This window comes from Erigeron canadensis, chromosome 1 (genome assembly GCF_010389155.1).
Source record: "Erigeron canadensis isolate Cc75 chromosome 1, C_canadensis_v1, whole genome shotgun sequence".
NCBI lineage: Eukaryota > Viridiplantae > Streptophyta > Magnoliopsida > Asterales > Asteraceae > Erigeron > Erigeron canadensis.
The window spans coordinates 23,292,003-23,364,091 of NC_057761.1; the positions used below are offsets into that span (position 1 = coordinate 23,292,003).

Consider the following 72,089-nt stretch of genomic DNA (forward strand, 5'->3'; position numbering starts at 1 on the left):
TGGTTCGGTTCGGGTCGGGTCGGGTTCGAGCGGGTCGCGGACGGGTCACGGGTTTCCTTCACCTTTTTTCGGTTTTTGGCTTGACCCGGCCCGCGCAACTTGTGACCCAAAAATGCAACAAAAGCTTGACCCGTGACCCGGCTTGTTAGCCCTTCGGGCGGGCCGGTTCCGGTTCAGGTCACGGGTTCGGTTTTTTTTCTCATCCCTACTCCAATCTGTATCCATATTCCAATTTACTGCAGATTTCAATAAAATGTTACATATTCTAGTTTACAACCCATTTTAATAAATTGTCACAATAATATATATATATACTTTTTCTTAAAGGATATACTTTTCAATTTAATTTGATAATCTATAGATATACCTGTGAGTTTATATAACCGCGGATAATGGACATGGATAAAATATTTAACCTGTTGATGGATAAGCATGGACAACCATCCAAGGATCACAAAATCCTTATGATCACAATGGTCAATCCATTCTTGGTCCTGTTCCTCAGATGCCTTCTCCTAGACTTAAACAAAGGAACAATTCAAAGTCTAAGCAAAATGGCAAGGCATCTTCCTCTAATCCTCATATCAATGAGCTTACTCAGCGAGTCAATGATCTATCATCTCAACTGAGAGACTTTCTCATTCTGAACCAAAAAGGCACTTCCTCTACTAAAAAATGGTATCTATGTAGCAGCAGAGGACATGTTGCCTCTGAATGTGAAAGTGTAAGCTCAAGGAGTGCTCCAGAGGTTTTTACACAACCAAATTCGTCTATGTCTGCTGGAGCATCCTCCTCGTCATCTAGGGTCAGTGAAAATCCCTCTCCTGAACCTAGATCTAGTGAATCCTCTTCGATTACTGAACCAAATGTTGCTGAGTATATCTCTTCCCAGCACATTGAAATTCCTCATTCCCAAAGGGTCATTTCCAATGCATGGGGACATCCAGCTATGCTGATTGAATACAGTGCTCCTGACATAGTCAACAACTATGTATATCTCCAAAGCAATGAGACTAACATCATGCCCTTTGAAGAAAATGATCCCACCTTTGGAAATGTCAATGTGGGTAACTTTCCCACTCTTGAGAATGCTCTCTCAACAGAGCCAACAGCTACCTCTAATGAACCTACCCTTAACCCTGCTGACAGGGCCATTGATGAGTTCCAAAGTTAACTTGCCCAAATCCTTCTTATATCCATGCAGGGCTCGCTGGGAAAAGGAGTGTGGTATTTGGACAACGACTGTTCAAAACACATGACTGGCTCTAAGTCCCTGCTGGATAACTATACAGAGGCACCTGGTTCTACTGTAGTGTTTGGTGATAACTCCACTGGACAAATTGAAGGGTATGGTCTTCTTTCTAATGGTCATATCAAATTTTTCCAAAGTTACTTATGTAAATGGATTAAAACATAATCTCATAAGCATTAGTTAACTTTGTGATGCTGACTATAAAGTGATTCTTGATAAGCATCAAGGCGCTGTTGTAAATATTAACAAGGAAGTCGTCTTGGTAGCACCAAGAAAAAGAGATGTATATCTTGTAGACTTCACTCCTATTAAAACTGATAGTGAGACTTGTTTCTTTGCAAAGTCAACGTTTGAAATAAATTGGTTATGGCACAAGCGTATGTCGCATGTGAATTTCAAAACCATTAACTCACTGGCCAAAAAGAACCTTGTTAGTTGCCTTCCTCCTCTCTCTTTTGAAAAAGATAGACTCTATGGTGCTTGTGAAAAAGATAAAAGCCATAGAGCTACTTTCAAAACAAAACATGCCAACTCTGTTAAGGGCTGTTTTCATCTTCTTCATATGGACCTTTTTGGTCCAGTAAATGTCCAAAGTCTAAAGGGTAGCAAATACACTTTAGTTATCGTGGATGAATATTCACGATATACTTGGACAATCTTTCTTCATTTCATTCCAAGAGTGATGCTGCATTGCTGCTGATGAAATAATAAAATTTATCAAAAAAATGAAAAATCTCAACAGCATAAGGGTTAAAGAACTCAGAAGTGATCATGACACTGAGTTTAGAAACCACACTCTTGAATCTTTTTGTGCTGATCAAGGGATCTCACAAAACTTTTCCTCCACTAGAACCCCTGAGCAAAATGGTGTTGCTGAAAGGAGAAACAGAACTCTCATTGAAGCAGCACGTACCATGCTCAGCGAATCTTCTCTGCCCAGCAGGTTTTGGGCAGAAGCTGTCAGCACTGCTTGCCATACTCAAAATCGTTGTCTTATTGTCAAAAGACATGACAAGACAGCATATGAAATTTTGAGAGGCGAGAAACCTCAAATCAAATACTTCCATGTATTTGGTTGTCCTGTCTTCATTCTTAATAATAAGGATCATCTTGGTAAATTTGATCCTAAAGCTGATTATGGTTATTTTGTTGGATATTCTGCCATCAGCAAAGATTTCAGAGTATTTAATACTCGTCTTCAAAAAGTGGATGAGTCCATTCATGTCACTTTTAATGAAAGCTCATCAGCTCTTAAAGATATCCAATCCTCCTCTACTGAAGTTATATTCAATAAGCTCACTGATCGTCCTATCGAGGATACTGACTCATTTGTTGATGCCTGTTGCTCACTACCTCCTGTCAATCAGCAACCTACAGAGGAAAGCTTAGCTGAAGCTGAACTTGAGCAAGTTGCCGCTCATATCTACACGATTGAGCCATTTGAGCCTATTTTGAGATCAATCCATGCTGCATCAGCCAAACCTAGATCTCTGGCTGATGAGGTGCAAATTGATGACTCTGCTGAAGAAAAATTTCATGATGCTTCAGCTAATGCTGAAGATTTGGAGTCTGCTGATGACCCCAACACAATAGATGACTCGAACCAGTCAAATGGCTCTACTAATCAAAGTCCTATTGAACCAACACTAATTATAGATCTCTCTTCCTATAATTCTCCTGTTGATCAAATCCCCAATCTTCCGCTGCCCCTCTACTTGGTTCATCAAGTGTTCCAGCACTTAAATGGACATCTAGTCATCCTGCTCATCAAGTAATTGGTGATCCTCAGCAGGGTATTATGACTCGATCAGCGACTAGAAATTAATGTCTCTATGTTAATTTCTTGTCAATGATCACTCCAAAAAATATTGGAGAGGCTATAGTTGACCCATCTTGGGTTGCTACCATGTAAGAGGAACTAACTCGATTCCAAAGACAGCATGTCAGGTTTTTGGTACCTCTACCTCCTGGCATAGAACCCATTGGAACTAAATGAGTTTATAGAAATAAAATGGACAAAGATGGTGTTGTTATTCGTAACAAGGCTAGGCTAGTTGCACAAGGTTATCTTCAGGAAGAAGGCGTTGATTATGATAAAACCTTTGATCTAGTGGCCAGACTTGAAGCTACAAGATTATTATTGGCACATGCTGCTTATCGAAACTTCATAGTATATCAAATGGATGTAAAGAGTGCTTTCCTAAATGGAAAACTCAAAGAAGAAGTTTACGTGGAGCAGCCACCTGGTTTTGAAGATCCAGCCAAGCCACACCATGTCTATCGTCTATATAAGGCCCTATATGGTCTTAAACAAGCTCCCAGAGCTTGGTACGACACTCTTTCAGGAATTCCTTCTTTCCAATGAGTTTCTGCGAGGATCCATTGACAGCACCCTCTTTATATATAGAAAGGGTGTCCATGTCGTATTTGTCTAGCTCTATGTAGATGACATTATCTTTGGATCCTCCAGCAAGAAACTCTGTAAGAAGTTTAGCTCAATGATGTCCTCTCACTTTGAGATGAGTATGATGGGTGAGCTAACATTCTTCCTTAGTTTAGAAATTCGTCAACTCTCTGATGGCATTTTTATAAAGCAAGAAAAATACATTCGGGACATGCTGGCTAAGTTTGATATGACAAATATCACTCCTAAGCCCACTCCTATGTCTCCTCCAAATAATCTCCATGCTGACCCAAATGGGAAGCATGTGAACCCCACTCACTATCGTGGGATGATTGGCTCGCTGATGTATCTCACAGCGAGTCATCCTAATATCATGTTTGCTACTTGCCTTTGTGCAAGATATCAAGCATCCCCAGGGAGTCTCACTTATTCGCTGTCAAGTGAATCTTCAAATATCTCAATGGGACTTCCTCCTTAGGTCTTTGGTATCTCAAAGATTCAAACTTTGACTTAGTTGCATACTCTAACTCTGACTATGCTGGTTGCATGTTAGATAGGAAAAGTACCAGTGGTGGATGTCAATTGTTGGGGGGAAGGCTGACTAGTTGGTCTAGTAAGAAACAACATACAGTTTCCATCTCCACTGCTGAAGCAGAGTATGTATCAGTAGCGAGTTGTTGCACTCAAGTCCTCTGGATGAAAAATCAACTCGTTGACTATGACTTGGATTTCTCTAAGATCCCCATCACGTGTGACAATAAAAGCGCTATTGCCATTACACATAATCCCGTTCAGCATTCCAAAACAAAACACATAGATATTAGGTATCACTTCATTCGTGACCATGTCCTGAAGGGGGATGTTGAAATTTACTTCATCCCCACTGATGATCAACTTGCTGACATTTTCACTAAACCCTTAGATGAAAAAAGATTCAAGGATCTAGTCAGCAGGTTGGGAATGTTGAATGGTGACTCTGCTACTTAGCTTACATATCTCTTGTAAGTTAACTCTTGACCCTGGTTAAGATCACTTCAGCGAGTTCAAGTATGTCTTACTCGCTGAACAGAAAAGCAATATAGAGCTAAATGTCTCTATCTAGTCCAACAGCAAACGGCTGCTGGTAAAGACTAACAAAATCCGTTGATCCCTGATGCTTTGGGAAAAAGCATAACAAAAGTAATTGGGTGTTGAAAGTCCCTATCTAGTCCAGCAGCAAACGGCTGCTGGTAAAGACTTCTAAAATCCGTCGATCCTTGATGCTTTGGGAAAAAGCATAATAAAAGTAATAGGGTGCTGAAAGTCCCTATCTAGTCCAGCAGCAAACGGCTGTTGGTAAAGACTTCTAAAATCCGTTGATGGCTGACAATTTGCCAAAAATTGTATAAAGTTAGTCAGTGACCACCTCTCTCTTTCTTTGAGTTGCTGACTAAAAACTTGGTAACCAATTTTATTTTTTTTTAAAAAAAATGACTCTTCAGTGGATACCTCTAGTTATCCTAGTATATTCCACTACGTATTTTTGTTAATATTTTATTATATATCTCAAACGGTTACCTCGATTTTCTCCCAATTGGGAAACTTGTACACTGTACGCGTCGTATGTACTCAAGTATAGTTGAAATCATGGTTCAAGTTGTCACATCATACAACTCACATACGTACATTTATACAGTTTGTTTTATATAAAATAACATTTTTTTGCCACATATGAAAGAGAGTACATGTGACGACTCACTTTTTGCAGTCATGGGGCACATATCCATGCCATATATATGCAAATCCCTTCCACTTCTCCATCTTTTACTTTCATTTTTTTCTCTCAAATCCTCCAAAATTCTCTCATATTTTCCAAATCTTTTCAATCTCTTCAATTTCTCATTTTCATTCATATCATCCTCTTCATCTTTACTCCCATCTTAATCATTCAAATGGCTTCCCCATCTGAAAATGTTCCTGAACAACAACAACAAATCCCTTAAAATCTCTCCTATCTCACATCTAAAGTGTATGATAATGAAGGCATTTGTCCTCTAATCAAGTGTTCTTTTAAGCATCCAAATTGGTCATCAAGGCCAATAACTATCTGGGATCGAAAGAAATCCCATCCAAAATCAAGGGATACTTCTCAATGCTCGACTTCATCATGGGGTGTCCTGTAAGAAAGGCCATTTTCAGTGATCCCAAGGAGATGTGTGTCCACCTCCTAAGGGAGTTTTGGTGGACGTGTGACTACAAAGTAGCCAACAGTACCATTACTGGCACTATGATGAAAGGAGAACACTCCATCTCCATCTCCATCTCCATCTCAGTTGATTTGCTAAGAGATGCTCTTCGTCTTCCCAAACAATCGGAAGAGCATCCATATGTTGATTTGGTCCCCACTGCAGTTTGGAAGAAATGGTTTTTAACCATTAGGTATGGTTCCAACATGGAACCAGCACAACCTGTGCACAACAATCCTCAGAAGAAGTATTTGCCAGGTGTATGTAGACTGCTGTTCACACACATCATCCAGTATCTTGGTGGCAACAGTGGCTCTTTTGATCAAGCCACTGCTGCTCAAATGCAAATGATATATGCGCTGGCAAATGGTGGCAACATTGACTTTGCCAGCGTAATTTTTGAAGACCTGAAGGGGAAGGTCACAATAAAGAATCGGTCGAGCTCAGTGCCTTTTGCATGTTTTCTCTCGTTGATCTTCAAACGCGAGTTAAAAGACAAGTATCTCCCTGAAGGTGCTCAATTCATTCTCTCCCCAAGGGTTGCAAGCTTTGTCTATAAAAAACCTGCTTGTGACCCTCAACAATTTGACTCCAAGTACGTTGTGCTCACTCCAGCAATGAAACAGGTACTATATTCGACGTACCCTGACATATATAAGCCGAACCCTGCTGGAGCTGGTATGCTGATAATCCCCCAGCAACCTCCAAATCTCTCAAAAAGACCAAGAAAACCACTTCTTCTTCCATTTCACCTCCTGTTGTTGTTCCAAAGCAGCAGCAGCGAGTACCAAAGGCACAAAATTCTAAGGTTAGGAAGTACTCACTGCCCAAGGACAATAGAAACCCAGCTAGCCCATCAGCAGTCTCCCAACAGACTGCTGACGAGAAAAAGGGTAACCGCAAGCAGCCACCTCAATCTTCTGTAGGCGAGGTTGGTGAAGATCAAGGGCCAACCCATCCCATTAGAGTTGAGTCAACCCCACAAATTCTTCTCTCTTTTTCTCAACCCTCTGAGTCGTTGTCAGCAGCCATATCACAGGTGATGCTAGAGACAACAAAGTCTATGGTCGATGATGCTTTGCTGACACAACACACTGAAGCTGAGGCACCCGGTTCCCTTACCCCTTTAAATTTTTCAATGGAGGAAAGGATGGGGATTGAATTTGAAGGTGCTGAGGAGATTGCACAAGTTGAGAATGTAAATGAAAGATTTGGTGGTGGTGCTGATGTTGGTGTTGATGATGAGGAGAGTGACCTGGAGTTAGGTGATTTCATGGTTGATGAATTCCAGCTGGATTCCTCCAACCAGACTGATAAACTTGAAGCAAGTGATATGGAGGTTGATGCTGGAGAGGCTGCTGCTGATGATATTGCAGCAGCCATCATTGAAAATTTTGAAGAAACTGCTACTAATAATAATGCAGCAGCAAATGTTGTAGAAACTGAGGTGCTAACCCTTTCTGCCAGACCTCAGACTCCACCCATGCAACCAGTGAAAACCATGCTTTCCCTTGGCATACCCTCTTCCTTCCAAAGTGTTCCTGGCTGCTCATCTACTGCCATGCCTATTGAATCTCAAACTGCCAAAGAGTTGGGTATCTCTTACTCTCCTCACTCTTCTGATAGGCTGGCCAGGGTGGAAAACCAGCTAAATGATCTCACCAAGGCTGCCACACTCGTTGTTCAACTCAAAAGTCATGAAGATGACAAATTGGTGAAGATCTTGGAAAGCTGGTACAAAAAGCAGAATGACAACACTGCCAACATCGAGACACTAAAAGAAAAATTTGTTTCAATGGTTGCTGATCAAGAGAAGCTGCGCACTTATACTAATGTCATCAAAAGAGATCAGCAGGCCATCAAAGGTTCAGGATGCTGTCATCCTGAACCTTGTTACTGAGGCAGTTAACAAGGCGGTGCATAATGTTTATGAAGCCTCGGCTGACAAGGTACTTGAAGAAAAAGAAGAAGATGACACTGCTGCAGCCACTGAAACACAAATAAATGAACTGGCAATAGTGGCTGTTAGCGAGGAGGATGTGAACGCTCCCCCTGCTGGTGTTGAAGGGGAGACAAAAATGGATGTTGAAGCTCCCCCTGCTCGTGCTGAGGGGAGACTGAAGAAGTAAATGCTAAAAGGGAGCAGATAGTTGTTGCCAAGTCTCCCCAGCCTGAAATTTTTGAAGAAGCTGAGCAAATGGAACCTGAAACCATCAAAGCTGTATGGGAAGCTGGGTTCGCTCAGGAAATGGCTGTAGACAAATCTCGTGAAATGTTGCCAATCTTTCACAGTCGATATCTGGCAAGCGCTTAAATCACTCCACTGACTGATAGTCAGAGGAGACAGCTCACGGGGTCTAGATTCTTCAAGAAACCTCTAGCTGCTTCCACCTCCCTCTCTGCTGAATCTCTGACCATCCAATCCTCAGCAGGTCATCAACATCAAATGATTGACATTCTAGCCTTGACTGATAAGGGTAAAACTCAATAAGGAGCCATCAAGGAGCTGGACAGAATCAAAGAGAACCAAGATAATGAAAAGAAAAACTTGGAATTCATTAGACAACTGCCACTCCTTGAAAAAGATCAATTGGATGCTGAGCAGAAAATGATTCTACAAACAGGTGGTGTTGGGGCTCTCTACAGACATAAACATGATGAAGTAGAGAAGCAGCTGAGTGAAAAGAGAGCCACATTTGATGAAGAAAAGGCTAAGTGGCTCAAATACATGAATGACAGGAGGAGGCCACAAAGAATAGTGGCTGCTGAAGCCTTTCGTGCTGACATGGGCCTAAAGACTAATTTGAAGATTTTAAGAGAAGGTGCTGACAAGCCTGTCAGATATGAAGGTGTCAAGGCAACCAATTTGAGTACCTCTGAATGGGCTGAAGTGTATATGCTTATAAAAGACAAAAAGGCTCCTAGTTACGATCAACTGAAGAATATGATGAGGGAGTACTTTGAGAAGGCAAGACGCTTTGAAACGAATTTCAAGTGTGATTTGCCTATGCTGAGGCTAGTGTTTGGAGCTCTAGGAGCTATCTCAATGTTTGCTGGCAAGAAAATACAAAGGAAAAGAAAAGAAGTGCATCAAATCTTGCTAGCAGCTCGTCCTCCTCTAGCTGGTGATGCCACTTTAAATCTTCGATTGCCTCCCAGAAGTGTATTTGAAAAAGGGAGAATATTGGAGTCCCCTGTTGGCATATTCTTCCAAAACTTTAAGAATGATCAACTTTTCTTCAGATTGGCAGAGATTAAAAAAGCATCTACTGGCTTTCTGATCAGCATCAGAAAAAGATTCGCTAAAATAACAAGTGCTAGATCAGTCATCAGCAAGATAGATGAAGAGCTGATAAAGCCAACGAGAAGAGAAGATCCAGTGTTGAGGATTGCCAAGCAGAAGAACGCTTGGGAGATTGAATCTGCTAATCTTTGTTGAGACCTGGATTCGCTGATAAGACTTACTCGCTCCTGTGTATAATTAGCAAGTCTTCAGTGAGTCCAGTTATACTCTTCAGCGGGATGCATGCTGACCAAAGTTCATCATGGCGGGAAACATTCAAATTGCATGAAGACAAAGAAGTCACATGGTGGTTAACCAACTGTAATATGCCCTGAAGGGCAAATGTACATGTTGGGACCAAAGCAAGGGTTCTCTCTCTCTTACCCGATTTGGTATAGAAGACAATGGGCACATGATTCAAGTACCATGAGCCAATAGGAAGTCGACAACCACCATCAAGTCACAATCAAATCAGGCTGTGTTGCCTTAAGTCTTCCCCTATATAAAGCAACACAGCCACATTGTATTCAGTGTGTTAGTCACCTGAAAAGTGTGTGTCACTTGTAATTGCTTAAGTTTTTAGTGTGTCTAGACTTAGCAATTATCTTTGTTCTTTTGTATTCTTGTAAGTCAAGTGTAAGATCAACCATGTATTCATCGTTTAATCAATGATACATATGATTATCCTTGCATTGATGTATTACAATTGAACTCTACATTGTTCTTGTTATTTATTTACCTGCTTACTTTCTTTCTTGTCTATTTAATTAAAACATAAGTTGTGCATTCTTGGACTATCAAGCGGTATCAGAGCCACCGTTCCTAAATCATTAGAACAAGATCTGTTTGCCTTCTTTTGTTTATATTTAAAATTTCTGTTCTTTAATTCTTCATAAATTTCTTTTTAACAAGAACCATGTCTTCTGTTCCCAGCGTTGTGAACACACGTGACTTTGGCTATATGTCGACACCTCCTAAGTTTGAGCCCAAAGATTTTGGGTCTTGGAAGGAGAGGATGCTTCTACACATCGCTGGTGTGGAACCCTATTTAATGACCATATTAACTGAGGGTCCATACGTACCGATGTACGTCCAAAGGACTCCAGGAGCTACACCTGAAGCTTCTGAGATAGTCACTGACCTGATCAAACCAGAAGTCCAATGGACAGATGAAGAAAGAAAGTTGGTAAATCTTGATGCTAGACTGAAAAACATGATTATAGTTACTCTTCCTACTGAAATCATGAAACTAGTCATCAAGTATCCCTCTTCAAAGGAAGTATGGGATAGACTTGTCAGGACTTATGAAGGTTCTGCTGACCTTATTAAAATCAAGAAAATTGATTTAAAAAGAGCTTATGAAAATTTCTTCTCCCTCCCCGATGAAAGTCTTGAGAGCACCTACACTCGCTTTAAAGGGTTGCTCAATGATATGACAAATGTTGGCATTACCCAAGATAACTTTGAGGTATGTCACAAATTCATTGATTCTCTTCCTCTTAAGTGGCAAAACTTAAGACAAACTCTTCGTACAATGAAGAAAATCCAAGACTTTGATCTTGAAGAACTCTTTGGCACACTTCAATTTGAAGAAAGAGCACTGGCTCAAAATATTCGAGCCTCTGCTGATGCCAAAAGACATGCTGGCACTTCTTCTTTTTCTGTCAGCATCTCTCCTCATCCTATTTGTGACCCAATTGCTCTTGTTTCTACTGAGCCCATCGATCTCTATGATGGTGCCAGTACCTCTAATCTTCCAGCATCAATTCAGACTCTCATTAATGAGCTGGATGATGAAGAAAAACAAGAAATGTTTAATCACTTCATGGGCTTTGACCTGGTTGCTGGAAGAAAATACTCCAGAAGGTGGAATAATCGCAAAACGGTTACTTCCCTCAAACCTCCTGTTGACAAATCACAGGAAGAGTGCTGGAGGTGTGGCAGGAAAGGCCACTATCAGAAGGAGTGTAGAGTCTCCTTACCCAATCCTGCTGCATCCAAAACTAATCCTTCCAAATCTGCTGATGAATATAGGAACAAATATTATCAGCTGAAGGCCAAGGTTGCTGAAACAGAGGATAAAGTTCCAGCAAAAGGACTAATTGCTGAAGAACATGATTGGCTAACTCAGATGATTTTGATGATGACGATTATGTTGATGCCATGTGCCTTATGGCACTTGCTGACAGTGATGCTCTGACCAAGGATCAAGTCTCCTCTAGTCAGTGGGTGAACGTCACTGTTAAAAAGGTACACTCTCTTCTCTCTTCTTCAAATCAAGACAAGACCAAAATCATTGAGTCTTTGTCTTGTGATCTTCAGTTCGTAGAAAGTCTACGTGCTGAACTTCAATCTAAACTTAACTCTGTTGGAGCAGAGTTGAGTGAAAAATCTGAAAAACTTATGAAATTGAAAAATGTTCATGTCGAACTTCAATCTCAAGAGTTGATGACTTAAAAACTTCAACTTGAGAATGAATCTCTCAAGGCTGAAGTCTCTAATCTAAAGAAGATTGTGACCTCCTGGTCAAAGGCCTCTAAGTTTCATCATCAATGCTTGAGTGAACAAGTCCCTGCTCAAGTTCAAGCAGTAATTGGTGGCAATTTTGATGTTGCTGCCTCCATTGCTGATTCCTTTAAAGATGATGTAAAGCCTGAAGTCTCCATTCCTTCACCCTGTTCATCTTCCATCTCACTGGATGAAATGAAAAAGTGGTATTTTGTCAAGAGACAAAATGACTATCATGCTGAGATGGACTCTAAAGCTTCAGCATCTACCAATGATCTCTCTTCTTTAAATGCCAAAAGTACTAGTACTTCTACCAGTACTTTTGACATGTTCTCCCATCTCCCTATTGTTGGCATGATGCCACATGAAGGGAGAATTCAAAATTCTCCACCTAGAACCTTTAAAGGAGATATCTCGAGTGATGGGTATGTACCCATTGCTCCTCACCCTCTATCTACAAAAGGTGCTGAGCCTTTTAAAAGAAGCACCATTGCTGCTCCCTATGACTATGGTATCCCTCAGTGGGACAATCATGTCGATCAGCAACTTTCTGGTGCTAAATCTTCTCAACTTGAACCTTCTCATACAAATTCCAGGTCAGAACTAGTAAACAGAAGGGTCAAGTTCACTGATGAAAGACACGAGCAAGTACCTCCCACAAAGGTTGTACATGCTAATGCTGTATCTCAATCTATGCCCTCCAACTCAAATCTAAGGCATGTTACTTCTAAAAAGGGAAGACAGCCTTCTCAAAATAGATCTGACACTCCTCAGCGAGGACACTTTCCTCATCAGCAGGAAAGGTCTATAACCCCTTAGCGAGGATATTTGCCTCATAGGCAAACGAGGTCTACTACTCCTCAAAGAAGACAAGTGCCCTCTCAGCACAGTCAATCCTCAATTTCCAACAGGGAGTATCTACCTCATAGGCAAATGAGGTCTGTCACTCCAAAACATCAGGTCAGATCCACAACTCCTATTCGTGAGAATCTGCCTCAGCAGGGTTCCTCCTTTTCCCATCCTGCTGGAAAGCAAGCATGGACCATGATTAGAGGACATCAGCCTCCTCAAAATCATCATGGTGAATCCATACTTGGTCCTGTTCCCCAAATGCCACCTCCTAAGCTTAGACAAAGGAATAAATCAAAATCTAAGCAAAAGAGTAAGGCTTCCTCTTCCTCAACTCCTCAAATAAATGAACTCACTCAGCGAGTAAATGATCTTTCCTCTCAGCTGAGGGATTTTCTCATTCAAAGTCAAGGCAATTCCTCTGACAATAAATGTTATCTCTGTAGCAGCAGAGGACATGTTGCATCTGAATGTGTTCTATTCTGTCCAAAAGATGCTCCAACAGTTATATGTGAACCTAAAATCGCTACAGCTGCTGAAACATCTTCCTCCTCTAACAGGATCAGTGAGAACCTCTCTACTGAACCAGTTATCAGTGACACCTCCTCTGTGACAAATGCAAGCATTGCTAACTATATTGCTGCTCAGCACATTAACATTCCCCATTCTCAAAGGGTTGTTTCAAATGCTTAGGGCAACCCTCAATGCTGGTTGAGTAAAGTGCTCATGATGTTGTGAGCAGTTTTGCTTACCTTCATAGTAATGAAACCAGCATCTTGCCCTCAAGTGAAGATAATCCTATCCCTATCTCTGTGGGAAATCACCTCTCTCTGGTGGAGGCTCTCTCTATAGAGCCAACTTCCTCCACTGAAGTACCTTCAGAGAATCCTGCTGACATAGGGATGGATGAACAAAGTGAACCTTAAATCCTCTTTTCATCCATGCAGGGCTCGCTAGGTAAAGGAGTATGGTATTTGGACAGCGGATGTTCAAAACACATGACAGGCTCTAAGTCACTGCTGGATGACTATACTGAAGCACCTGGTCCTACAGTGGTGTTTGGTGATAACTCTACTGGACAGACTGAAGGGTATGGTCTTCTTTCTAATGGCCTTATAAAATTCTCGAAAGTTGCTTATGTAAATGGATTAAAGCATAATCTCATCAGCATAAGTCAACTATGTGATGCTGACTCAAAGTAATCCTTGATAAACATCAAGGCACTGTAGTAAACATCAACAAGGAAGTCGTCTTGGTTACTCCAAGAAAAAGGGATGTATATCTTGTAGACTTCACTCCTATCAAGACTGATAGTGAGACTTGTTTCTTTCCAAAGTTAGCATCTGAGTTGAATTGGTTATGGCACAAGCGTATGTCGCATGTGAATTTCAAAACCATCAACTCACTGGCCAAACAGAACCTTGTTCGTGGTCTTCCTCCTCTCTCTTTTGAAAAAGATAGGCTTTGTGGTGCTTGTGAAAAAGGCAAATGCCATAGAGCTTCTTTTAAAACTAAACAAGCCAACTCTGTTAAGGGTTGCTTTCACCTTCTTCACGTGGACCTTTATGGTCCAGTGAATGTCCAAAGTCTAAAGGGTAGCAGATATACTTTAGTAATTGTGGATGAATATTCACGATATACTTGGACAATTTTTCTTAACTCTAAGAGTGATGCTGCTGATGAAATCATTAAATTCATTAAGAAAATGGAAAATCTCAACAGCATAAGGGTCAAAGAACTCAGAAGTGATCATGGCACTGAGTTTAGAAACCACACTCTTGAAACCTCTTGTGCTGATCAAGGGATCTCACACAACTTCTCTTCCACTAGAACTCCTAAGCAAAATGGTGTTGCTGAAAGGAGAAATAGAACTCTTATAGAGGCAGCACGCACTATGCTCAGTGAGTCCTCTCTTCCCAGTAGGTTTTGGGCTGAAGCAGTCAATACTGCTTGTCACACCCAAAATAGATGTCTCATTGTCAAAAGACATGACAAAACTGCTTATGAAGTTTTAAGGGGAAAGAAACCTCAAATCAAATACTTTCATGTATTTGGATGTCCTGTCTTTATTCTTAATAATAAGGAACATTTAGGGAAATTTGATCCTAAAGCTGATGATGGTTACTTTGTTGGATACTCCTCTATTAGCAAAGCTTTTAGAGTATTCAATACTCGTCTTCAAAAAGTGGATGAATCAATTCATGTCACTTTTGATGAAAGCTCTTCTGCTCTTAGAGATATCCAGCCATCTTCTACTGAAGAGATCTTCAACGAGTTTAGTAACCCTCCTATGGAGGATGCTGACTCATATGTTGATGCTTCTTGCTCGCCTCCTCTTGATCAGCAACTCACTAAGGATAGTTCAGTAAACCCTGAGCTGGAGCAAGTTGCTGCTCATATTTATACGATTGAGCCAGTTGAGCCTATCTTAAGGTCAATCCATGCAGCATCAGCCAAACCTAGATCACTGGCTGATGATGTGCAAGTTGATGACTCTGCTGATGAAGAGTTTCATGATGCTTCAGCTAACACTGAAGACATGGTGTATGCTGATGACCCCATCATTGATAACTTAAATCAGACAAATGGCTCCACTGATCAAGCTTCTCTTGATCCTTCAATTACCATTGATTTCTCCTCTTATTCTTCTCCTGCTGACCCTATACAAATATCTTCCGCTGCCACTCTAGGTTCATCAAGTGTTCCATCCCTTAAATGGACTTAAAGTCATCCTGCTCATCAAATTACTGGTGATCCTCAGCAGGGCATTGTGACTAGATCAGCGACTAGAAATACATGTCTTTATGTCAATTTCTTGTCAATGATAACTCCTAAGAATATTGGAGAAGCCATGGTTGACCCATCTTGGGTTGCTGCCATGCAAGAAGAACTAACTCAATTTCAAAGACAGCACGTTTGGTTCTTAGTTCCTCTTCCTCCAGGCAAAGAACCCATTGGAACTAAGTGGGTTTATAGGAATAAAATGGATGAAGATGGTGTTGTTATTCGCAACAAGGCTAGGTTAGTAGCTCAAGGGTACCTTCAAGAAGAAGGAGTCGACTATGACGAAACCTTTGCACCAGTGGCTAGACTTGAAGCAATACGCTTATTCCTGGCACATGCTGCTTATTGAAACTTCACAGTATATCAAATGGATGTCAAGAGTGCCTTCCTAAATGGAAAACTCGAAGAAGAAGTTTATGTGGAGCAGCCACCTGGTTTTGAAGATCTAACCAAGCCAAACCACGTCTATCGTCTTTACAAAGCATTATATGGTCTTAAACAAGCTCCCAGAACTTGGTATGACACTCTCTCTGAATTTCTTCTCTCTCATGAGTTTCAGCGAGGATCTATAGACTCCACCCTTTTTATCTATAAAAAGGGTGTTCATGTTCTCTATGTACAAATATATGTCGATGACATCATATTTGGATCCTCCAGTAAGAAACTTTGCAACAAATTTTGCTCACTAATGTCCTCTCATTTTGAAATGAGCATGATGGATGAGCTAACCTTCTTCCTTGGTTTACAAATTCGCCAGCTCACTGATGGCATCTTCATAAACCAAAAAAAATATATTCGAGACATGCTGGCCAAATTTGATATGTCTAATATCACCACAAAGTCTACTCCCATGTCTCTTCCAAACAATCTCCATGCTGACCCTGATGGTAAGCATGTGAATCCCACATTCTATCGTGGAATGATTGGCTCTCTGATGTATCTCACAGCGAGTCGTCCTGACATTATGTTTGCTACTTGCCTTTGTGCAAGGTATCAAGCATCTCCTAGGGAGTCTCATCTCCTCGCTGTCAAGCGTATCTTCAAATATCTCAAAGGGACTTTCTCTTTAGGTCTCTGGTACCCCAAGGAGTCTACTTTTGACTTAGTTGCATACTCTGACTCTGACTATGTTGGCTGCATGTTAGATAGGAAAAGTACCAGTGGTGGATGTCAACTGTTGGGGGGAAGGCTGACTAGTTGGTCTAGTAAGAAACAGCATACAGTTTCCATCTCCACTGCTGAAGCTGAGTATGTGTCTGCAGCAAGTTGTTGTGCACAAGTCCTCTGGATGAAGAACCAACTTGCTGACTATGACCTAAACTTTTCCAAGATCCCCATCATGTGTGATAACACAAGTGTTATTGCTATCACACATAATTCTGTTCAGCATTCCAAAACTAAACATATTGACATTAGGTATCACTTCATTCGTGATCATGTCATGAAAGGGGATGTTGAAATTTACTTCATCCCCACTGATGACCAACTTGCTGATATCTTCACTAAACCTTTAGATGAAAAGAGATTCAAGGATCTCGTCAGCAGGTTGGGTATGCTAAATGGTGATTTTACTAGTTCAACATGATCACTCATGTTTTGCTGCCCATATTCCTTTTATGAAGATGAGCAGCGACTTCTTAAGTCAAAGTTATCAGCGAGCTCTTCCTTCTACTCGCTGATCCCTGTTGCTTTGGGAAAAAGCAAAATAAAGGCAATGGAAAGCCAAAAGTTTCCATCTAGTCCAGCAGCAAACGGCTGCTGGTAAAGACGTCTAAAATCTGTTGATCCCTGATGCTTTGGGAAAAAGCATAACAAAAGTAATAGGGTGCTGAAAGTCCCTATCTAGTCCAGCAGCAAACGGCTGCTGGTAAAGACGTCTAAAATCCGTTGATCCCTGATGCTTTGGGAAAATGCATAACAAAAGTAATAGGGTGCTGAAAGTCCCTATCTAGTCCAGCAGCAAATGGTTGCTGGTAAAGACATCTAAAATCCGTTGATGGCTGACAATTTGCCAAAAAATGTTTAATGCTCATCAACATCCACCTCTTTTGTTTTTGTGGTGCTGATCAAAACTTGGTAACCATTATTTCTTCAAAACCATACAACTCTTAAGTGGATACCTCAAGTTATCTGAGTGTATTCCACTACGTATCTTTGTTAATATTATATTATATATATCTCAAACGGTTACCTTGGTTTCCTCCCAAATGGGCAACTTGTACACTGTATGCGCCGTATGAACTCGAGTACAGTTGAAATCGTGGTTCATATGGTCACATCATACACCTCTCATACGTATATGGGTACAGCGTTCTTTTATTTCAAAATAATATTTTTTGTTGCCACGTATGAAAGAGAGTACACACGACAACTCACTTTTTGCAGTCATGGGACCCATATCCATGCCATATATATGCAAATCTCTCCATTTCACCCTCTCTTACGTTCATTTCTTTCTACTAATCTTTCGAATTCTCTTAAACTCTTCATATTCTCTCAAATCTTTCTTATTTCCTTACAACATTCATTCTTCTAATCTTTCTTCACTTTCATCAAAAATGACTTCTTCATCTGAACAACAAAACATCTCTTATCTCAACTCTAAGGTATATGATAATGAAGGCATAAATCCTTTAAATCAAGTATCTTTCCAAGCATCAAAACTGGTCATTAAGGCCAACAACTATCTGAGGTCTGTAGAGATCCCATCAAAAACAAAGGGGTACTTCTCCATGTTGGACTTCATTATGGGATGTCCTGCCAGAAAGGCTATCTATTCCGATCTAAAGGAGATGAGTGTCCATCTCCTTAGAGAGTTTTGGTGGACATGTGATTACAAGGTTGCCAGTAGCACCATCACTGAAACTGTACTGAAAGGAGAACACACTATCTCCATCTCCGTAGACTTGTTGAGAGATGCTCTTCGTCTTCCCAAACAATCTGAAGAGCATCCATATGTGGAGTTCGTCCCCATTGGAGTGTGGAAGGAATGGTTGTTAACCATTGGATATGGGACCAACACTGAACCTGCACAACCTGTGCACAGCAACCCTCAGAAGAAATATCTACCGGGTGTATGGAGGTTGTTGTTCACCCATGTAATCCAGTGTCTGGGTGGCAACAGTGGCTCTTTTGATCAGGCCACTGCTGCACAAATGCAGATGATTTATGCGCTGGCAAATGGTCGCAACATTGACTTTGCCAGCGTAATTTTTGAAGATTTAAAGGGGAAGGTCACTACCAAGAACAGATCAAACTCTGTCCCCTTCACTCGCTTTCTCTCTATGATTTTCAAGAAGGAGCTGAAGGAAAGGTATCTCCCTGAAGGGGCTCAATTCATCCTCTCTCCCAGGGTTGCAAGCTTTGTTTACAAGATTCCAGCTTGTGATCCTGAGCAGTTTGATTCCAAGTACGCTGTGCTCACCCCAGAAATGAAACAGGTACTTTATTCTGTATATCCTGACGTATATAGACCCAACCCTGCTGGAGCTGGTATGCTGATAATCCCCCCAGCAACCTCCAAAGCTCCCAAGAAAACCAAAACACTTTCTTCTTCTTCCACTTCACCTCCTGCTGCTGTCCCAAAACAGCAGCATCGAGTATCAAAGGGAAAAACTACTAAGGTTAAGAAGTCCTCACTGCCCAAGGACAATAGAGACCCAGCCAGCCCATCAGCAGCCTCAAAAAGGGCTGCTGACGAGAAAAAGGGTAACCGCAAGCAACCACCTCAAACTTCTGTAGGTGAGGTTGGTGAAGATCAAGGGCCACCCCAACCCATTAGAGTTGAGTCAACCGATCTAATCATTCCCTCTTCTTCTCAACCCTCTGAGTCGTTGTCAGCAGCCATATCACAGGTGATGCTAGAGACAACAAAATCTACGGCCGATGATGCTTTGGTGATACAACACATTGAAGCTGAGGCACCCGGTTCCCCTACCCCTCTAAATTTCTCTGAAGAAGGGATGGATGTCGAAGGTGGTGGTGTAAAGGAAGGTGGAAATGTTGAAGGGGATGATGATGAGAGTGATTTAGATTTGGGAGAGTTTGTGGCTGATGAATTCCAGCTGGACTCCTCCATCCAGGCTGATGAAATGGAAGCAAGTGATATGGAGGTTGATGAAGAGGCTGCTGCTGCTGCTAGTGAAAATGCAGCAGCCATCAATGATAATGTAGAAGTTGCTGCAGCTGACAACATTGAAGCAGCGACTAATGAAAATGCACAAGAAGCTGCTGCTGATGACAATGCAGCAGCTAATACTGAAGTGACTGAGGTGCAACCTCTTGCCACACCTGTCGATTCTCAAATTGTTGACAGGCTGGCCAGAGTTGAACATCAGCTGAATGATCTCACCAAGGCTGCCACAATCGCTGTTCAACTTAAAACTCATGAAGATGACAGATTGGTGAAGATCTTGGAGAACTGGTACAGCAAGCAGAATGAAAACACTGCCAGCATTGAGACAATAAAAGAAAAATTTGTATCGATGGCTGCTGATCAAGAAAAACTTCGCACCTATACAAATTCTATCAAAATTTGTATCGATGGCTGCTGGTCATCCGTGGGCTCTCTCGATCGCTGTGCAAGATTGGACCTGTTGTACGGTTCTTAGCACAGAAAGCATGCAGCAGCAGTGACTCCGCTGCTGCTGAAGTAAAAACAGTGGCCGACCTGGTTTCTCGTCTTTCTACCCAGGTTGAAGCAAATACCAAGGCTATCAATGCCTTGGAAACCACTGTGGCCAGTCTTCCTCCTCCTCAAGTATCATTTACTGAGGAAGATCGTAAGTGCCAACAAAAATTGGAGCAAGAGGTCGGGGATATCAAGAAGATGCTATCCCAACTTCTCCAACAGCAGTCAGCCCCAACAGCGATGGTGGAGGTAGTAGTTAATGATACTACCTCCAAGGGGGAGAAAGTGGATGCCGCTGTAATGGCACTTGTTAGTGAAGCAGTGAACAAAGCTGTAAATGATATTTATGAAGCTTCTGCTGACAAGGTTGCAAATGAAAACACTGTAGCGGCCACTGATGAACTGGCAATAGTGGCCGTCAGTGAAGAAAAGGTGGATTCTCTCCCTGCTGACACTGAGGGGGAGACAAGAACTGATGAAGTTCTCCCTGCTAGTGTTGAGGGGGAGACGATTGGTGAAGCATCTGCTGAGGGGGAGCAACAACTGATAGTTGCTGAAGCTCCCCAAGTTGAAGAAGAGGAAATGAGTCCTCGTGTAGCCAGGGCAGCTTGGGAAGCCGGTTTTGCACAGGAAATGGCTAGGGACACATCCAGGGAAGTGCTCAATATTTTCCATCCTCGCTTCCTTGGAAATGCTGAAGTGTCTAGAATAACAGCAGCTCAGAGAAAGCAGCTGACTGATGCTGGCTTTTTCAAGAATCCCTCGCCGCTGACTGCACAGAATGCATCCATCACATCCCCAGCAGGAAATCAATTTCAAGTCATCGATATTTTATCAATTACTGCTGAGGGAAAAACTCAAGAGGAGGCCATGGAGGAGCTGGATAGGCTGAAAGTTAACAAGGAAAATGAGAAGAAAAATCTCGAATATATCAAGCAGCTGGCCCTCTTGGAGAAAGATGAGATGGATGGAGAGCAAAGAATGCTGCTAACCACTGGTGGGCCTGAAGCTCTCTACAGACAAAAGCAAACTGATGTAGAGCAGCAACTGAAAGAAAAGAGAGAGAAATTTGAGGTGGAAAAGGCCAGGTGGTTGAAAATAATGAATGATAGGAAGAGGCCAGAGAGAATCACAGCAGCTGAAGTTCACAAAGCTGCCATGGGAACAAAAACCAATCTAAAGTTCCTGAGAGAAGGACACAGTGCCCCAACTAAGATTGAAGATGTAAAGTTGACCAACTTGGGAGCTTCATAATGGTATGAAATTTATATGATCATCAAGGATAAAAAGGCTGTCAGCTATGAACAACTTCAGGGGATGCTGAAAAATTACTTTGAAAAGGCACTGAAGTTCGAAACAAAGTTCAAGGCAGACCTTCCCATGCTGAGGGCAGTCTTTGGGTCTCCAGCAGCTGTCTCCTCCTTAGCAGGCAGGCGTGTCAAAAGAAAGCTTGCTTCACAATCCTTGCCTGCTGACCTTCCTCCTATCTCTGGTGATGCAGCCTTAAATCTGAGGCTTCCTTCCAGGTGTTCTTTTGAAGAAGGGAGAATACTTGAAGACCCTGCTGGCATTTTCTTCCAAAACTTCAGAAATGATCAACTCTTTTTCAGACTGGCAGAAATTGAACAAGCATCCACTAGTTTCCTGATCGGCATCAGAAGAAGATTTGCAAAGATGATCAGTGCTCGCTCAGTAATCAGCAGGATTGATGAAGAATTGATGAAGCCAGAGAGAAGAGAAGATCCAGTGCTTAGAATTGCCAAGCAGGAAGATGCTTGGGAGATAGAGGCAGCAAATCTTTAGATGTATATTTTGTAAAAGCTTTATGCTTAGCTTGTAACTCACTTTTATGATATAAAAGACATCTTCAGTTCATATTACATTCTTCTTACTTATTCAGCAAGTCTCTACAGCGAATAGGGGGAGATTGTTGAGACCTGGATTCGCTGATAAGACTTACTCGCTGCTGTGTATAATCAGCAAGTCTTCAGTGAGTCCAGTTATACTCTTCAGCGGGATGCATGCTGACCAAAGTTCATCATGGCGGGAAACATTCAAATTGCATGAAGACAAAGAAGTCACATGGTGGTTAACCAACTGTAATATGCCCTGAAGGGCAAATGTACATGTTGGGACCAAAGCAAGGGTTCTCTCTCTCTTACCCGATTTGGTATAGAAGACAATGGGCACATGATTCAAGTACCATGAGCCAATAGGAAGTCGACAACCACCATCAAGTCACAATCAAATCAGGCTGTGTTGCCTTAAGTCTTTCCCTATATAAAGCAACACAGCCACATTGTATTCAGTGTGTTAGTCACCTGAAAAGTGTGTGTCACTTGTAATTGCTTAAGTTTTTAGTGCGTCTAGACTTAGCAATTATCTTTGTTCTTTTGTATTCTTGTAAGTCAAGTGTAAGATCAACCATGTATTCATCGTTTAATCAATGATATATATGATTATCCTTGCATTGATGTATTACAATTGAACTCTACATTGTTCTTGTTATTTATTTACCTGCTTACTTTCTTTCTTGTCAATTTAATTAAAACATAAGTTATGCATTCTTGGACCATCAATCTTTAGATGTCTTACTTTGTAAAGCTTTATGCTTCAGCTTGTAATATTCTTTGATGATATAAAAGATATCTTTCTTTCATACTACATTCTTTTCTAAGTCTTATCTACTTAGCAAGTCTCCTCAGCGAATAGGGGGAGATTGTTGAGTCTTGGATTCGCTGATAAGACTTGCTCGTTGACATGTGTCATCAGCGAGTGTTCAGCGAGTCCAATGACTCTCTTCAGCGGATTGTATGCTGCCCAAATTGTTGGTTTAGGCGGGAAGATTTCAAACCAGATGAAGACAAGAGTTACATGGTAGTTCTTCTAACTGTAAAATACCTTATATGACAAAGGTACAAGTTGGGATCAAAACAAGGGTTTTCTCTCTCATACCCATTTTAGTAAAGAAGAAAAGGGCTCTTGCTTGGAAGTACAAGTAGACAATGGGACGTCGACAACCACCATCTATCACCATGAAAGGAAGGCTGTGTTGCCCTAATTCCTCCTCTATAAAAGGCAACACAGCCGCATTGTATCAAGTGTGTTTGTCACCTCAAAAGTGTGTGTCACTTGTAATAGTATAAGTTTGTAGTGTGTCTAGACTTAGCAATTACTTTGTTCACTTGTATTCTTGTAAGTCAAGTTTATAATATCGACCATGTATTTATCGTTTAATCAATGATATATATGATTATACTTGCATAGATTTATTACATTTGAACTTATCATTGTTCTTGTTGGTTACCTTCTTATCTACTTTCTTGTCTAGCTTAATTATAACATAAGTTGTGAATTCATGTACTGTCAAAAACTTATCTAATAACATATTTAACTAAAATACGAGTATCCTTTTTGATTGAATAGAACCAGGACTTGATTATTTCGCCCGCAATTTGCATCAAGCTAATCAATAGACATTAGTAAGTTTTATGTTCTTGAAATTATTTCTACTAAATTATAAATTAACATGTGGACATCCTGTTCATTCCTCATAAGAGTGTGTAATTTCAACATTCATTATATTGCACACCTTAAATATCAATATTGGGTTCGAATCAAACAATATCTAACACTTGTTATTATAAAAAGAAATAAAAACGTGAAAAATAAAAAGAAAAAATTATTTGAAGAAGTTTTTTTTTATGTATTTTAACGTTTATGTTATACATTTGCTAATTAACAAATGAAAAGAGTTTTCTCAATTATTTTCATCTTTAAATATATTTATAACCCTTTATAAAGGATATTGGTCTCACCTATTTTAAAAAATTCAACATTTTTTATACTCAAAATACCCTTATTTCTTAATCCTAATTTCCCTATACACATAATCTAAACTTTTAAACTATTTAATAAATAAACAATCATCTCTTTAAAAGTTATAGAGAAATTATCAAAAATACCATTAATGATTAACTTACAATATCAGTCATTTAACCAAAATATCTCTATTAACTTTTACATCAATTATCAATATCACTCGATGCCGCCTCCACCACCAACAGTTGCCCCTACCACCATACTGTTGTTGCCACAACCACCGCCGCATTCTGCGGGTAACATACTAGTCATCAACTAATAAAACCACAAGTTAAATATACCAATGTGTTAGATAACGAAAATTAGTGGTCGACAAATCATTCCTATTGTATAATTGAGTTTTATTTTTAAGATTTATTGATAGAAATATAATATTTTTTTACGGAATTATCAATCTTTGTGCATCGCGCATGTACTATACTAAATTACTAATACATGAGGGTCTTAACTCTTAACACGAAAATACAAAAAATCTCGATCTTAACTCTTAACCTAAAAATTAAAAAAACAACAACATTATATGTGAAGATAATGATTAGGTTAATCACTGTTCACTTGCAATGGAAATTGATATTAGCTATTTTACTTCTCATCTTTTATTATATATTTTTATGTTTTTCTTTCTTCCTGGTCATCTGTCTTAATAAGTTACTTCTTTTACACTAGTTTGTAAACGAATACGTATGTATTTATATACCAAAAATACTCTTAGTAAAATAATTTACAACAAAGATTTTTAAACTCAAAAAATAACTACAATATATAATTTTATATCAATTACTTTATATTACATGTGTGAAAATCCAACAAGTTTTGAGTCTTAAGTTTCATCCTAAATATGCGTGTTTCGAGCTCTGCATACTACCCAATTAGATGTCACTGTGGTGTTTCGAATGCTAATTACTAACAACTAACTCGTTGTTAAAAAAAAATAACTTACATGGTCATCCGCTACCGCCGCCACCATTAGTCATCGTCGCCATCACTCATCGTCGTCACCTCCATCACTGTCCCCGCCAGTGGTGGTACCACATGGGGGCAAAGGTTGCAAACGTCTCTCTTAAAATTTAGATTTTGTCATGTATTTTTAAATTTTTTATTGATTTATAAATACTTCCTATAGGTTTTTAACATTTTGACCTTTTTTATCTTTATTTTTTATGGATTTTTTAATTTTGCCACGTTTGAAATTTTTTTATGATATCGCCTCTGGTCCCCGCTGCCACCACCACACCGACCCACCGCCATCATCACCGTCCTATTACGTAGGTATCTCTAGTAAAAAATAGTAATATATATGGATTCTTTACATGAGAATATAAACGATTTACTTAGAAATAATAATCAACCTGACAAATGAATCACTATTTACACGAAATAGATGTTGATACTGAAATTTGTCTACGATTATTGATGTATTAGGGTGGTTGAGATATATAAATAACTTTACTACCTAGATATAGATAACCTTTTAATATCTATACTCCTATATAAAGATTATCACCCTTTCTATTTTTAGAAATAGTTACTCAAATGTTAAAGGAGAATTTACCAAATTGCCCTTTTAATAAAAACCCACTATGGAAAGTGTTTTATAAATTACCAACTTTGCCCTTAATTAATTAATTTACATCATAAACCCTTATTTTAATACTTAACACTTTAAACCCTTATCTTCTAAAACTTTTCACTATCACAATTACATCAACCTACACCACTTGACACCGCCACCACTACCAACAATACCATCACCGCCACCACTAGACCGTCTTCTACACCACCGCCGCCGCATTGCGCGAGTACCATGCTCGTCTATTTAAATGATAAAAGAGATACTCCGACTTTGCATGTTGTGAACGACTTATCGTATGTTGTTAAAATTAAAAATGTTAACTGGTTGATCCAACTTCCAAGCATGCTCCTTTACTTTATCTCCATTTACAAATAACATATTTAATGTCACTAAAGTTTCCTATGCAACTAGGTTTCTGCAAGTATATTCAAAAGTTAAGGTAAGATTGTCAATAATTAACCGTTTATGCAATGATCACAACTACGTATAGTATTATTTGCCCACGTTTAGTGTCGGGGACTATAGATTATCTTATTTAAGCTCGTGTTCGCTATTTCAAAACACTTAATTACAAATTCGTTTAATTTATTTATAACCATCAATATGTATATAAATTAAAAATAAATAAATAAATTGAAAGGCATGAATCAAATCATCAATTGCTTCCAACACAATTTAGCTTACACTAAATTAACCGGATCTGTACTAAAGAGTCATTTCATCCTCAATACCTTGTAAAAGAAAAACCTCAACTAAACCTCTCATTAAGACTCAAACCTGAATCTTGAGAGACTTGCGTGAGATAACTTGTACCATTTGAGCTATTTCTAGTTTAGTTGTTTATTTCTAAATTGTTTGTAATTCTACCTTGTCTTGCTAATTACTAATTATATTAATAAAAATTATGTCGTTCTAAAAGAAAATATTATATAAATAGTTGTAGGTAAAATAATTTTGAAGGACCTTATAAATAATAAGTTCAGACCAATTTATACGGAATTTCAAACCCTATATATATATATATATATAAAAGTATATACTCGTATATATTTCCAGAGAAAAATAAGAAGAAAAACATATTAATGATATTAAGTAGTCTTCCAAAGTACTATTCTGGTTTTCTACCCCATAGCTACTGCTTGTACGATAAACTTATCAATGCGTAATTGTCACATCTTACTGAATGACACCACTGATATATAGAGAAGGGCTCTTTTGGATTCATTGACATCTACAATTGTCTTGATGTGTCACTTTTGGATTTTGTAGGATTTGCAGAAGTACATGTTGAATAACAATTGTTATAGATTCCATGTGTTCCCATTTATGTTCTCAAGATCTTGTTGGCAAATCTTTTGATTCCATTTGTTTCTCATTCAAATTGCTAACAAATTTAGTCATTTTTAGTATCAAGCACTCAAATTCGCACAAATTCATCCATTTGCGAACAAAACTTAGTAAAATGAACTTAATCGATCCAACTCTCTCAAGAAACTAAAACAACCTTTGAAACCAATATGTTAGCAATACGTGCATCTTTTATTCGACTTGATGTACCTTAATTAAAATAATTGCTTTCATTAGATGAGAGCTAGGTTTGGAATTGAGTGAGATACATGCAAGGTTTGAAAGAACAAATCAGCTTTAAGAGATATCACATTGAATGTTTCTTTAATATCATGAGATGTCTCATGATGTTAATTACTTGACTTTTAAAGGTGACTTAGTAATCAAGAGCATACGATCTTCCAAATTCGAATCTCTTAGTTACAATCTTGGGGTGGCATGAGAGGGATTTGGAAATGGCCATTTACTTAGTATAGCCAAACTTGAGTTTATAAGTTAAAACCAAGTGTTAGGACCATGATTAGCTGAAGATGACTTGGTCGCTGAATTATGTCATCATCAGGGCATCAACATGTCATTACAACAAGAAGTTTATGATCTTATCATATCTTATAAGTCAAATATAAGCGGGAAAGGAAAAAAATACTTGATACCAAAGGGTCACATGATCAACATCAAACTGTCATGCAACCTACTTTATCCATGTATGGAAAAAGACACGGACGTGTAAGACTGCACCAATATTTCTAGATCATTCAATTAAAACGGAAAAAAAAAAAATACAATCCAGAAACATTAAGTGTCAACAAAAAAAAGTCAAAACACTTTACCATTGGAATGTTGACATCACATTCATGGTGTTCTTCCATTATAAATGGCAACCTTGTGAAGACAAAGTTCTGCTTGCTAGTCCATTGTTTTACTAAGTCTAATTAAAAATCAAGTTTTGTAGTAGTGATTATACATCCTATGTAACGCTTACACTTTGGGCTTTTTTAGAAGAAAATAAATAAATAGATATTGTAAGATTTCTTTATGCTTATTAAGAACCCAGTTATAATTGCTGTAGTGGTTTTAACATTCCTATTGAACGCCAAATATGCCCTTACTTAAAAATAAATGAAAAAAAAAAAAAAACTTCTAGTACGTAAAATTTCTTTTATTTAAAGCTTGTTGTTGCTACTTTAGGGCATTACTTCAACATTATTCTAAAGCATTTGAATATCTTTTTGCTATTGTTATTGACATGTGACTCTTTGACCGAAGAAAATATATTCAAGAAAACTATTCAAAATGTTGAAAATGATTAAACATTAGCAACAAAGAGACAAGTGAAAGTAAAAAGAACCCCAAGGTAATAAGGTACGGATGGCAGGGTAAAATTTTTAGTTCACTACACTATTATTAACTTCAATTCAACATTTTCTTCACTCCACTTATAGATAGATCTCTATCTCTTCTACTTATAGCGCTCTCTCTCTCTTTCTCAAATTGCCATCAATACCTTTCCCTTTCTTGCAAAATGCCCTTTTTTCTTCACAATAATAAACATTCTCATGATCCATTTGTGTTTATAAAATACCATCATCTTTTTATCTAAATCTGGTATATATATTTCCTTCTCTTAAATCTCTATCTTTTTTCATTAATTGTGTATAAGTATTGTGTATATATATAGTATAAAATAAAATTAAAAAACTAAAAACCCTAGTCAACAAAAAAAAAAATATCACCAGATCTGTGATGTGAATTTACAATCTATGGACTTAACAAATACCTCATCATCTTCTTCATCTTCACCTAGTCGTTACGAAAGCCAAAAACGACGAGATTGGGATACATTTGGGCAGTTTTTAAGAAACAACAAACCACCACTTTCTTTCCCTAATTTTAACCCTAGTCATGTACTTGAGTTTTTACACTATCTTGATCAATTTGGAAAAACTAAAATCCATATCCAAACATGTCCTTATTTTGGAGTACCAAACCCACCTACAGCTTGCCCGTGTCCTTTTCGTCAAGCTTGGGGCAGTCTTGATGCACTCGTTGGTCGGCTTCGGGCAGCTTATGATGAACATGGAGGAGACCCGGAGGTAAACCCATTTGGTGCACCCGAAGTGAGGCGGTTTTTGAGAGAAGTTCGTGATTTTCAAGCCCGGTCAAGAGGGATTAGTTACGAGAAGAAGCGAAAACGGCCAAAGAAGTCGCAGCAACAAGAGGATGATCCAAATGAACCCTAAAAAGTGTAAGGAACCCTAATGAGACAAGGATTTATATATATATATATATATATATATATATATATAAAGATCAAGTCTGTATTAATTAATGTGAGAAAGATGCAAGTTTGTTGAGAAAAAATTGACTTGATAATTAATATTATTTGTTTTCTCCTATGTTTAAACTTGTTTATGTTATTGGTTTTCATGGAAATGAGATGGATTTTCCAGTGTTATATATGTGTGTGTGTTTGTAAGTTATATATTCAAATAATAATGGTGTACGTACAAGAGATCAAGTTGTCTGAAATTAATTGTAATATATTCATATAAACACCTTTTATAACCGGCCTTTTTTGCTCAAGTAATAAATATTTTGGGTTTATAAATTGTTCCTAGTAAATTCTTGATTATATGGATTCATAATATATAGTCTAAATTAATGTATAGGATATAGTATGTGTGAGATTATACTATCAAAGTTATCTCCTCGATCAATGCCATATATGGATTTTATCAAGTCTAAAACAATACCACCTCGATCACGAGACATAGCTTTTTATAAGCTTATGAAATTCTATAAACATATTACTCTAATTAAGTTCATAATTGGGTCTTAATTAAAATGGCAGTTGCTAAGACTTAAGAGGTCCAGTACATGGGTGGGTCCCATATTATCTAATTTGAAGATTATAAAAGTTCATGGGGATGATATTTGATGCAATATGAACTTTTATACAATGCAGGATAAGTGACCATATATGGACATGCGATTATCATACACCATTTGCAAGATGGAGAAATGGAAACAACATTTACATTTTGTTTTTAATTTATATTACCTTGTTTTACCCTAAATATTGAAGTATATATATGTACGTTTTACCTTCGCTTGATCTTTATTCAAAATTAATTACTCCGTATTAATTATGTTACTAATTATGATTTTTCCATGCATCGGTTAAAAATCCTTCTTACTTTGATCTTAATCTTATATTTACCTAGGCCTTGCTAATCTTATATAACTTCTTCCTTTGCTTATCATAACGGATTTAACGGCTGTTATAATGGTTAACGCCCATGACCACAATCAATGTAGGAACACCATTCACTAAAATAACATTTTATTGATAAACATATTCGAATTACAATAAGATTACAAATTAAAATTACTAACTACCAACCAAAGCAAGAAACAAAATACAGAAATGAAAACATAAAAGAAGGAGGCAAAAACGGGTCGAGGATTCTGTTAAACAAAGAGCCTTTAAAACTGATTCTGGGCCACCCAAGTGAACCGTCAGTTTCCCAGAGTACAACAGCCAAAGCAATATGTACTGCCGGAGTTAACCTACAACCCAGAATATATCTTCAAGAACTGATTGAAGTGAAGAGAAGGAGAATAAATGTTGATTTGAATCCAGATTGAAGTATTGGTGTTAGTGATGGTGGTGTTGTTGGTTGAACCACTAATGCAATCTATTATTAGTGTTCAAGAGCTTGAGGCACCTGTTGTAACAGGTGTCAAGCTGAAGACCAACATCACCAGGCGACACTAAGTGTGTTCCACTCAAACCATTGAAGCCATAATGGAGCCGAGCCGAGCTAGCCAGAAACAAAGGTGGCTCTCGGCAATGCGAGCGTGCTAAGTGCAAAGTACGCCACATTACGTCTCATCACCCACGACCCCGGTTAAGGGTGCGGGCGCTTCGGTTGCTTTGCACCATCCTTGCCCACTTGGGGTTTGACCCCTTATTAGAAATTATTATTCCTCCAACACTCCTCCTTATAAGCACACTTAATATTTATACTTCTACCAATGTGGGATAAACTCACATTAGTTAAATACATTTTAAACTTCATTATTCACTTGAATATTTTATGTTATATTATTAAACATACTAAATAATAATACGCATAAAATTTCCAAAAATCAATAACTAATCCTTTAGAAACTCATCATTTGTTTAGGACTCATCATTTATTCCCACCAAAAAAAATAACCAAAACAAAAACAAGAGAAAGTATCACAAATGGTCCCTATGGATTTTCATATTAAGTTGCCCCTATTCTTTTTTTTTTCCGTCGCACAGTCCCTTTGTAACACCCGTCATTTTAAAACCTTGGTTTCAAAAAACTTTTGTCAAACGACGTTTAAAACGTAGCGGAAAATGATCACTTTAAAACTTCCCCATCCGTAACCGGATGATACCTTTATAAAATGGTGTTACTAACGTGCATCATTAAAACAATATAAATGAAATCCAAGTCTTGGCACAAACATAAATGCCATATATTATTACATGTAACATAAACGTAAATAATGTAGCCGAAACATAGGCTATAGGAAGTCTAAATATTCAACAATCTATGCTAATCTTCTTTATTGCATCTACCCATCTCACGAGCTAAATCTTTCTCTAGCTCAAACCTGCTATCCTGAAGGACACAACATTTTTATAAAAGCAAGTGTTAGCTAATAAAATTAGCTAAGTAAGATACACACATTTTGATAAAACGTTCTTCATTTTACTTTCATAAAACTTCGTCATATTTTACTTATCAAAACATAATCACATTACGTATTATCCGCAACAATCATAGATCAACCCACACTTCCCTTTTCCCACATTGCATCACATTTCATTTCATATCAACATATACATCATATCATCATATACTCACATCTTAATCAATATCTTATATCATATCAACATAGACTTACCACTTAAACGTAACTTCATATCATATCTTGGCATATCACACATAAACTTGTCATACGTATTCATGTTAGCACATGTTCTCACGTCACATTGTGATCTCATAACGTAAAGCACATATACTTCTTTTACACACACACACATATATATATATATATATATATCTTATTATCAACTTAATCAGCATAATTAACTTCATCTTACATCGTACATATCACACTTAAACATATCACACATATAAGTATAGCACATGTAGGATATATACTCCTAGTTGTGCTTATCAACAATAAATCATACTTATAATCAACTTAATCAACGTAAGCAACTTAATCAACTTATTATCTTATCAACTTATCAACTTTGATCAACTTTAATCAATGTATCGACTTATCAACATGTCAACTTATTGTCTTATCATCTTTAATCAACGTATCGACTTATCAACTTTAACCAACGTATCGACTTATCAACTTTAATCAACTTTAAGCATTCCGTTATGCTTTTAACATTGGTGGTTAGTCACTCCACCCGGAAATACTAGATCAACATAACTATGCCGCAAGAAATTACTCAAGCGACCACTTTTTAGTATCACGTCATGCTTTTAACATTGGTGGTTAGTCACTCCACCCGGAAACACTAGATCAACATAACTATGTCGCAAGGAGCCCCCCAAGCGACCACGTACGCACTAGCTTTCCAACTAGCACGGGTTAAGCTTAACACAACTTATGCTCGAGACTTCTTATCTTTATTAGCTTAGGCTAAACTTTCACCTAAACCAATCACTTATCAACATCTTCACTTTACTTTATATTAGCTTAGGATACGCTTTCACCTAAACTAATCACATATCAACATCTTTACTTTACTTTAACTGTAGGTATATTCATTACCGAATGAGTTTCACACCTACATCAACGTATAACCACATTAACGTGCACAACTCATAACATTTCTTCGTGTATCTAGTGAACTATACATTTCATACTTAAGTGCACATATAAGCCATCACATATCAACATTTAGGCATATCAACGACTTTATCAACATCACATCACATATCATGTCGTCATAATTATAAGCATCATACTTTATATGCACAAACTTACTTTTACCTTAAACGTCAACATATCAACTTAAATCATTTCAACAACACATATCATAAACACTTCACGGAAACATCATTGTAATCATCACACTATGCATGCATATAATTACTTCAACTTTAAACGTCATCACAACATAATTAACTACTTCAGTATGCATATATTCCCATATAACCTCCCGCATGACCCGGATAACCCAACACATATAAGATAATCCGATTAAGAGGTTAATTAAAGAAAATTACTTTTGTTGTGCCTCCAGCGTGAGAAAAAAGATGTATCTCACATCGATGGAGTACTCACAGTCACAAATTTGTTTACCGTACTTCACAAGTGTCATCGATAACCTATGATACAAGAACTATCAATATATAAGCCAACTAGACACTTAAATGCGCTTAGGAACTCTCTGCAGGCTGATCTCGTCGAGCCCAGAGGTGGTCTCGTCGAGTTCAATTTCCAGAATCAGACCCTTCACTTGCAGATGATTTTTCGACCTCTAGAAGACCAAATGAGTCAAAACTTAGTTCTTATAAAATGTAGGGAATTCAAAGACCTTTCCAGAAATATAAAGTTTGACTCTTGAAGTTATATAATGAATGATTTATGACGTTTACAAGATAGGTCTGTAGAAATCGTCCGTAATTAGACCACTTTTGGAAATCGACACTTTTCGGCTATGTATGGGCAAAATCAACAGAAACTTTGTTCATATAGATTCAAAAAGACACATATGCCTTTTCAAAAGTATAAGATTAATCTTCTAACTCTTTGAATTAAAGGAGATATGACTTTTGCAAGATAACTGAAAATTCAGACCTATGAAACCCTTTGTTTTCAATATCCCTTCAACGACCGAACGACCTTAGCAATACCCCACGACCTAAAGAACTCATATAAATACATTATATGACTCATGTGATGATTTCACACGATCACTTGTTCCAGGGACAAGAGGATACAATAACAATATATTAGATTACTCGAAAACCCAAGTAATTGATAACGAAACGTAATCATATCAACCCTAACCCTCAAGGTCGATTTTACAGAGACAAAACCTACTTTAAAACTTAATCAACAATCAAATGATAATATAATACCTGTAGGCTTGATCAACGGATGGAAAACCAAGCAAAAACCCTTCCGAAATCCCCTGAAATCGACTATAACTTGAAAATTTGACCTAGGGTTTGTGTGTAAGAGTTTTCTAGGGTTTTGGATCTGATTTTTCTACACTATGGTCATGCATCATGGCCTTTATATACTGAAACAACTTTCCCAACTTTACATCTATGCCGTCACACTTCGTTATAACTTGTTTCATCCCTAAACGGCTCTTTTAACGCCTACGGGAACACTTATCGACCCTTATATCTTATTGGGGGCAATAATTGACTTTATTAATCATTATCAACTTTGATTTCATTCCTTTAAATCACTTTAACACATATCTAACGTAAATCATTTAACTCACATAAGCACATACAAAACACATAGTGACTAACGGTCGCTAACGACAAGTTAACGGTCAACGTCAAAAAGCTTTGGGATGTTACACCTTTGGTTTTTCATTCTCGTTGTTAGCAGTCTTGACACTAACTTTTGTTAGTTTTGTCCGTTAAATCCCACATTTGTATTGCACATGAGAGCATTTTGGTTCTTTTACCTCTAAAACACTCATCCTCTCTTTACCTTTCAGATCGAAACTCATCATCATCCTTCTCCTCATTGTCACAATAGCTAGTCCTGTCATAATGATTCAATAAAAAGTCAGACTTGATGGTATTGACTCGTTATCAAAACACGAATGAGCAGACAGTCAATGGATAACAAAAGCATTGTGAGTTCTCTTAGTAAATACAATTATAGACATGTGGGCGCATTGACGGAACTTGAATTATTGTATTAAAGGGACTAAAATATGAAGATTTTTATTTGGAGTGATTTAAAACGATGTTTTCATTAAATTTTTAAATATAATTTGTAATTTGTTGTATAAGTTTAGACATAATAAAATAAATTTTGGATGGATCACAATCTCCTTTGGTCCCTATGAAATTCCGTCTCACACACACATATTTATATATATATATATTTACTTTTTCAACACCAGCATCAACTTTAATACTTTATTAATTTATATATATAACTTTGGTTAATATTATTATGTTGATGTTGATATTATTCCTAAATTGGCGTGGGAAAAAGCTGAATGCAATGAACTTGTAATGCATTATCGATCGATACTGTGTCATGAAAGTGATATGTAATAATTTATTAGAAGTGACATAGATTAGCGCCTAGCTAGCGGCTTACATATTCAATTTTTTCCAATTCGATCAATCAGTTCACAATTTGATTAGACAGCAAGCAACTAATATGGTCGATCAGCTACGGAAAAGAACCTGGCGAATGGAGACGGGTTAATTTAGTCTCATTTCGGACAGGAAGTTCTTGGTATAAACAACGACCTTTATTTAGTTTTGCGATCGTTAGAGTTATAATACATGTGTATCTATATATTTATTTCTACATCTTTTTTATATGTCTTTTTATCGTGAAATAAACAGTTTACATTATGCATAAATAGGTTGTGATGATTTGAAAATTAAATTTTTTGTGAAAATTAAAAAACTGGCCAAATTAAACACACCGTGATCTGCATTTAACACAATGTGTGTTTAATTTTTTTTAGAAAATAAATTGTGTTAAGTTCATATCACAATGTGTTTGAACAATTTTCTGATTTTCACGCGTTATCAAAAACACATTGTGATTTAAAACTTAATACAATGTGTTTTTAGATTACACAATAGAAACACATTGTATTTTTAAAAAACACAATAAAAACATTGTGTTAAATTCAGATCACAGTGTATTTTGGTAAGTTTTCTAGTTTTTACATGAATTTTAGTTTTCAAATAAACATTTTCCTGGTTTATTATATATGATGAAGATGAATGTATTTAAAGAAAAATTAAATAAATTTTTCTCAACAACAAAACTTACATAAAAGGGGTTTGTTAAATACAGCATTAAGGCTGTATTTAAGCTGCATAAATTGTTTGTACATCTACCATGAAAATCAGGAGGCAGGCTTTTAATATGGAAGGTACAAGTTTTTTTATGCACGTTAAATACAGCCCTGTATTTAGTATTTCCCTACATAAAAATAGAAGTCTCATTCTATAAATGCCAAACACTTATCTTCAATTCATAATACTCTTATCCTTAAGTTATCTTATCCTTAAGTTGTCTTTAAAGATTTTTAAATGCATCGAAATCAACAATTAAACCTTAAACTTTTCCTTAAAGAAAAACCTCTGTCATCCGTTAAATACCAAAAATGACACATAAACTTGAGAAAAACATATAACCTATACATTAATTTATGTATTTTTTCTATCTGTCTCAATCAGAAAAAAGTGTACAGTTTTGGCCACCTAAGTATTTGAAAGTTGGAATCGACTATTAAAATATCCTACAACAGATAATTGGTATCTGACGAATTTATGATGATGCGATCATCGTTTAGTGACATGGAAAAAATGATCATGAAAATGATGTTATTTATATTTGAATGAGTTGATTGTAAAATTGGTCCATATGTTTTATAAACTTTAGCAGGGGACAGTGGCGGATCCAGAGATTTTATTAAGAGGAGGCAAAATAAAAATTACAGACTAAAGAACATGTGTGTGTGAATTGTCAAAAAGTTTTTTACAAAATATGTCACCTGTCTGTGTGAAACGATACATTGTGGAAAAAAAAACTTTCATTATAAGCTTTAGAATCTGAGAAAAACAAATAACAATTAGGTTTTTTTAAGAACTTACTCAGTTTTTGTTGGGCTTGATAGTTCAAAAAAGGAAAAAGGAATGGTTGGGCTTTGGTTTTGAGGGTGGGCATTTCCCCCTCCTAATTACATGCTGGATCCGCCAATGGCAGAGGAGGACTTTTTATGAGTATCGTTACAATGGAGTCTTTATTTTGAAAACTTTTTATAAGATTGGTCCCTTTTTAACAGATGCTTAAGTGGATGCTGTCAAGTCTTCACGTGGTCATCACGTGCAGAGGCAATACTGTCTTTTCATACAACAGATAAGGGACCCTCATTGCTACTGTCTTTTAAATAATTAGAAGATTGTAGTATACATTTTTAATAATAAGATGTATCTTGTATAATTTTATTTTATTATTTTGAAAATCTATTGATATAAAAACTTTTATTATTATTTAAGGTTAAGGAATTAAGATATTTTACGTTAAGAATTAGACATTTACTAAAAAATAAACTTGTTTGAATAATATAAATGTTGTATATGGTATTTTAGTTTTATATGTAACTATTAAACATTTATGTAGTTTGTTGATTAATAAAATATTAATTAATAAATATACGTGAACGTTTATTTTAGTATAAATGCAAACAACTTTTTTGATATATTTTATATATATAGAGTAATATACTATGTATTTTATAGTACGAGGAAATATATTTTTAATAATTTAATTATTTATAATTATGAAAAACAAAAGTGTTAATAACCAATTAAGTATTTAGTAAGATTTATTCTTTAATAAAAACTAAAAAGTATAATTTAATAAAGGATTATAAAAGAAAAAAATAATAATAATACTTTTTCTACAATTATTATTAGTAATATTTTTTTTTTTGGTCCATATTCTACGATTTTAACGAGTAATTAAATTTTTTTAGTAGGTTAAATCGCTAGTCTTTTAGTATGTATATAGAAAATAAAAATATAATTGTGCGTTTAGTTAGGGAAAACATCCTTTGTTTTCCAAGAAAACATAGAAAACATGAAACTCTTTAAAATCATAGTTTTTCAAATTGTTTTCCATGAATACAGAAAGCCTCAAAGTGTTTAAGATTTTCTAGTTCTGAACGCATTTTTAATACATTTTGCACAACTAAACTTACCGTAAATGATGATATCTTTTATAAAGAGTTAATTGCAAGATTGGTCCTTTTAATTTGTTCATTTTAGCAATGGGGTCCCTTTTCAAGTTAATTAGCAATAAAGATCCCTTTTATGTTTTGTGAAAAGATGATATTGTCCCTACACGTTATTGCCACGTGTAGACTTAACGACACTCGCTAACGGTCGTGTTAAAAAGGGACAAATCTTGCAAAAATATTCAAAATAGGGACCCCCATTGTAACGATACTCAAAAAGAGACCCTCGTTGCTAAAATGTACAAACCATAGGGACCAATTTTGCAATTAACCCTATTTGAAAAGACTTAGCTTCTTTTTTACCACATATGATTGTATCATGAGACACAAATATTTACAAGTCATCTCTCTTAACATTGTTAAAGAAGTTTAATTATACTTATATCATCTATATTATATTATAAAACAAGTAGGGTTTCAATTTTCAAAAATGTACACATGCTAATGCATGATGTATAATACATCTAAATCACATTACATTAATAACCTACACTACTCGCCCCACCGCCACCACTGTAACATCCGTAAGTTGACCACGAAAGATTTTTAGTCAAATTAAAATTTTAAACTTAAAAATACGACCTCGTAAAGTTAATCGGCATCGTAATTATAAAACGACCTCGTATTCGTGTATCGACCTCGTATTTTTGTATCCGCATCGTATTTTGATTTGGCATCCTATTTGGGTCTGGCATCATATTCTTGAGTTAACATGGAAGCACCTCTATTTTACCCTACATATAAATAGTCTTATTCTATCACAAAACCCTCATTCCATCAACTTAGCCTTCAAGAAAAAAACACACACAAACCCTTACTACCTCCCTTTTGCTACCCCAAATTGTTACCTCACTTTACTAACTCATTTTTACTACCTCACCATTACTACCCCAATTTACATCAAGTTTTATGAAAATCCAACCTAATTTTGTTTAGATTTACCTTTAACAACAGTGTTTTTACGTCCTAAACATCTTTACAAATACATATTTTACAGATTGAAGGTATAAAATCAAAACCCACTTTATGCTCTTCTTTTTGATATTTTCGGTTTTTCTTTTAATACACACACTACACACGCCAAGTATTGAACTTTTTACGTCCAAAACGTTTGGAAACATATATTACAACTTCTATCAAAGTTTCGTGTGATTTCGTTAACAAAATCTTGAGATTTAAGGATTTTTATACACTTTTTATAAACTTTGTTCAAATGGGTTTTCAAGTTTAAGTCCGTTTTAGAGATTCCGACTTTAGTATTATTTTTCTATCATATTTGGGGGTCTAAAAGTACAATCTGATGATAAAAACACCTCTTAGATCAAAAGAAACGATTAGGGTTTTCTTGAACAAAAATTGGGGAAGAACGACTCGGTTTGCGATCCGTCAAAATGTGACCTCATATTTCAATTTGCGACATCGTATTTCAAATGTGACCTCCTATTTCAAATGTGACCTTGTATTTCATTTGCGACCTCATATTTCAAATGCGACCTCGTATTTCATTTGTGACCTCGTATTTCATTTGTGACCTCGTATTTCTAAATAAGACCCCAGATTTACTAGCCTCTGAAATTTAGCCTCTTAAATCTAGCCTCTTGATTTCAGATTTGTCTTTTAGTGAAATAAGACCCCAAATTCAATTTAAGACCTCAAGATAAATTTAAGACCTCGAATTTCAATCGAGACCTCGCACTTCAATTACTACCCCGATTTGGTCAACCTTGGTCAACTTTGGTCGGTTTAGTCAACTTTGGTCAACTTTAGTCGATTTTCTCAACTTAGTCAAACTCGTAATTTGGTCTGAAAGTCCCAACTAATACTAGATGGGTGCTGAAGACACCTCTATGTCAATGGTGAGAGTACTTTGAAACACTATCACTTAATATGGACGTGACCAGTTTAGAGTGAGTAGTGTACCAGGTTAATTGGAATGTACTTATTAAGGTGACAGGCAGAATAAGTAAATACAATGCAATAATGTAACTGACAAGTAAGAAAATATGGTGAGACAATATGTAATTTTCAAGTGTATTTTATTTATTGATTGTTAAATAAAATACAAGGTTGTTGCGGAACCAAAATAATACAAAGATGTAAATATCCTAACAACCTATGAAATACGATTGATCTATACTTGGAAATTCTCCTAACAATCGAAACACTTAAAGTTGTGAAATGTTCCTTTTTACGATTGAGAAAATATTGCATAAGTTCACCAATATTGCAGAATGTATGTATTTGCAAAGTTGTTGAAATGCTTGGGCAAGGACCTCTATTTATAGTCGAAGTATGAGCATTGGGATCTCAACTTCGACGTACAAATATGGTTGACAGCACACAAAAGTATTAGTAAATAATCTTTTGTGTGTGCTAAATAAAGTAAGACAAAAGCTTTGCAAAGGCATTTACACTGGAGGATTCTCCAGTTGATTGATCTGACAGAATGTCAACTGGGCTTCGCTGCCATTGCCATTCTCTTTCTCCCATTTGTTGTCTTCGACTTCAATTGGAATGTCTTCAGGTATATGTCTTTAGATCTTAACTGGAGGAAGTCATCAGTTGCATAAACTGTACATTGCAACTGGACTTCAAATATTTCGGACAATTCTTCATGCTCTCCAGATGTAACTGGAGAGATCCAGTTTTCAGCAAAACTAGACCTAACATGGTCAACTTTGGTCAAACTTGTAAAATCTAGTAAAGTCAAACTAGTACGCTTTGGACGACATGGTCAACACTTGGCGACACGTTATGAGCACGTATACCTATATTGAATGAATACTTAATTGTGATGACTTGTAATAGATTGATTGCGTGTCGGTTACTTGCTTTCTGATATCTTGTGTAGCTTAATCTTGTTGCTACCGCTCAGGTGAGTTTCGTAATCCCCTTTTCACATGTTTTCATGGGGCTGAAAGGATACAAGCTGTTTTTCTAATAAACCGTATTTTTTGGAAACTATGCTATGATGATTTTGGAGAAACTTATTTTGGATACACATATGATTTACTTATATTGGGTACATTTTCGGTAACTTATTTTAGATACATATTTGACTACCTAATTTGGAAACTCGTGCCTTCGTATCTATCATCATTGATGTGCACTATGATACTTGATACTTGTGGTGGAGTTGGAGATACTAGATACTTGATTCTTGATACTTGATTCTTGATACTTGATACTTATGGTGGAGTTGGAGGAACCAGATACTTGATACTTATGGTGGAGTTGGAGGCACCAGATACTTGATACTTGACACTTGCACCTTAGGCCTGGTATACTGTAAGTGCTGGTGGCATATAGATAACTCACCAACCATTATGTTGACATTTTTTATTATCATTTCATGTGTGCAAGTTGAGAATGTTAGAAGTGGCTAAGGAGGATAAAATGGTGGCCTCTAGCAGTCTCAGACTAGGATTTGGAGCTGCATATCTTATGTGATTATTATGGTTGCTTTATGTTTGGACTATGGCATTATGCCTAACTGATTTTTCTCCTGCATGGGAGTTTATCTTTGTTTTATTTGAAGCGTGACTCTATGATGGATATTTATGTTTAAATTTTATGAAATGCGTGTTATTTAAGTATTCATGTAGCTACTCTACGTAATCAATGACACGTGTACTATGTGTCGCATCCGGAGTTTTCCGCCTTAGTCGGGGTATGACAACCACCACCGTGATGTGTAATTTTCTAGTCTTAAATTTATAAACACGAATCACTTAGCCACTTACTACTACACACTTGCGGGTAGTGAAACCGTTCATATGCAATATAGTTGACTTGGTAAATCCGAGATCGAACACAAGGACTATTGTTACAGAAGTTGTTCAAGTAAAAATGAGGGTTTTGTGACAGTATTGTCACGTTGCTTAAACGTTAGTTATCAGAAAGATCCAATTAGTAATTCCGAGGAATTAATCAAAAGAGTTTTGTTTTTAAACAGAAATATTAAAAGTCATCTACCTCGAATCCACTCGACAACAGTTCGGGTTGCACATGATTAAGCTCAAATTTAATTTAGTTGACAATGATAATCGTGACCAAATAAAGACATAAACTAGTACCACCAACATTTGTAAAATTGTTTAAATCACCTAATTAATCAACTCCTTTGTAAAATCCGGTACCACCAATGCTTAAAACAATTTTCCTAACCAATTAGTTTGTTTAACTATATAGTTAACAATTGTATCTATGTGACGACAACGTGGTACCACCAACCGTTAATCAACACGTTGACATATTAATTCCTTGTATTAAATTGACATTTACTATCATACCATGAACTAGTGACAATTGATTAAAGATAAACAATTGCAATCATGTATATATTCAACTAGTACCATTCACGAATAACATATATATCACCAATATCAATATAATAATTAATAAAGAATCAATTCATCAAGATCTCGACACAACGATAATTGAAATCAACATTGAATTAATAAAATAGTGCAACCGTCAGATGAAACGATTAGCTACTCATAATAAAATAACGAAAACAATTGATAATTCAATGAAATCATATTGTACCAAATAAAGAAATCAATCCAATTGAGTGTTTTTATTGTAAACGGAATGATGAGATGAATCCAAACGAGATTAAGATCTTCGAAGATGTTCAAGTGGATGAAAAATGACTTTAAAGAACCCTAAAATTGGTTGGAGTGTAAAGAATCCCGTCCAAATGAGCAAAAATAAGTTTATATATAAATTCATAAGCTAATGGCCGTTAGTGATGTGTAACGGCCATTACACGGGCTAACTAGCAGATCTGTGCACTTTTAGTCCTTCCGTCTAAAGCCCGATAGTATTTTGTTACACCATCAGTCCTTCAGTAACTAACGGCATTTAATCAAGTTCTAACGCTAGTTAGCGAGTAGTTGTAATCCAAATCCTTTTTAATGGCAGTACGTTCAACGGGAGTTAAGCTCTGAACCTCACGAATTCTTCATTTTAACATCTTTTGTCGACATGTCTTTCACCCATAACTTCCACGAACATTATTTCATCTTTTCTCCAAGTCGTTTTTGGCCATTTTTATACGTCTCGCATGCTATAATCCTGAAACCACTCACACATACTATAAAGCATCGAATATACATGCAAATGACTAAACATTACACATAAAATGACCTAAACACCATGTTGGAAATATGTATATATTTGGTCACATCACACCGCCACGCGCCACCACGACCCGTCACCGCCACCACGGTCGCCGCCACCTCCACCACCGTACTATGCCACCGAATCGCGCGGGTACCGTTTTATATATTATCAAGTAAAACTTACTTGATAGCATTGTTGGGAAGTTGTGTGTTGCTGCCACTGCTTATTTTGTTTGGCAAGAAAGAAATAACCGAATGTTTACAAATAAGGTTAGATCGGCTGCTCAAGTCATAGACAAGATTATCAAGACGGATCGCTACATATTGGCAACTATTCGCTTTAAGCAATCAGTTGGTGTAGCTCGATATTTAGAGAGATGGAAGATTCCGAACATTACACAATTGGATGTTGTCTAGTCATTGCTTTCTGTTCGCTTGCTGAGTATTAGCCTAGCTTGGTTTACATTGCGTTTGTTTGTTTGTTAATGTAATGTTTAGTTGGATGGGTAGTGTTAGCGTGTTTACATACTAACGGCATGTCGTTCGTATGAATTAGTGAGTCACTCTGTCACATTATTTGTACTTTATTTTTTGATATTAATGAGAATCATCGGGGTAACCCTTTACACAAGTAAAACTCACTTATTGTCAAATTTTAAGTTTTAACAATTCATCAAAACAACATTACATCAAGGATCTACACTATTTGTTGTCATCGCTATCACCACCAATCGCCGCCACCACTACCGTTGTGCGCCAAACCACTCGTCACCGCCACCGCCACCGCCATTACTACCGCCACATGCTACCAACATCTGTTACCACCACCACCAATGCATCATGCGGGTACCCTTCTAGCAAACACATACAACTAATAAATTTGCAAAATGTAATTCATATTTTATTAACATACAATTGAAATAGTAAAAAAAAAATCTCTCTCTCGCTTATTATCACGAGTTGGAATTAACAAATTTATAATTAGACAAGCTAATTATACTAAAATCTAAAGACACTCTCGATTTAAACACTTAATAAACTAATACTATTTATATATCTTCAATAAAGAACAAACTTTTATTATAAGTTGCCTATAATTCATGTACTATTAACTGCTCTAGGAAACAACACTCTTTTTTTCCCATGTTGTTTTTCATAGACGAACTTGCAACGAACATCTATCTGTCAAACTAGCCTGTTCATTCTTGTGTTTTTAAACTTTGAAGTTTGAACTCATTGATATCATATTAGCGACTATATATATAATTTCTTTAATTTATTGATACTTCCTGCTCCAATTGTTCATGATGATGACATAAGGTTGTCACTAAATGCTTTCAACTAATTTCTTGTACGATCGTTGGACTACATGTCGTATACTATAGGCTTTTCTTCACATTGCTATTATTATGATTAAATGTTACTAAGTAGATATAGTCATCAATTAATGTATTTTACGTATTTGAAAATTGGTAGATCTCCTTGTTAGAAAATATGAACATAAACACATAATAAATCACGAGTACGCAGCAGAATAAAAACGTATATGCAATCATATTAATTAACAAAGTAATGAATAGAATATGTGTATCTTTGTGCAAAGCTTCCAATAATGTTGATAATAATTATTATTATTATTGTAGGGTCTAAACTAAAACCCCTCTACAATCGAACACTTGACACCCCTATATCGTATGCTAGTACCCGATCACGAACTCACAAACCTGTTGTGTTGTACCCCTTGAAGTCAAACTAAGCAAAACCCAAAACCCTTTTCTTTGCTACCCTACGATCGAACCAAAGGAGAAGAGAAGAGAGAAAACCTACAACTAATTGTAGTATAATTGTGTGTAAAACTCTTAAGCCTAAGCCCTCTATTTATAGGCTTTAATGTAAGGGTTTTAAACTCGGTGACCAAGTAATCTCATGGTATGAGATTTTCGGCCCTATGGAGTAGTTTTAGGAAACAATACTGACAGTCCACAGATTGCACAACTTGTATTATAATTAAGCTAGACAAGAAAGTAAATAAGAAGGTAATCAATAAGAACAATAACAAGTTCAATTGTAACACATCTATGCAAGTATAATCATATGTATCATTGATTAAACGATGAATACATGGTCGATACTACAAACTTGACTTACAAGAATACAAATGAACAAAGTAATTGCTAAGTCTAGACACACTACAAACTTATACAATTTCAAGAAAAGTGACACACACTTTTTAAAGGTGACTAACACGCTTTTTATGTTGCGGTTGTGTTGCCTTTTATAGAGGAGAATTAGGGCAACACAACCTCACAATGATAGTGACTCAATGGTGGTTGTCGACGTTCCATTGGCTAGAAGTACTTGCATGCAAAAGCATTTGTCTTCTTTACCAAATCGGGTATGAAAAAGAGAACTCTTGAATTGGTCCCAACTGTACCTTAGCCATACAAGGCAGCTTACAGTTGGAAGAACCACCATGTGACTTTTGTCTTCATCTGGTTTGAATTCTTCCCGCCATGACAAACATTTTGGGCAGCATACAACCCGCTGAAGAGAGTCACTGGACTCGCTGATGACTCGCTGACGACACACGTCAACGAGCAAGTCTTATCAGCAAATCCAAGACTCAACAAATACCAATTCCTAATTACACTCCAATACCTTCTCTTTAATTAATTAAACACTATTAATACTTTTAATTAGTTTAATTAATTATTTAAGTGATCGTTTAATTAATATATTACATTAATACATTAATTAAATATATAGAGTTAACATGTCATTTTGTATAATCCCGTAGGCTTAAATGATTTTCGGACATGCTTTTATTATAACGTGATCATATTCCAATACTCTTTTCTTTTTAAGTAAAGGAATTCATTAGACTCAAACTCGTAAGTAGTCCTAAATTAATATTCTCATCTATATTGGGCCTTTAATTAAGTAATTCTAGCTTAATCGTTTTCCTCGTTGCCGTAGTCTTTGAGTTCAATGATGAGCCTTTCACAATTTAAATTTAATTAAATCCAGGACTACATACATTATGATAATTAAGTATGTTATAATGGGATCGCGTATTCCATTCTGATCTCAATAATTTCGCGTTCACAGATCAACTATGCGCCGCAGACTATTTTCCAGTCATTTTTTGATAGCAAACTTTCTCAATAAATTTCAGCTCCGAAATTCCTTTTATCATATCTTTTTCATTTTAGATCCAAGTCATTCTCTTTATTCACGAATCTCTTATTTACCTTAAATATACACCTATATATAAGCATTTATACGTACATGAATTCATGCCAAAACATATTTTGAATAAGACCATAATGCAGCCCGACAATCAAAACTCATAGTTTTGGTAGCGATGGCAAGATGTAGGAAGTAAATGGCGACTAGTGACAGTAGTAATGGAAGTAGTGCAGTTAATTAATGTAAATGAGACTTTAGGGCTAGAAAATACTCTTTGGTTTCTAAAAAAAAAAATTCCAATTAAATTTTCCAAAATAATAGAAAACAGAATTATGAGATTTTTCTTGAAAATTTTCCAAAAAAATAGAAAACAAAATATTTCATTTTATAACGTGAATTTGGAAGCAATTCGATCTTAAGACAAAAATTCACTGAGATAACTTGTCATTCATTAAGTCCTTAGCGAGTCATCGATGAGTCGATCCCTTCAACATGAGCCGAAGATAAACTCATTCCTCATTATGTACGTAAGTCAAATATGGACCGAAAAGTAAAAGAGAAACTACTTGTTGCAAAAATGATCACATGACTGGTCATATGACATGTTTTTTATCTTCTTTGGAACAGACCAAATATATATATATATAGGGTAGAGATTTTGGAAGGTGTTTTAAGGAGAGAAGGTCCTATAGGCCAATTTAAACACGACATGTGTCAAAAAGATAAAAAAAATGTACGGTGGCATTTTGGTAAATAAATCATTTTTTTTTTGAAGCTTGGTCAGCCTGGGTTCTGGGTCAGCTTGGGTTCTGATCACCTTGGTAGGTCAGCTTGGGTTCTGGGTTAACTTGGTTGGTCAGCTTGGTCTAGGTCAGCTTGGGATCTAATCAGCTTAGTTGGTCAGCATGATCAGTTTAGTTAGATTGGGGTCAGGGTCTGATTGGGTCTGCTTGGGGTCAGGTTGGGTCAGCTTGGGGTCTGGGTCAGCTTGGGTTGGGTCAGCTTGACAAAATCTACACAAATGTAGATTATCATTTTAGGTCAGCTTGGGGCCAGGTTGGGTCAGCTTGGGGTTGGGTTGGGTCAGCTTGGGGGCTGGTTCAGCTTGGATCAGTGTGGGTCAGCTTGGTTAGCTTGGGTTGGGTCAGCTTGACACAATCTACACAAATGTAGATAAATCTACATAAATATAGATTATGGGTTTTGGGTCAGCTTGGGGTTGGGTTGGGTCAGCTTGGGGTCTGGGTCAGGTTGGGTCAGCTTGGTAAGCTTGTGTTAGGTCAGCTTGACACAATCTACACAAATGTAGATTATGGGTTTTGGGTCAGCTTGGGGTCAGATTGGGTCAGCTTAGGGTTGGGTTGAGTCAGCTTAGGGTCTGGGTCAGGTTGGGTCATGTTGGTTAGCTTGACACAAAACTACACATAATCTACACAAATGTAGATCCCAAGCTGACCCAGATTTCAGGCTGACCAAGCTGATCCATAACCCAGGCTGACCAATCTGACCCAACCAAGCTGACCAACCAAGCTTATCAGAACCCAAGCTGACCAACCAAGCTGACCCAGAACTCAGGCTAACCAAGCTGACCCAACCAAGCTGACAAACCAAGCTGATCATAACCCAAGCTGACTCAGATCCAAGCTGACCCAGAACCGACAAAAGTTTGATTTATTTACAAAAATGTCACCGTGTTTTTTTTTTAAAATCCACATGTCACTTTCTGATTGGTTCATAAGACCTTCTTTCCCTTCTCTCCTTAAGACACCTTCTTATTTGATCTTTCTCCTATATATATAAGGGTGGGTCATTTATAGTACAAGCATTTAAAAAAGTACAAAAAGTACATGTCTAAGTTAACTTACACATGCTTGTTCCTTCCATCTCTGACCACCACTACCACCACCATGATCATCTCCGACCACCACCATTATTCTCCGGCGTCGGCGACCATCTCCGGCGAGACTTACACATGTGTAACTACAACTTACACATGTGTAAGTTAACTTTCCGGCGAGAATCAGGTTCGTTTTCGGGTGGATACGGTATGGGTCAGAGGCCCTCATCCGTTCTAAGCTGACCGTCAAGGGACGCATATGGGAATCGTATGGATTTGATGGGCGGCGATCCAAGCGATGGTGACGGTTTGCTACGGTACGGGCGAAGCCCTTGATGCCGGCGCTGGCGCCGTGGTTGGGGTGGTCGGAGATGATGGTGGCTGGTGGTGATTGTCTCGCGAAGGAAAAAACCAGGAAATTTTAGACCCTAAAATGCTAAAAAAAAAAGTTGTACTTACACATGTGTAAGTTAGTTACACATGCGTAACTCTCGCCGGAGATGGTCGCCGTCGCCGGAGGATCATGGTGGTGGTCAGAGATGATCATGGTGGTGGTGGTGGTGGTTGGAGATGGAAGGAAGAAGGAAGAAAAAAGAGGAAATACCTTGTACTTTTTGTACTTTTTTAAACCCTTGTACTAAAAATAACTTTCCTATATATATATATATATATATAGGGTAAAGTTATTTTGAGTAGCAATGGCAATGGGTCGGGTTCGGGGCGGGTAGTGTCAAACCCGAACCGGATAAAGAATATGTGACCCGAACCCGACCCGATACCCATCGAGTACCTTATCGGGGACCCCGTCGGGGGTAAAATGATGCCCCAAAACCCGAAACCTGACCCGATAAGAATAGTTATTTTTCAATAATAATTACTAAAATCTTGTTTAATTTGAGAAATAATACTACATGCTCTTGATGTTTTGAGAAATGGATATGCAAGTGTGCAATATAAATACAAATTAGTAGATATAAGTGTGAAACATTATAATTACAAAGGTTAAATATAAATTCAAAACTAATACACTTATAAGTATATATATAGTTATTGATATCGGGTCGGGTCAGGGTTGACATGCCCCACTCCCTGCCCCGAATGGGTTCGGGTATCGGGTATTGTCATCGGGTATCGAGTTTCCCCATCGGGTCGGGTTTTTTTTGCCATCCCTAATTTTAAGAACCCTTTTTTCTGCGAGAACCTTTGAGAACTTTTCAAATCAAGCCTAACCGATGATTATTCTTTACATGAAAATTGTTTTTTGATTGTAATCTGAATAACTTATGTGTAATTTTGAAGTTTATAACTGTGTAAAGCATGGATTATCATTCGTTATACAATTATGTGGAGACTTGGATTCTTGATCACATGTGCATGAATATTGCTATGATCACATGTATGCAAGTCGATCACATGTAATCATAGCAATATTCGTGTACATGTGATCAAGAATCCAAATCTCCATATAATTGTATAACGGATGATAATTCATGCCTCCACACAATTATAAACTTCAAAATTACACATAAGTTATTTAGAAAACAATCAAAAAACAATTTTCATGTAAAGAATAATCATCGGTTGGGCTTGATTTGAAAAGTTCTCAATGGTTCTCGCAAAAAAAAAGGGTTCTCAAAATAACTTTTTAATATATATATATATATAGGAGAGAGATCAAATAAGAAGGTGTCTTAAGGAGAGAAAGGAGAGAAGGTCTTATTACCAATCAGAAAGTGACATGTGGATTTAAAAAAAAACGCGGTGGCATTTTTGTAAATAAATCAAACTTTTGTCAGCCAGGTTTTGGATCAGCCTGGGTCTGGGTCAGCTTGAGTTATGATCAGCTTGGTTGGGTAAGCTTGGTCAGCTTGGTTGGTCAGTTTGGGTTCTGAGTTAGCTTGGGTTCTGATTAGCTTGGTTAGTCAGCTTGGTCAGCTTGGTTGGGTCAGATTAGTCAGCCTGGGTTATGTGTCATCTTTGGTCAGCCTGGAATCTGGGTCAGCTTGGGATCTACATTTGTGTAGATTATGTATAGTTTTGTGTCAAGCTGACCCAACCCAAGCTAACCAAGCTGACCAAACCTGACCCAAACCCCAAGCTGACCCAACCCAACCCTAAGCTGATCCAAAACCCATTATCTACATTTGTGTAGATTATGTCAAGCTGACCCAACCCAAGCTGACCCAATCTGACCCAACCTGAACCAGACCCCAAGCTGACCCAACCCAACCCCAAGCTGACCCAACCTGACCCCAAGCTGACCCAAAACCCATAATCTACATTTGTGTAGATTAATCTACATTTGTGTAGATTGTGTCAACCTGACCCAACCCAAGCTAACTTAGCTGACCCAACCTGACACAGACCCCAAGCTGACCCAACCCAACCTCAAGCTGACCCAACCTGACCCAACCCCAAGCTAACCAAACCTGATCCAACCTGACCCAATCAGACCCTAACCCAAGCTGACCCAAAACTCATAATCTACATTTGTGTAGATTATGTGTAAGTTGTGTCAAGCTGACCCAACCTGAACAGACCCCAACCTGACCCAGACCCAAGCTAACCAAACTGATTATGCTGACCAACCAAGCTGACCCAGACCCAAGCTGATCAGAACCCAGGCTGACCAAGCTGATCAGAACCCAAGCTGACCCAGACCCAAGATGATCGAAACCCAAGCTAATCACTTCAAAAAAGTTTGATTTATTTATCAAAATGCCACCGAGCTTTTTTTTTCATTTTGACACGTGTCGCGTTCTGATTGGTTCATAGGTCCTTCTCTCCCTCCTCTCCTTAAGACACCTTTTTCTAAGATCTCTACCCTATATATATATATGACATTTTTTTCTTTAACCAGTTTTACCCATAACTTAACTTGGGCTAGGAATGTATCCGCGTCTCATAGTTACATTTAAATTGCGAATAAATCCATGACATTATAAACACATATGAAGACGTTTGGGTTTTTCTAAAAATAAATTTTATTAAGTCAATCTCGTAACTATAAGATGAGACTTCTTAGAAATGCGCAGGCTCTCCCATCTCTTATTTGGACCGCCAGACTATAAACTCATTGATATATGAAGATGTAGCAGCCAAGGTGGGAGTGAGTACGGTTCGGTTTGGGTCGGTTTTTGACTAAAACTGAAACCGAACCGTTATAATTCGGTTTTTGAAAATTAAAACCATTGGGTTTTGGTTTTTTCGGTTTCGGTTTTTTCGGTTTGGGTCTATTTCGGTTCGGTTTTTCGGTTTTAGTCGGGGTTTTTTTTAAAAAAAAAAATATATTAATAACAATAACACTACAACAATGACAACAAATCCATAAAAGTAAGTTGTATAAACTTCAAATAAATTATATATATAACTATCTATATGTTTTACGCGTTGTTTAGTTATATATATTATTAAAGCAAATCAATCTTGTTGTATATTTTCACTTAAAACATATAAATGATATTATTATATACACCTAAAAATGCAAATATATTAACATACTTACCAAATATTAATAATAAATTGATATAAATATAAAATAAAGTAAACAATATATATTTTTGGTTCGGTTTGGTTTTTATGGTTCGGTTTTTCATTAGAAACCAAAACCGAACCATAACTTTCGATTTTTAGAAAACCAAAACCAATGTTTTTGGTTTTTTCGGTTTTCATAGTTTTTTCGGTGTTCGGTTTGGTTTTTGCTCACCCGCAGCAGGTACATACCTTTTAGGCAAGGCTAAATATAATACAAGTGAGAGTTGAATTGTAATTACAAATTACAGAACTTGTAACAAAAGTCCGTACGTAACAAATTTACATACTATTATGAAGTATCGTATACAAAAAAGAATATTACTCATAACATTTTGATTAAGTGGGTAATCCAATTCCACGATAAAGTATTTTGGAACCATTATGACACCAATCATTGACATGATAACATATTTTATATCACTAATTTCATTGCCTAGATCAATTAACATTATTATTATTATATAGCAACGTAGCTAGTAATTATTGTCGCACAAAATAGAGTTCATCACGGAACACGGATACATGTTTTTCCCATTTTCGTTTGATCTTTTTACTAAAAAATTAAAAACAAAATAATTATTTTTTTATTATTATAAATTAAATGCATCATCATATCAATACATAGATGGGTGTGCTCCATGTAGATGCCATGGTAAGAGCGGAGGGTATGCCGTATGCATCCTTCACCATCTTATATTTTTAGATTTTTTTCCTTTCATTATCAATCTTTCATGAGTTCTATTTATACGTCATCATCTCTAATAACAAGAAATGCATCTCTCATGGCCATCATCCCTGTCTATAATTTATAAACCCTCATAAAAAAAATAAGGTTTAAGGTTTTAAGCACTTTTTACAATAACTTTAAATTACCCCTAACCCTAAAATAAGTAACACACATTCACTTCACACCACTTCTTTGTCTCCCTTTTTTTCATACTATCACTTTCCAGTGTGACAATGTCCATCATCACCGATACCCCGACCATCGCCTTCCGTATCCATCATCATCACACATAATCGCTTTTTAAACGGTAGCGCTGCAACGCGCGGGCACCCATCTAGTTTATTCATTTTAACTTAATTTTTTTTAAAAATACGTTTATATATTTCATTAAAATAAATACAACTAATACAATATATAGTTCATACAAAAAAATTAAACGAAATGATTGATGAACCTAAAAAAATAACCTAATAATAATAGATCTACCTAAAAAAAATAACCTAATAATAATAGATCTAAAATACCATCTGGAATTATTTTTTATGAACCCATTAATTATTTTGTCTAATTATCACTATGCCCTTAATCTTCATATTAATTGGTCGAATTCTTAATTAAGTTAAACATTTTTTTCTTTGCTGTAAGCCTTCTTCTGATGTAAGGTTGATAATCTCATATCATACAAAAACTTTAATTAATAATTATTAGATTTTAATAGTTTATGATTTTTGGTTTTTGTTTTTTTTTTTATTTTACTTCTTTGTCTGTGCATCACAATTTGGTATTGTTGTAATAATAGCGTAAATTATAACAGTTATGGGATCAATTGTAAAATTGATTGTCAATTTGATAATAGCGTAAATTATAACTGATATATTGACAATTTGATATATTGTAGGATTTTTTGGTTGCATGATATATTATAACTCTAATTAGATAATAGATAACTGTATATTGTTTCTTTGATATTATACATGAAGCCATGAAGGTGTGGATTTATGACAAATATGGTACTGTAATTTTAAAAGCATTTTGGAGACATATTTCTTTATCTTTTTAATAAGAAAAAATTGTTAAATGAATGCATAAAAAAGTTATACGTTTCCATATCAAAAGCACATTTAAGTATACAACTATTTAATGCACCGTAACGAAAGCCTTTAGGACTTCGTTTAGCAAAACTCTTTTAATAATAATTGTATTGCTTAGTCGACCTATCTAAATTCTAGTCCCATCCGATTTGTATTGATTGCTACACAATGTTTCTAGACAAACTATAATATATTTATCAGTATTTGTTATTACTTATGTGATGTTGAGATACAAGTAGTATGCATTGTTCAATGTTTTATGAAATATTACTTGTAAGAAAATCAATAATAAGACATGTTAAAAGAAAAAGAATTAAATGGGAAAACACGTTTACGTATAGCGATATGAAAAATTACATAAAGGTTAATGTTGGAATACCATTATTCAAGGTTTTGACTAATTATTCATGATTAACACATGGCAACATTTAGTGGTTAGTTTCATTGTTAGGTCTATTTATTACGCCTTTGTATCAAAATTCAAAAATTAAATGAAAACTCAAGCAATTACATAAAAACACCTAACTTAATAGTCGGAGACTCGGAGAAATTGTGAGGTTCGATTGAATAGAGTTTTAAAGATGGACTATGGCTAGAAACAAATACTGGGCCCTAAGCCCAACCCACATTCAAGGCCTCAAGTTCACAATCCCTTTCGTTTATTTTATTACCCACCTTCCACACCTGTATAAATTTTCCACCGGTTGACATCCATGGTGATTTTCATTGTTTTTTTTATTTATTTACTAGTCCTAATAGCCGTACGATATACAGTAGCTATACCGATTGTATCATAAAAAAATTCGAATATGCCTCATATATGATTCGTGAGTATGAAATAAATTTTGATTAAAGTAAATCGATAATCGAAGATAAATTATAATAAAAAAATAGTAATGATAAATATAATACATGTTTAGTTAGAATTTTTGATTTATCTTAAATTTTTAGAACCATATCAAAATCGGAACTTGTAAACATAGTAGATGATGGCAAATAGTCTTGTCATTTCGAATCGTAAACTCAAAATTTTGAAGTTTTCATGTTGATAAGTTATTATAATTAATATAAGTAATATGAGTTAAAGAATTGAAAAAAGAAAAAAAAAAAAGAGAGAGAGAGAGAGAGACACACACACAATTTATTAATAAGAAAACGATCAATCAAATAATGTTATAAATCTTTTGTATTAATAAGCCAAGAGTTAGAATTTAATTCCAAGTCTAATAAGGAAATTGAATTTGTATATAACTAAAATAAACTAATTTAACAAAATAAATAAATTAAAATGTCATGTGTCGTTTCGAGAACATGTCAATCCTGTTTTAGTTTATTAGTAGATACGTAGAAATTATATATAATAAATAAATATTTTTATTAGTATTTGAGAAAGATACAAATTAGGATATTGAATAAAAAGGACACGTGTCGCTTGAAAGTTATGCCACATGTTGACTAAAAAATACTACAATCTTGTTTTAGTTTATTGGTAGATTGTGATAACCTAATAAAAATGGACTTGTTAGAGGTTAACGGTCAAAAAAGAAAAGAATAAAGAGCGTGAATGTGTGATGAGGTGTGGGATGGCTATACCGTTCAGGTACACATGGAAGCTAAGATCGAAATAATTTAGTTATGTTTTGGTGTTCAAGAATATTTTAATACCATTTTTCAATTATTTTTTTATAATTTGAGTGATCAATGTAAAAACTTATTCAAAGTTTATATCCCATTTTAACAAAAAACTAAAGTAGTAAAAAAGTGAAATTATAAAAATTATATGGGTGTTCTTACAATTTCATGATCTTTCATTAAAGAGGTCATTCGATATACTTTTGACGAATTTTTAAATCCGATGGCGGAACCCATACGGCCAAGGCATTTAACTGTCACACTTTATGACCTATCACCTCCTATGAGCTATCACACTCTATAACCTATCACCCCCATCATCTTACCATCGCAATGCGCGGGTACTTTCTTTCGTATTTTATTATAATATAAAGCAAATATACTTTTGATTTTCAACATTAAACTTAAATTTCAATATTGATTTTAAGTTTCAATAATGTACACATTCTAACGCATGATGTACCATACATCATAACCACATTACATCAATAATTTCCACTATTCACCGGCGCCAGCGCCGCCACCACCGTCGCTACCGTCGCTCGCCACCACCGCCGTCATCGCCGCCACCATTACATTACCACCATCGTTGTCACATCCATCACTGTCACAACAGACGAGTACATTTCTCTCATTTTAACAAAAATAAAAATAAATTGTAAATGAAGCTAGCTCAACTGACAGATGCATCCCTGGTTTTTCTCACTGGCATTGGGTTCGACTCTTAGGAGTGACAAGTCTGCAAGTTTTTTCCTTGAGTTACTTGTAACGGCTTATGGTCTATATCTCGTACTCTAGAGTACGTGCAGGGTTTTACCATTATACACAGTAAGTTATTCTTTAATGTCTAACATCCACTAACTGTTATAGGGACTTGTGGAGAGCTAGAAGGAAGCTATGGCAAAGATGGTGGAAAACGTGGGGCAATCTGTATCTATAATAAAATCAATTAAAGAAGATAACAAAACAGAGATGGTTTGTAAGAGATGCAAACAAACGTACAATCCATCTTCAAACAACCCTTCAGCTTGTCAATTCCATCCTTCTTTCTTTGTTTGCCGACGTCACGACGATCAGAAAAGGTAAATTATTCATATTATTTTTTAACTATAATGATCGAAATTTTGATAAAAGATATGTTCTGGAATTATTATGCCTCTAGGTTTCTAGTTCTTGTTTCATTTTTTAATAATAATAATAATAATGATAATTTGATAGGTTATAGATTAGGACATAGTGAATCTAAGGTAGAAACTAGAAAGCCTACTTCCAAAAGAGCCATTTTGTGAGGAGTGAGAATCGAACTTTTGACCTATGTATCCAAAGGCGGGGGGTTTTCCGGCTGTGATCCAATCCTACTTGTTATTGGGGCAGAGTGAAATGAGGGATGAAAATAGAGTGACTTTCCTTTCTATTTTTAAAATTTGCTAAAGCAAACTGCACTTATATATGTTATGGATATGGTAATATGGGTTGGTTGGGTAATGGGTCAAAACTGGTCAATCTTAATGTATGTCAAATCAGGTGTTAGGAAGTTCTCGAGTTACGCCTATAACAATAGGATTACTTCTCCTTTTGTTTCCAATAATCCGCTAAAGTTAATAGATTGGAAGTTTTGGGCAGCCATTTTTTAATTTCATGACTAGAATGTGTTCTATATCTGTTTTTTAATAGAAAGTCGAAACCTTGTTGTGTTGGTCTCTATTATTCACCTACACTACATGTCTCTGTAAACAAAGATGATTTGATGAGTTAGAAATCACTTTGAAGTGTTACTACCTGTGATGCACGGAAACGGCAGTTAGGGTGGAGTACCCGTTTCGGGGACGCCATGGGGACGGATGCGTGTAGGATACGCCTTCGAAACGTTTCCTGCGCGTTTCCAGTTATGGGGGGACGTTTCCTCCAGGTTTCCTAAACGTTTCCACCAGATTTCAGACGACCATCCATAGCCGGAGATGAAGAAAGCATTTTTTCCGGCGAGTCTGTGTTTTTTGGTGGGTATGAGACAGAAACCAAAACCCGTTTTCAGTAAAGTAAATGCTTTAGGATTAATGAAGGTGTACCTTTATCCCGCCTCATTGTTCTTTGTTTACCAGTGGTGGTGATAGTAACTTACTACTAATACTGTCGACTGGAGTGTTGCCTTCATTGTGTGGGATCATGTGGCTCTTGTCAGTTACATGTCACAAAGAGTGTGTTTCGGACTTTCTTCATAAGCTTTCTTAGCTATCGCGCTCCTTTTGTTGGTCACTCAGATTGATGCAGAATGGAAGATCCCTTGAATGTAAAGTATAAACACCCAGTCTTGAGAGATATAAAGCGTTGTAGTTTTCAAAATAGTCATAAAATTACAAGTACAAATTTAAGCCCTACGATAATAGGGCCTCCAAAAATACAATTGTCTTTATGACACGACCTTGTCTTTTGTTTGTATGTAGTCTGTTGATACTGTGGCAGTACTTCTTTTAATAGTTTTAGAACGGATTTACACTAGTTTCTCCCCCTTATCCAGCCTCATAGCTTCAATAGAAGGACTGCTTCCATCATTTCTGCAGAAGATTAATCTCCTATCCCAATACTGTTTAATAGGTTTCAACCTTGGTTTTTCTCTTCGAAACTTGCGTAAACCGCAGAAAACACAGTTTCACAGATTGAATTGTCTCAAACTCTCAACTTTTTTCAGTACTCTTCTGAAATGGGCATCTGCCTTACATTCTTAGTTGCATGATGGATTGCTTCATGATCTGGGTTGATCCTACATGACTTGTTTTTCTGATGAACTCGTGCCAAAAATTCATGCAGCACCTGCATGATAAATTTGTTAATCAATTGGTCCTCGATCATATAGCACTCTTTGCATATCGCTATACTTTGCGTTGCGACAGAAAAAATTAATATAGTGAATGACGCATGAAAATTAATTACGCTTAATTTTTTTTTCAACATTTGCTAAAACAAACTGCATTTGTAATTGTAATAGAGATGGTCACGGGTCAACATGTGTAAAATTTCTTGTTCGTCCAAACACACTTCATATCAGGAACTTACCTATGTATTATTCTTGTTCTACAGATAGGTAATGTATTAAATATGACCAAGTTATAGAAAACATATACATTGGGAAACTCTCAGTATACCCACTTGACCCATTTCCGTGATGGTTAAGTTTTAAAATCCGAGTATCTGCCCGACACCCCATTGAACTTGTTAGAGATAACTTGTAACCTATATCGACCCATTCTCCAAGTAAATGAGTTGAACTTGCCACATCTTAGGTATAGCAATCTGGCTAGTCCTTGGGACCTTTCCTAATTGGGTATTAGGAAGTTGTTGAATTAACCGTTGTAGAAAGGTTTAAATAGACTAGCATGGTACCCACGCAATATGGCGGTGGTGGCCGCGATGGAAGTTTGGTGGTGTCGGCGACGGGTGATGATGGCGGCGAGTGGTGGTGGTAATTGATGTATAGGTAATTGACAGAGGAAATATTTTTAAAGATAAGGGATTGATGGTGTAAATTAGCTCATTAAGGATCGAATTTTAGTTTTACATCTCTTTTTTTTCTAACTTTTCAACCAGGATGTATAATCTTTTTATAGAAGTATAGATATAGATAGATCAAATGCATGTTCTGGCTTCCTTTGACACCATTTTCATTGTTTGGTGTTTTGATATCTTGGAAAAGGATTGGTGTAAATAGGCATCCATTTTGTAATGGTCAAAAGCTGTCATTTTTCCTTTCATGTCGTTTCTATGTTTTTGGCAGAGATTGAACTTAGTGCATTTTTCAGGTCATCATTGTTGATATTTGCGTTTTCTTATCACTCACATTCCACCGCAGTACTAGATGAAATTTGGAGTGTAAATGTCATTTTAGTTTCAAATTATGCTACTTCTCTTGCTTTGGTTAAATGATTGAATTTAATAGTATTTACATGTGTGTGTGTGTGTTTTGGTACATTTCATGACTTTGTATAAATGTTCACCCTGTTTAGTCAAGATTCAGGATCAGTTTGTTAACGTACAAATCTCCAATTTATTTCCGCTCTTTGAAGGTACTATGAACTGGGACCAGATGATCCACCATATGCTGCCAAGTTTTATGATTGTTGTGGAGCAGAGGATCCAAATGCATCTGGCTGCACGACCAGCTTCCATATTTCTTACGATGATGCTTGATTTGCTGAAAGCATAATGTTAATTAGCATATCTGTATATAAACTTTGAAAGAATAAATGGATCTATAAAAATGTCCCCATTTACCTTGCATGTTGGTAATCCTACTTGGTTTTTCTATTAATTGCAGGTTTCCTTCTACAAATTTATGTTCACTGTGTATTCAGTTAGGTAATGTGAGCAGATTAAGCCCACATATTGTTGATAGGATTACTACAGTCAGTGTTATTACATCAGTACCATTAAGAAATTCATGTGAATTTTTTTTCTTTTTATACTTTTAAAATCATTATCAAAAAAACTGAAACCATTATCTTTAATTTTACCCTTTTGAATTATATAAAATACAACCTTTATTAATAAAAACTTCGTTAATTATTATAAAAATAAAATCAAAATCTTAATCTTATAATATATACTATAAGGCAGTTAAACTAATAGCTTATTAACCAATCAAATCGTTCGATTTCATCAAATTGTCTCTCGCTTATGTCATCATTTAGATAAACTATAAATTAAAAATCTTAATAATCATTATCCAAATATATTATTATATTACTATTTATATTAATAATTTGTAGAAAAAAGTCTAATTAATTTATACTTTTTTGTTCTTCCATCAATAATTTACACTTTTTACCCGTAAATACTTAATTTATATTTATTTTTAGCCATCAATTTGAGAGAATTTTACAAAATTTATAATCATTAAATTAATTATTTCAAAAAGTAATAATTTATTAACCAATCAAATCGCTCAATTGACTCCCGCTTATGTCATCATTTAATTTAATTATAAATTAAAAAATTCTAATAATCATTATCCAATATTTAACTCCATTTAAGAAGCATTTTATCTCTCAATCAAAAAGCTACATAATTTTCTTCTTTTTTATATATTAGTTTTGCGTCTTAATGTTTGAAGTTAAAATTGGCATTCAAATCAAGAGTCATAATTGTTATTAAATAATATGAAAACAATCCTAATTGTTATCTAATTATCATAGAACAGTTGATTGAAAATCAACCAATTCGTCTTATGACCCCCGTAGGCATTCAATACATATACTTGATGTCAAGTAAAGGATCACAAATATGTTTATATTTTAATTCTTAATTATCTTTTATAATAATATCACATTATGAGTAAAATGGTTTCAAAAAATTCTATAATAGATAAATTATTATAGCATGTTCCTTGTGGAATGACTACGACAAAGAATTCCATCAATATGTATCAACTAATAATAACAGTGACGAACATATGATTATTATACTACAAATTGTAAAGTATAACACTTGGAATCATATATCTTCAAATTTATAAGCTTTAATGATTTAAATGTATGAAAATCTACTATTGATAATATCGTAAATCCCGTGTCCAGTGTTGGACACGGGTCTAAAATCTAGTTTGTTACTAATTACGAAGCTAAAAAATGAAGCAATAAATCAAATTGGAACTCTCAACTGAAAAGATTTAGTCAAGGCTAAGCATAGCAAGTCGTGAGAGTAGAGTTGAGTTGTATCAAATTAGTGGTGACAGGTGACTTTAATTTGCTCCTAAAGGGGGAAAGAGTCGGAGAGCTCAACCCCCTCAACCCTCAATTTTATCTAATCAAATTACTCTACTTCATTTTAATCCTCTAACCTTTTTTCAACCTTTTTTTAGTGACATCCGAAACTCCCAACCTTTTCTTCACATTTTAATAATTTATCCTTAACTTTATAAACTTTACATAACTAACTCTTTTTAATATAAACTAATCAAATATATAAGAAAAACACATACATTTCATTTAGATATTAAAAATTTAAAAATACAAAACATAAAATAAAATAAAACCACATACATATTAAAAAATTTGAAAATTCCGAAGCCGAAGAAATTGCTTCGGACGACGATGATGATGAAGATGATGGATCCATATGATGAAAATATGTTAATATTTGTGTTTGAAAAGAGAAATATAGAGTAAAAATGGTGTTTGGTTGTAATTTTGGTGTAATAGGTTCGGCCCTTTATATAGAAATTTTAAAAAAAAAAGTTTGCCAAACTTGTCACAAATGGTCCCTGGAGCGTCTTAATTTGCACCGACGGTCCCTTTAACGGTCAAATGACCGTTTGAAAAGTTTCACAAATGGTCCTTGTCTTCTCCAACTCTCCGCGAGATACATACTCGCCGGCTCCATCTCGCGCCCAGCTCCCCTCACCGGCAACCGAAACTCGCTCCATCTCGCGAGCTCGCTGCCAACTCTCTCCTCCATCTCGCTCCGGCTCCCTCCCCTAACTTTTAGCCTGACTTGCGAGTTGGGCTGTAACTTGAGCCGAGTCCAGATGAGTTGCAAACTCATTCAAATCAGGAGAAAAACAATAAATCAATGATTGTGGTAGTTTGATCACTATCTAATATCTATGTATATACTTTTTTATTTCTATCAAGTTTTTGTTTTCGAGAAAAGACATGAACCATTTGATTTTCTTTTTGACTATGTCTTAAGTTATTCCTTTTGTTGGTTTCATATATATTAGAAAAATTAAAATGTTTTAGCTTGAGCTACATTTTATCATTGTAACTTCTTATTTGTATCGGTTAAATACTTTTCAACCAATAGTCTTTAGTTAAATTTGTTATATGAAAAAAATCAAAAAAGTTTGGAGTTTGATGAAAGAGAAAAGTTTATTTTTTTAGTAACAGAGTAAATTGAGTGTGAATAGGTTTAACTCCAGTTATTTCATTGTTTCTATATTTATCTTTACTTTTATGATTTTTTGTGTTTTGGCTTCTTTGTTTATTCTTGTCAGTTTCATTTATAATGGTTGTTTATTTTATTGAATATTAAACTCATATATATGTAAAAGATGGGTGAAGATCTTCTCAAGTTATTTTTAATTTAAAGGATTAAGTTAAAACTATCTTGACTCCTTAATGAAAACCAAAGATTAACATTCAAAGATAACGTTGACCTTTGATTTTCATCCAAAGATAAAGATTTCTCTAACTTGACGGAATGCTATAAACACAAGTTAATAAAGCATTTGTGATATTGATTATAAACTTTCAAAAACGTTTGTGGTATTGACTTTAGATAAATATCTATATCATATGCAAGAGTTTTTAGCTAACATATATCATAGACGAGATGGGTGTCTACGCAATGCGGCGGCAACAACAACGGGTGGTGATGGTGGCGGTGGTGGCAACGATGTAGTTATTAATCTAAAAGTAATTGATGTAAAAGGTAGTGTAGTTAATTTATGGTTAAGAGATATATCTTTTGTAAATAACTTTATTAAGAGTATTTTAGGTGAAAATGTTTAAATTAATGAATAAAGGAGAGCTATAGTTTGGATAAATATGGTTGAAAAATATTTTAGGGATATATTAGGTAGATTTAGTATTTGAGTTAATAATCTATTGAAGATTAAGAGTATTTTGAGTATTTTAAAGATAGAGAGTTGAAAAGAGTATAAAATAATTTGTTTTATAATATATTATAGATATAGATAACAAAACGTAACGATAATGATTGAAATTTCACAACACGAAAAAAAAAAAAAAAAAAGCTAACGTCTTTTCATCTTTAAATAAATATATACGGTATTTAACAAAGACATAATGATTTTTAATTTAACAATCGAAGCTTTAACAGAAATACACTAATATAACGTAATATTATTTTAACATTATAATTGAATCCCACAACGCGACCAAAATTACTAGTTTGAATTATATTATTTGTAGTGTTTCTATGGATAAAAAGTAGTACTCGTATATCATTATGCTAGATTAACGAGGCATAATTTTATCACTTTCCTTAATTAAAGGGACACCTTCCTTTCCTTCCCTTCCTTGTGACCAACGTATGCGAGTGAGCCAGATATATTTTACCTTTGCTGACGTTCCTCCTCCTCTCCCCCAAATACTTGATCACTCTCCTTCCTTCTTAGTAGCTTTCTAATCTAATCTAATCTAATTTACAGCAGTAATATACATCAGTAAGTGAGTGAGTGAGTGAAGGAGAGATGTGGATAGAAATTATAGTTTCCAGTCTAGTGATATACCGATTGGTCCGCCGTTTCTTCTACGATGATGAACAACAAGACCAACACATTGATTTTGGCTCCTCCTCCAGTTCCAACGCTCTTTTCTCCGTCGCCGATAGGTATATATACACATAGGGTAAGATAAAATGAGTCCACCTAAACAAAAGTCCATTGATTTTCGTAACTTACAAGACTTTTTTTGTAAAAACACTAAGACTTTCCGGCGACAGTTGTGTAAGTTAATTTCACATGATTTTCAGGCGACGCGGTGGCCGGAAAATCATGGTGGTGGTCAGAGTTAACTTACACATATGTGAGTTACATGGACTTTTTTTAGGTGGACTCATTTTATCTTTCCCATATATATATATATCTTCTATAACTATCACTTGACCTGCTAATTGATAATCTAATTTATTAATCTGTTTATTTGCTCATTATTGTGATTTCATAATTATGTGTTTGGATAGCGTTAGGTGTTTCGAAATGTATTCAACTATAGCCGGAATTCGTATTTTACAAATAATTTTAAATGAATTGATTATTGTTATTGTTTGTATCCGACCAGTTTTAGAAACTTGCAAATTGATAATATGGCACTCGACGTGGCAGGCCCACGCAATAAGATAGCTTTCGGGGCTCTAGTTTTATAGCTTGATATATTTCAAACACTTGAGGGTTTTAGATATTTGCAAACTTTTTATTGTAAGATTGTATCTTATTTTGTAATTGTATTGTATGTACCCAAACTGGATTTGTAGGCTTAAATCTCTGTATGGGGGCAAAGCTTATGTTGGGCTTCGTATTCCTGACCCTGATACTTCTTCCCTGCAGAATATTGATTTGGTCCTCGTCACCAAAGGGTAAGTTATGTCTTGCCTTTCAGCTCAAATCTTTCTCTTCTATTGCAAGTTGTTATCAAGTTTGATAGAATAAGAATTTTTGATATATTTACTTGTGCATTGGTCGATTTAGGTTGCATATTATCTCAAATGGGCTAAACAAATGGAAATAAACACATTAGTTTAAAAATGTTTAAACGGTACAAAGTAACCCGAAGTGCATTTCTGTTCTATAAAACGTTTTTAATCATATTACTTGATCAGTGAGATTATGTTATAATAAGATAAAGTTGTTATCATATTTGGCACTCTAATCATTATGAGGAGTTTTAGTTTTTCGATAAAAATGTCACTTCTCAGTCTGCCCCAACTGACTTAGATGCGTCTGAAAAGTGCCCATTATCTTGCCATTCTGGCTAGACCTCATTATAGCACCACCTGAAATTATATATTATTTCAGGGAGGCAGTGGTTGTGTCTGTAATAAACGCATCTGGAATTGTAAACATTGAGGGGGATGGAACGTGGGTTTGCTCAGGTGGTTCTAAGCACAAAACTGAGCGTCTTCAGGATCCGGTGACAATTCTTTTCTCTTAGATTGTTTTGAAGTTTTTGTACCAACTGCAAATTTTATAAACTAATGATGATGATGCCATTCCAAGGTTCTAGCTGTTCTTTTCTTTCTACATGTGTGATTTGCTTTTGACTTTTTAAGTTTTAATGGTTTCCTTACCTTCTTTTGGTGATATTAAATCACCTAACCATTACAAGGGTATAAAAAAATGTGAGTCTCACCTTACAACTTAGTTTACTGTTTACCAGATTAATGTTGAACTATAAGTTGATTGTAGACTCGTAGTTTCACATACATAATTATGTAAAGACAGTTACAAAACAATTCAGATCTTTATTTTTTTTTCGGTAAATGAGATGTGGTGAGCCCAAAGCAAACTATGCTAAGTGATGTTGATAAAGTAAGATTGACTCTCAAGATAAGAGAGGTGTACTGAAACAATGTCTTGTATATATATTTAAGTATCATTAGCAACTTTAGCACAATATTTTAAATCACCAGAATATGTGAGGAAGCATCAATGCATGTAGGTATACCTTACTCTGCCACAACTATAGAGATTGTATGTTTCTTAGAAGCACAATAGTTTCATTTGGTCAAGCTCTTCTCTTTTGGGTGATGACCTCTGTTAGAAACAATATTTTGTCGGCTAACTCAACTATACTGCAACCAAGTACATATCTATTTGACTATTTTAGATTTTTAGATGACCATGCTTGTTAGAGTAACAACATTATTTTATTTGACAATCTTTTGGGTCCGATGTCTATATCTCTGCTGATATCTTGTAAAGAATGTTTCTTTTGGTACCATTGATATCTTCTTTTCCCTACTAAAAGGATCGTCACTTGAACAGCTGGCTTTGGCTACCACCAGAGGCAACTGTCTTGATAATTAACCAAGAGAATAAGTCAGTCTGATAGTTTGATTTGCCAACGTGATTTGCTTCTCATTATTCATGAATATTTATGCAAATACATGATACACATAGCCTCCTCAACTATTGAATAATTACAAGAATAGTATATCATATTTCCTAGTCTAATATACCCCCTCAGTCTAAGCAGGAGGTTCTCGGACGCTTAGACTGGCTCGAAAATCTGTGAATAGTTGTTTTGGAAGACCTTTTGTAAAAATGTCAGCCATCTGATACCTAGAAGGAACATGTAAAACTCTAACTTGACCGCGTTGAACCTTTTCACTAACAAAATGAATGTCAATCTCTATGTGCTTAGCCCGTTGATGCTGAATGGGATTCTGTGACAAATAAACAACGCTAACATTGTCACAATAGACAATGAAGTCCAACGCAGATGATGGCAAAAAAAAGATTGAATACTCAGTTGATTTAATGCTTACTACATACCACATCAACATTTCAGAATAGAAATAAATAATTTTTTTAGCTCTTCATTGTTTAAATTATTTAGTTATCAAAATTTAATTTATTTTTATTTTATTTACAACGTTTCATAACGAATCATTCATGATTGACCAAATCATTGATACAAATAATATCCAAATACCAAATCCGCCTTCTAGATAACCTTCGCAAAATAGAAGAAACTCTTGGAAAGGTCAAGGAAAAAACCTGTTCTTCTTCCGTAAAAAATTCTTCCAATAATTCCGAACCAAATCTTTTCAAAAAAGCACGTACAGTACTTTTATGCTTACGAGCTAAAGTTCTAGCGCAAGAAAGGCGAAATTGTCACAATAGACAATGAAGTCCAACGCGGATGATGGCTCAACTCTAACAGAAGGTTTCTGATCCAGCAAATTTCTGCAACTGCATTAGCAACACCCCTGTATTCTGCTTCAGCACTGGAGCGTGAAACTGTAGACTGGCGCTTGGCGGACCATGAGATGAGATTGTCACCAAGAAAAACACAATAACCGGATGTGGATCGTCGTGTATCTGGACACCCAGCCCAGTCGACGTCAGTGTAAGAAACTAATGAAGACAATGAACCAGTGCGCATATGGAGACCCAAACCCATCGAGCCCTTCACGTATCGTAAAATGCGTTTAAGAGCATGTAAGTGACCGGTGCGTGGGGCGTGCATATACATGCAAACCTCCTGAACGGCATAAGAGATATCTGGCCTTGTGAAGGTTAAATATTGAAGTGCCCCAGCTAAGCTCCGAAAGGTGGTGGGGTCATCAATTAGCTCACCTGATTGTGCACTCATTTTTCCGGTTGTGTCAATAGGTGTGTTGCAAGGATTACAGTTGGTCATTTTTGCTCGGGCTAAGATATCAGAGGCATACTTTTCTTGAGACAAAAAGAGACTGAGAACTTCATGTAACTGAAATTCCAAGAAAATAGCTCAACGGGCCAAGATCTTTCATTGCAAACTCAGTGCCAAGACGTGCAAGAATCGACTGTTTGAACGAGGTTGATGAAGAAGTAAAGATGTTGCATCGACGTGTTACCTCCGTGTTGGTATATAAATAGAGAATGGTAACAAACACTATGTCGAAACCCCAAAGTGAGAACATAGTCAGTGAAACGTTGATATCATGCCCGTGGGGCCTGTTTCAGACCATATAATGACTTCTTCAATCGACAAACATGGTTCGGGTGATTGGGATCTCGAAAACCTTGCGGCTGATGCATAAAGACGACTTCGGAAAGATTACCATGAAAGAAAGCATTTTTTACGTCAAGTTGACTAATGTCACAACTGTGAGATAAAGCAATGCTAAGAACAATTCTGATGGTTGCTGGTTTGACCACGGGACTAAAAGTCTCATCACAATCGATACCCACCTGCTGAGATCGACCATCGCACACCAAACGAGCTTTGTAGTGTTCCAAAGACCCATCAGATTTAGTCTTGTGTTTAAAAATCCACCTGCAACGAATAACATTCATATCCGAGTGACGAGGTACCAAATCCCACGTCTTATTGTCAATAAAAGCATTAAACTCGTCTGTCATAGCATGGTGCCACATGGGTATAGATAGAGCATCAGTTGGGTTGCGAGGAAGCGGTACTGGAGTTAGAGAAGTGTGGAAAGAGAGTGGTTGTTGAAGCTTAGAAATACCAGACATGCTTCTGGTGGTCATGGTTCTGGTGGGTGGGGGCGGTGGTGCAAGAGGTTGAGTAGGGGTCATGGTTTGGGGAGATGTATTGGTCGTATCGATGGCTATAGGTACTGTTTGGGCAGGTTGGATATGGGGGTTAGTGGCCTTAGACTCTTATTGCGACGACTATAGCCTATAGGTGAGGAGGGGAGGAAGATGGTTGGTTTTGAACAACAGGTGGAGATGTAGCTGTAGGTGATGTGGGTGTGGGAATAGGAGGTTGAGAACCCACTGTGTGCCAAAGAGATGGATGAAAAGAAGAAGAGTGAAGAAAGTCATATGATTGGGGAGTATGATTGAGATGAGCAAACAGGAAGCAGCATATGCCTGCTTAGGTGGTGCAGGACCAAGAATGCCCTGTGATGACAATCCTGATCGGTGCTGAAACTTGGTTGGTGGTGCTGTTGTGTATGGAACTGGCGGGGTCTGCCAAGAAGGTGCAGAATTCCACTGTTGATATTGAGGCTGCCACGGTGTTGGATAAGAATAAGAACTTGAATTCTGGTAGTAGCTACCGCGACCACGTCCACGCCCACGACCACGTCCCCCTCGTCCCCTGCCACGGTATGATTGGTCTGTCTGCCCACGGTGAGAGTGATGGCGATAGTCAGAAGTCTGGGCTGAATAGTGATCAACGCCGCCACTGTTAGAACTGCCGCTGTTATAGTTGACTGGTGGGGCTGTTGGTGCAGAGGCCACATGCAGGGCAGTGGGTGGAGGGTTGTGAGCTGCATTTCTTGTTTCTTCAAGACAAAGTTTGGAGCGGGTTGTGTAGAAATTAGGTAAGGGTGTCGTTTGTTGTAGATTAGTAGCCACGCCATCATATTCGGATGAAAGACCTGTGATTAGTTGGAGAACCAGACTTTCATTATCGACAGGAGCATCAACACTAGCAGGTTGATCGGCAATGGATTTAATTTCCTGACAGTAGGCTGCCATGTTTAGAAAATTTTCGAGCTTTGTATTGGCAAACTTCTGTTTGAGATATATTGCTCGAGATGGTTTGCTATCAATGAAGATATGTTCCAGTGCTTTCCAGGCATCAGCAGCAGTTGTATTTGCAGACAAAATTGTGATGAGAAGATCCTTGGTTATCGTACCATAAATCCACTGCAAGATTATGACATCAAGTCGAGCCCATTCTTCTGAGTCAACAACCTTCTTTTGCTTGTCGGCATCTGTGGATTTGGAAGAAGAACCAGACTTTGAGGTAACTGAAGGAATAATGTGATCGAGAACCGGAAAGGCACAACAATGGACCTTGAAAAGTTCGACCCATTGTGTGTATCGGCCGTTTTCGGCTTCAAGGGTGAGAGGAACATAGTTTCGGATATTTGTTACAGTAACAGCAGGATGTATGGAGGCCATGATATTCAAGAAAGTAGTGAGAATGTAGAGGATGGAGATGTTGAGAAGGAGGTAGGGCCGGCAGAGATTTAGAAGGGGATTAGGGTTTTGGTAATCAGAGATTTACACGCTCTGATACCATGATAGATTGATTTGCCAACATGATTTGCTTCTCATTATTCACGAACATTTATACAAATACATGGTACACATAGACTCTTTAACTATCGAATAATTACAAGAATAGTATATCATATTTCCTAGTCTAATACAGTCAATAAACATTTAAGAAAGATTAAGGCTGAATAGTAATTATCCCAGAACGTTTTAAAAGCACGTAATTTGCCATGCGGTTTAGAGATTTTACCCATGGAAGCGGATGTCCCTCTTCAATCACCTGCTCCTACCATTGAAATAGCTAGGGGCTAGTAAGTCCTGCCTTTTCCATGTCAAAGGGGATGATTTACCTCCATGGAAAGTTTAGAAGCCGATCCAAAGGGTTATAAAAAGAAGGAACCACTTCTGTAAGTTCATTGATCAGTTTGTTGAAGTGTGTATAGTATTCAAAGCTACAACAGGTGCCTCTTAAATATAACTAGGAGACTGTATATTTGTGGTATATGACAGTAGCTTTTGAATTGTTAGCCACAAGATGATCCCCAAAAGCCTTTACGACAAACAATGATTTACGATAGCAATAGAATTGGAAGATACTTAACCAGATGAAATACAATCATTCTAGAAACTTGGATGATACAAATATTTCTTAACTTTAATATCCATATTACTTTTTTATGCATTGTCTTTTGTATTGCTAATTAATAAATATGAGACTCACTAGAAAACATCAAGAGATAGTAACAAAGCCTCTATAAAGGGTCCTTCAAGTCAAGACAGTGCTCGGAAGAGTAATGATGATTTTGCATACTCTGAAAGAGATTTTGTAAATATCTATTTCTGGCTCCGTTCTTACATCAGTAGTATGTTTTTATATGAAATAGATAGCAGAGGCCAAAAGACAAGTTGCAGTTCTTGAATCTTATCTTGAACAAAGGGGTGTTGCTCTACCAGATGGATATATATCCTACAAGATCGTATGTCCCAATGAAAAATTTCGGTATGACTTTATATATTTTGTTTAATGTTAATAATGATTTACAAGTGTTATTGACAGATAGACCTACTTTTTGATGTCCTAAAGATTTATGTGTCATATTAATCCATTATATGTTTTAGTTCTATGGATTCTTTTTGTACTTGTTAAGTTGTCTTGATCTACTTTTGAAATACTTTCAGCACTGTTCATCCAGACTACTTCAAACCAGAGGTTGTAACATATGAGCAATGGGCAGAATTAAAACCAGAGAAAAAAGGCTTATTTGGCTGGATTAAAGGTGCTTTACATATCGATAAGAATGAAATGGGGTCAATCCAGCAGAGTCTTAGTTTCACCCTCAGCACTGCTCCAATGTGGGATAGGTATGCTCAAATTTTCTTTTTTATTGGAGTTGAGAGTTCTCTCATAATATCTTAAGGTGGCATAGTGGTCGGGTCAATCAGGTTCAGTAATGGGCTACTAATGGGTCAATAGTGGTAATCTTTTGTACTAGTTGAACTATGCCGGGAATTCAGAATGGGTTGTCCTGAAATACTTTTTGTCCGGAGTTATTAAATCATTGAGTAATGCTGCGTAGATAGGCCTCTCTTTTTTCTTCTTCTTAATCTTCACATAATCACAGTTTTCATGCTATGTGTCATCTCATTTCCTAGTTAGGCATAAATATTAGGCACATCTATTCTTTTCTAAATCATTTTACCTTTTTATTTTTGAAAGGCAAATGTTACACACATTATCACCACACATTTACATATCTTTCCACAATCAGTTACTGTCAAATATGATAATAAAATGGTAAAATTCAAATGTTCATCTAATTTTTGTATTCTTGAAATGATGGTGAAGCCGTGAAGGTTTTATGGATCAAAGTTAGACTTTGTTGACTTTCAACCCGCCTCCTTTTAAGCAATGCTTTTAAGTTTTAATATAACTATTTGTCATACAACAACAGTACCCAATCCCTGAGCAGGGTATGGGGGAGGTGAGCTGTAGACAGTCTTACCTCTACCCAAAGGTAGAGAGACTGCTTCCAATAGGGACCTCCGGCCACGAAGAGCTGGAAAAATCGAAAAGTTAAGAAAGTTTAGTAACCATACCTGCCGTCCGGAAGTAGCATACAACATAAAGAGTAGGGAAAAGTAGCAAACACACGACCTACATAACATAAGCATCAGTTCAACAATACACATACAACAACGACCATATTGAACGTTAACAATTTTAAAAGTGATTGGGCATAATAACCATGCCTACATACATATAAAAGGAATTAACTAAAAATAGATCAAGTGCCCGAATGGTCAAGGAAAATTAACGGGAGGTAAGCAAACCTATGAAACAAACTAACCTAAGCCGCCTAGCTAAACTTATACTAGTTAACTTACGCCGCCTAGCTAAACTAATCAAAGTCCTCTCTCAAGCTCCTAATCCACTAAACTAAACCTAATCCTCTAATAATCCCTCATCGGTCATGTCCTCTAATATAACTATTTGTCATGTTAGAGATAAATACATAACACAAACCGTTCCCTTCATATGGTTTGAGATTGCCATCTCTAGTTTGTTTTCAGTCAATTTGTTTGGCATACATCCCAATGGATGAAGATTCTTAAGGTATAACGTTGTTATCTTATACCTTATCTTATGTTCATTATACTTCGTCTGCAGGTTGGAGCTGAAAAATAACAAGCGTCTATTAGGAGAATTTTTAGAATTCAAAGGGAAGCAAGATGACGTTGTATCTTTAAGAAACATCAAGAGATCAAAAGTTAGCCGTATGATTATTCAGAGCACAAGCATGTTTGGTCTAGGTATTCTTTTTCTGAAAGGCTAGACGAGACTTTATGAAATATAAAGAGATCAATAATTAGCCATAACAAATTAAACAAATAAGCATGTTTGCTCTAGGTATCTACTGTATCACCTTTTTTTTTTCCTTTCTCTATATGATGAAAGTTTCACAAAGGTTGATGATTGGCAGGTTGGGTAA

The 72,089-nt window shown here is 36.3% G+C and overlaps 3 protein-coding genes across 3 annotated transcripts in view; all 3 read left to right on the forward strand.

The window, feature by feature from the left end:
- Positions 1-28,253: 28,253 nt before the first annotated feature.
- LOC122583857 (protein LIGHT-DEPENDENT SHORT HYPOCOTYLS 1-like) lies at positions 28,254-29,192 on the forward strand. Its single transcript, XM_043756235.1, has one exon. The coding sequence runs from the start codon at positions 28,498-28,500 to the stop codon at positions 28,975-28,977; it is 480 nt and encodes a 159-aa protein (XP_043612170.1). The 5' UTR covers positions 28,254-28,497; the 3' UTR covers positions 28,978-29,192.
- A 26,568-nt stretch (positions 29,193-55,760) lies between these two features.
- LOC122585208 lies at positions 55,761-59,229 on the forward strand. The gene is made up of 2 exons (XM_043757318.1): positions 55,761-55,987; positions 58,964-59,229. Exons 1-2 carry the CDS (start codon positions 55,803-55,805, stop codon positions 59,085-59,087), a joined length of 309 nt encoding a protein of 102 aa, XP_043613253.1. The 5' UTR covers positions 55,761-55,802; the 3' UTR covers positions 59,088-59,229.
- Positions 59,230-62,918: 3,689 nt separating this feature from the next.
- The window catches only part of LOC122607189, a 9,977-nt gene continuing 806 nt past the window's right edge, over positions 62,919-72,089 (forward strand). Inside the window, exons 1-6 of the mRNA XM_043780117.1 lie at positions 62,919-63,251; positions 63,894-63,995; positions 64,435-64,549; positions 69,984-70,099; positions 70,279-70,461; positions 71,768-71,910. Of these exons, the coding sequence (XP_043636052.1) occupies positions 63,112-63,251; positions 63,894-63,995; positions 64,435-64,549; positions 69,984-70,099; positions 70,279-70,461; positions 71,768-71,910 (799 nt within the window). The 5' untranslated portion in view covers positions 62,919-63,111. The remainder of the gene's footprint in view (positions 63,252-63,893; positions 63,996-64,434; positions 64,550-69,983; positions 70,100-70,278; positions 70,462-71,767; positions 71,911-72,089) is intronic.

Coding starts and splice junctions, on each gene's coding strand:
- LOC122583857 (XM_043756235.1), top strand. CDS start 28,498: ATGGACTTAACAAATACCTCATCATCTTCTTCATCTTCACCTAGTCGT.
- LOC122585208 (XM_043757318.1), top strand. CDS start 55,803: ATGGCAAAGATGGTGGAAAACGTGGGGCAATCTGTATCTATAATAAAA. Junction 55,988..58,963: donor CGTCACGACGATCAGAAAAG/GTAAATTATTCA, acceptor CGCTCTTTGAAG/GTACTATGAACTGGGACCAG.